The sequence below is a fragment of a genome, unplaced genomic scaffold (genome assembly GCF_019419815.1).
Source record: "Pyrus x bretschneideri cultivar Hongxiangsu unplaced genomic scaffold, Pyrus_bretschneideri_v1 Contig4, whole genome shotgun sequence".
Taxonomy (NCBI): Eukaryota; Viridiplantae; Streptophyta; class Magnoliopsida; order Rosales; family Rosaceae; genus Pyrus; species Pyrus x bretschneideri.
Genome location: NW_025999723.1, coordinates 12,712,888 through 12,784,001, shown reverse-complemented (window position 1 = coordinate 12,784,001; position 71,114 = coordinate 12,712,888). Strand labels below are relative to the sequence as shown.

Below are 71,114 nucleotides of genomic sequence, written 5' to 3'. Positions count from 1 at the left end.
GGTTCGGTATGGGATACCATACCGAAACTAGTATCCCGAATCCCAAATCGAAATTTTTCGGGACGGGAATTTGAAGACCAATCCCAAACCAAATTTTCGGGAATCCCAAATTTCGGGAATCCCGAAATATTTTCGGGATTTTGGGACAAATCGGGAATCCCAAATTGAAATATGAAATTATGAATTGTTCTTCAAATATATAATTCAAGAACACATTTATGAACTAGGAATTTCATTTCATTCACACTACCATTTAATTGAACATTGGCATGCTTGACTCTTTTTATCATAGTCAAAATTCAAATTAATTAAACTCTTTTTGCAATCTGTTGAGAGACAAAAGAATCAAGTCTTCTGAAATCATCAGCCATGGCAGCAGCAATAATAAAATCCACATGAATATCAAACAAAACATGAAAAATATGCAAGGTGTAGGGCATTCTCAGTTGCTGAGCATGAATTAGAAACTACTAGCATCAATTATAAAAGAATAATATATATATATGTATAAATATATATAATAATTAATATTATATATTTTCGGTTTGGTATGGGATTCCCGAAATATCGAGAAGCCAATCCTGAATCCCATACCGAAATTTTGGGATTGGTTCGGGATAGCATCCCGAAAATTTCGGGAATTTCGGTTTGGGAAATTTTTGGTTTGGGATCGGGATTTTTTCGGTTCGGTTCGGGATTTTCGGGAATTTTTTCCACCCCTAGCTGACAACCATCAATTTTGGATAATGTATACTCTTTTTTTATGGGCATGAAATCTTACAGATGTGTTTGAATATCATTTGCAAAGTTTGGGCAACATGACTGATGATGGTTCACCTAATACTTGCACTCGTCTACTTTGAGTAATTAATCACAAGTTGATTGGTATTAGTGTAAATTGCTTATTCATTAAGAGAAATTCTAAGGAGATTTTCTTAAAAATGGGACTCTCCTTGATCTTTTTGGCATCTCATGTTTTTAGCAGTGTTTTATAATTTTGGTACGAAAATTAACATTAATTGTGGAGTGTCAGAAAGTTTATGGAGAATCTCACTTGAAGAAAGTCCTCTTACCATCTCTTATCCATTAAAATTTTAATTTTTTTATGAAAGTGAAATTTATGATTATCACATGTTTAATAACCCTTCATTATCGAGAATATAATATTCATTTCATCTGTTCTTCCTTGACATCATCATAGCATCCTCCTCGGTCCGCGGCAAAGAAAAGAAACTCTTTACAACAACGAAATAAATGTTTTTAATATAAGCCATCATAGGTTTAGTTAAATTAGTTATGCTCTTACGTATGTGTGCACACAAGTTTGAATTTTCTTATTGTAACTTAGGTTGTCACTCGAATAAATTGTTTTGTTACTATCCCTTGAAAGTAAAAGTATATTATGAAAATAACTATTAAAAAAGAGAGTTGTTATTGTCACTAATTTGTTAGTGCCTTATTAACAACACATTAAGGACTCTTCAAAGTCATGTTTTATTTTTTGGATAGGTGTTTTCTATTCTATGGCGGATCGGATTTTCTTATTGTAATTTAGGTTGTCACTGGAATAAATTGTTTTGTTACTATCCCTTGAAAGTAAAAGTATATTATGAAAATAACTATTAAAAAAGAGAGTTGTTATTGTCACTAACTTGTTAGTGCTTTATTAACAACATATTAAGGACTCTTCAAAGTCATGTTTTATTTTTTGGATAGGTGTTTTCTATTCTATGGCAGATCGGTCTGCATTGTACGAACAGATCACTTGGGAGGATCGGTACCGGTGCGGCTAAGAGGAGAAGGTTGAGGATAAGCCTCCTGATGAGAAATCGGTGGAGGACCTGGAGGATATGGAGGAGCAGATGCAGATTCTGGAGTATAGCCAGGAGGTGGAGGAGGAGGTCCGGGGTTATAAAATTCTCCCGACTCTGGAGGAGGATGCGCAGAAGGTGGAGGCCCTGGAGGATATACTGGTTGCCCATATGCCGGTGGATGCATATATCCAACTGGCTGATGATGTCCACACCCTGCATGTTGATTTGGATACCCTGCATGTTGGTTTGGATACCCTGGATGTTGGTTCGGATATCCCGCGGGAGGATATCCTGGCGGTTGATTTGGATATCCTGCCGGTGGAGTTGGATATCCTACCGGTTGATTTGGATATCCTGTTGGTGGAGGTGGATATCCAGCGTGTGGATGTTTATATCCGGCATGAGGAGAAACTGGCTGATCAATCCGTGACATCTGCTGCATCGGTGGAACTGCCATCACGCGTGGTTGACCAAGCTTGCCATCCCTTTTGTCCAGTTCAATCTTGTGCTGGGTCTGCATAACCCCAAATCAATGTTTGTTTGCTATGATAGAGATTAATCGCCATGAAATTCGGGTTCTATCAAGTGCACCACTAATATAGGGTTGGAGATGAGGTTTTTAGTATCTTCGAGCAAAAGGGTTCAGGAATTACAGTTCACATTTCATTGGTTTATCAAAATTCATATATCAACTTATATAATGCACTGATCACTAATTTATTACATACCTGCATGCAAGCACAGACCCTGAAAAAACAAAACAAGTCAAAGAATCAATAGAAAAGAGGTAACGAGCTCCGGAATGAATGTGTTGAAGAGGGTGGAATGAAGGCCTTACGAGCAGAACACCATGTCAGCTATACAGTTCAACACACTGGAAATATCCGAGAGCTCTTCGCTTCCAGTTAAGCAAGCAATCAAGGAGCATATACATGCAAGTTGGTTGAGGCAGAGCATACATCCCTACAAAGAAACGTCATATGTTGAAGTGATAAGGATATCATAAAATGTGTAGACAGAGAAAAAGCTGTAAACAGAAACATAGAGATGGGAGATTACAATAATGCAATTGTCGCACGGTGTTGTTTGAATATTAAACTCATCTTGGATTAGAAAGCGTGTCGAGGAAACTGAACTTGCAAAGCAGCAGCAGACCTGAAAACAACAAAGTATGCAAACATATATAAAGTAAAAGTTCATGGATGTCCATGTCTAGAAAAATGCAGTAATAGAGCGCAGAAGGCGACATGGATCGCTAAATGTGTAAATCACAAAAAAAAAAAAAAAAAAAAAAAAAAAAAAAAAAAAAAAAAAAAAAACAATGTGATTAATACCTCCGTAAGAAGACACAGCTGAGGGCAACGCCTTTCTCCAAACTTTCCACTGCATGGCATATATCCGGCACAGCATGTGTACCTGTGAAACAGACCATTGCAAAACTAGTGTTCAGAAATTGCAATCTTTCTATTTTGATCCGGAATATCTAGAAATGAACGTAATTATTAGTTTACCTTGACATATCATTGTAAAGAGCTCGTTTGCGCAGCAGGTAAGAAACGCACGGACCACTATCATGTAACGAAGACAAATTAGATTGCAGGATGCAAGAAACAAACCATCTCTCTTTAATACACAAGACTGAGTACAGAAAAATTGAAAAGAGCAACCGTATCGCTGGTACCAAAGTGTCACGATGAACTCGTTTATACGAGAACATCATTCTAAACAATTTACAGCAAAAGTAGAAACATATCGAATCAATAAATGAGCTAAATGCAACAATTTAAGAATGCACCGCAGAGATATAAGAGTGCTTACCAGAGACATGCAAAGCAAAAGTCTGCATAACAAACACAAGAAAACAAGATTATATTTCGCGTCAGATCATATGAACGTAAAAAAAGAAATACCTAAATGAAAATTAAATAAAATCCCCATCCCATCTGCATGGAGCCTCTCAGACTCGGTAGGTTTTCTCAGTGATACTCAAATCGTTTTTTAACGCATTAATGTTCTTATAAATAAAATCATCAAATAGTAAACATGCCGCAAAGAACGAAATTCCAATCAAAGGAGCAGACACGAACCGATTCAAAACAGAAACAAAGAAAGTCCTGTATTTTTTTCCTCACATTCTCGGCAACCAAACAGAAACTAAACAACAAGGTACATCAAACTGGTACAAACTGATACTTACAGGGACTGTCGGTGGTCGCGGTGCCCATCAAATCGGCGTGCCATAGATTCCGGTACCCCTGACGGGCCTGCATTTTCCCCACCTGGTCTTGAATCCCCATTTTCTCTCGATCCAAACAAGCCTCAAAACTTTCCGAGAAAGAAAACTCAACGCAATGTGATCGAAACGAGAGAAATCTCAAACAAAAGAACACATGCAGAGAGGATTTGTGGCGAAATTGAAGCGTTGATTTCAATAATTTCGAAGAGTGATTACGTTTTTTGATGTATGCGTATATGCAGGTAAAAGCGAGTGGATGCCGGATATGAGCGAGGTGAAATTACGTTCGAGGAGCTGAAGAGAATGTGTGAGGGGTGGACAGCTGGTGTTTGCTATGTCTAATTGTGTAATTTTATCATCGTTGTGCAGTTAAAGGACACTAGTGCTAATTTTCTTTAGAGTTTGATATCGGTTTATCAAATAAAATACTGTAAAGATTTATAGAAATAAAATAAATTATTGTTTGTAAATCAGAAAACTAAACATGTCTATAGGAGGTTTTAGTTCGCTTGTTAAGAGTAGTTGTATATCTTGTGATAAATGGTTCAGTGGATTTTCTCCATGTGAAAAGTGATTTTTTAGCAATACTTTGGAAATACCCAAAAGTTTTATTTTCTTTCTAAAACCATCTGAAATAATTCATAACAATTGTTGAGGCTCAAAAATGTAAGATACCAAATAATTTAGTGAATTTTCTCTTCAGAGTTGCACATTGGTTCCCATACCCCAGCTCGGCATCAACCCAATTGGCCCAACTGGTGGCTTCACTGCAAGAAAACTCAAAGTGGAGTGGCACCATAGGGAACCGACTACTCTCTATGCAACATCTCGAAATACACTTAGGATCGACAAGAGGAACCGAGTCTAGAGAAGGTTCTTCTTCCTTGAAAGCCTTATTCTGGAAGCTGAGAAGAGGTGGTGGCCTACCTCGCTGGAGTCAATCCTCGCTCGAGAAAGACCCATCCACCACTGCAAGTACTTTAAAGAGTCCAAAGCCATAACGTACCTGTAAAGGAACGAACAACAAGCTATAAATACCACGACCCATCACATGGGCAAGTGGAAGAGAAGAATGGTGATGCATGAAGCAAAAATTTACCAAGGAAAGCAGGTAAACATGCTGCGGCAAAGTGAGATCCCTAAAGTTCAAGCACACGCATGCTAAAGCCTAAGGCTTTAACATGGGACTAGCTTTTCTCATTCTATCACGCAAAACACACATATTTTTCCCTGCTCATGCCATGCCAACAATAAAAGAAAGGAATTCTAGCTCGGAAAAGCACGATATACTAATGTCCATGCAAAAGCAAGCTATATGCCATCAAGCAACCATGCGAAGCAAAACAATGCACTGGAATTAATCCCACTCGAATAAGCACCAACAAGCAATCAAGCCGAGCTCTGAACCAATCGCACAATACGCATGAAAGGCAAGAAAAAAACCACAAGGGGCAAGCACACGGAGTTCCAAAATCGAAGGCTACTGAGGAGTGTGAATTAATTTCCCTAGGGAAAGATCATACCCCTCTTCTATGAAGAGCAAAACCTGAAAATTCCTTAAGTGCGCAAAAAAAAGAAAGAAAGCAAGAAAGCATGCTCATATTCACCATCAAAACCGATAGAGAAGACAAGGAAATAGGAAAAATTCAAAAGTAAGAGAAGGTGATTTTTGACACGCCTTGATCCTGGTGTTTGAAGGACAATGGGAAGGCCACGTGCCAGCTGACACCCGAGGGTGACGCACGACATTTAATGAATACATATGCCGAGAACATGTGAAACATGCATATAATTTTCACGCGTAACCACACAATATAATATCCAAATACAAACCTTAACAAAATAATAGTAATAAGGTACGGGTCACTGGACCAAAGGAGAATATTCAACTGCCAACAATTTAAAAGTGATAATGCATGACATGTTTAGAGCATACTACTAATTAAGATTACAAAGAAAGGGGTCATAGATCGAGAAGACTCGAAGATACTGATATGGGAATGCCTCATCGCCAAGATCAATTGCACACCTCATTTCTAAGTCCTGAAGGGGGCGCAAAAACAAAACATGAGTGGACTAAGTTTTATATAAATAATACTAAAGTCAACTACTCTTCAAACGTACTAACCCCTAGATTTTAGAAAACTCATATAGCATAATAGATAGTAAGTTTTCTGAAAACCCTAGCATGCCATAAAACCTTCGTAAAACATATATCATATATAGTGGGCTTAGTAGTGATATCATAATCGCCCGAAGGCACTACATCGCCCACCCGAAGGTACATATATCATATGCCCGAAGGCACTACATCGTCCTCTCGAAGGCACATTGTATGAATATCCACTAAGTAAACACAGAAAATCATAAACATAATCTTTCAAAATATATATCCTCGGAGCTCAATAGCTCAAACATCATATCATAAATCCATGTTTATGAATATTTCAGTAAACATAAATTCGATAAAGCATGATATTTCATAAAGCGTAAATCTGATTTACTCATAAACGCTTCATAAAACATAGTAATAAAATCATGTTTTTCATGTATGCATTTCTAGTAATAAAATTATGCATTTGGGAACGGGTCCACTCATAGATACTTCGTCGCCAAAAAGCCGTTCGAACTAGGGAGGATGGAAACGCCACTAACAAATGCACCTAAGCCTATAAAGGGACCAATTAATTAAACTCTATTAAAATGATTGAATTTGGGAAAACGGAGCGTGGATTTGGAATCAAGACGTGAAAATTAGTCTAGGAGGGGTCCCGACCGAAACCCAAAAAAAAGTCAATGCTGACCAAGAAGTTAGCGGCTGACTCAGCTAAGTCGAGTCAAGCTGTCGAAGCTCACCAAAAACTGGAATTTTTGGCCGAAAGTCTGGGCAAATTTCAAAGCTTTGTAACTTTGTCTTTCTTAACCAAATTCGGCCCATAATATATCAAAACGAAGATAGGAAAGTGTAGAACAAGATTATACCATTTGGAAGCCCAATGCCGAAGATGGCCAAAAAATGGCCTGAAAGGTCACTGGTCCGTAGGAAAACTGGGGAACTCGCCGGTAACTGGGGAACTTGCCGGAAACTGGGTAAACTTTAAACATTCATAACTTCTTCAATGCTCAAAGAAATCAAGTGATTCAAAACGAAAATCATACTTCCCGATGAGATGAAAAGAATGGTACCTGACAACTAACTTGCTGTGGTTTTGGCCAGAAAATGGCTCAAAAGTGGCAGTCTGTTGGAAATGTGCCCTAAAGCCAATCATATGATGATACTTTACGAACATTTCACATGTTAAACTAATCTAGTTTAATATAAAAGGCAAAGATTATTGTTTAAAGCTGTCTTATATAAATGTTATATGCTCAAACGATAAGTCCAAGGAATATGTAATTGGGAGAATGTGATCTAAAGAAGTTATATTCATGAGACCATTCTCTTTTGTATACATATCCTAAACGTTCTTGATCATAGGATTGCCAATTGGGCATTGACAGTTCGTTAAGATTAGTACGTGTTATGTCTTCTCTTAGGGAGAGTGATTGGTCTTGAGTCATTGGTGTGACTAACACCAAGACAAGCATGTGGGTGCTCAATAGAGAATGAGTCCACTGAACGCGATCAACAAGGAGTTCTCATACTCATGTCACATGAGAACTCATGGTTGGGATAATGCAAAATAGTCCTTTGACCTGAGGCATCATAGCTGTCTTGTGGTTAGGTCCTTGATCTTTGACTATGTCAAAGTCACTCCATCAAAGGGTGTCCATGGCATAGTTAGGGTTAAGCCATTTAGCCATGGAGGCAAGTGAATGCACAACAAGGGATCTCTAACCTTCAAACCGTTTGAAGGAGAATACTCTATAATATGATTAAGAATCTTTGGCCAAAGTATGAATGAGATTTAGGAAGTTGTTCCCAAATCACATTCAAGGTAATCATATAAGTAAAAAAATCACATTGGATAGTAGACACGAATAAACTATCAAACCGAACAATGTGGTCAAGAGTATTGTATTAGAGAAAGACCATATTGCATTGTAATCCTAAACTGAATAGTTCTCCACCTCTTCTGATTAGCTTGGGTAGCCATGATATACTACTATGTGTCATTCATGGTTTGTGGAAGCCCTAAAGGTGTATAATCACTAAAGGGAGAATTGAAAGTATGTTTCAATTCACAATCGATTTGAAGAGTTCGAATCACCCACTGCCTCACTAAAAGGAACCTAATAGATCGTACACCGTGTAAGGTAGAGATTGAATAAACAACGGAGATGAGTAAGGATAATTAAATGGTTTAATTATTTATGGCTAGGATTAATTAATATGTCAATTAATCAAACGAATAAGTTCATTTTAGCTTTTGAGTAATTATTCGACCTCAAGGCCTATTGGGCTTAGAACCGTCAAGCCCATTAACTTAAGTTGTATGACAACTTAATGACTAAAAACTCAAAAGGGCCCAAACAGCCTAAAGCCTTTAAAAGGCCGGCCATATTGTAAATGAATGGGTTTTGGTTCTTTTTGTCACTTAAGTGAAGTGACTATATAGAGGATTTGATAGTCAAAAGTTCATTAGGGTTTTCTAGAGAGAAAAAATGAGAACACATAGCTCTCTCTTCTCTTAGGAGGCCAGCCACCCTAGAGGAAAATAGCTAGCAATCTTTCGTCCTTAAGGGTACAACAGGTTTGGGCTTGTTCTACACCCACGAATCCTCGAGAGGAGCCGCCGCCCCCTTCAGTCCTTAGGTTAATTCTCGCCTTGTTAGTTATGTAGATGCTGGTTATCTGTTTGACCCACATAGGGCACATTCTCAAACAGGCTATGTCTTTACCGTTAGAGACATCGCAATATCTTGGAGGTCTACCAAGAAAACACTAGTTGCGACTTCTTCGAAAGCCTCGCATGAGTGCTTTTAGTTGAGAGCAATCATGGAACACATTTGAAGTTGTTAACCTTTCTACGACAATCTTTGAAGACAATGCAGCATGTATCGAGCAGTTAAAGAATGGATACATTAAGGGAGACAACACCAAGCATATAGCGCCGAAGTTCTTTTACCCTCACCAGCAACAACAACATCAGAACATTGAAGTCAAGAAAATCCGTTCCCAGGACAAACTGGCAGATCTCTTCACTAAGTCATTATCCAAGTCTACTTTTCATAAACTCGTCCAAGGAATCAATATGCGTAAATTATATGAGTTGAATTGCTTGTAGTTCTCTTATTTGGAAGTTATGTCTAACTCAGGGGAAGTATCCAGAACCATACTCATTTGATCTTAATGTACTCTTTTTCCTACAATTAGGAGCATTTTTCTCACTAGGTTTTTGCTACCTAACGAGGTTTTGATGAGGCACCCATTCTAGGATGATCATACTCCGTTAAGTTCACTAATTTTGTCTCGTTTGACGTTTGTTTTAGACATTATGCATACGTTTCACTTTTCTCCTTAGTCTATGGGTTTTTACCTACCTTAGGTTTTACCATAGCGAGGTTTTATGAGTTTTACTACCAATGCATACTTTCTTTAAATTTGAGACTCACATTTGCCCGTTGTGCCAAGGTATGTGCCCTCTGTCCACAAAATCCTTTAATGAGATAGATTGGTCCGGTCGTACTTTTCCCGTCCACAAATGACTGTCTTGAATTAGTTCGATGACTTTATTAACTATTCTACCTCAACTGCTGAAGACCTGATGCGAAGTTTTGTTTGAGTATTTACACACTCAAGGGGGAATGTTGCAGTCCTATTAGATTAGGAATGTGATTGTGTAAATCCTAGTGTATCTAGGGATATCTTGTGATATTCCTTAGGGTTAGATATTATCCTATTAGAGGTGTAATCCTATTAGGGTAAGGATTTAACCTATCCTACTACTATAAATAAAGGCACAATGGGGTGATACAACACACACCTTAGAAGTACATCTCTTTCAACTCTCTCTCTTGCCGCTGGCCCGCTTCCTCTTTAGTCTCAAATATAGTTCAGTAAATTAGGCTTACAACATAAATCATATATTCAACTACGTATAAAAAAAAATTAATGTAAAAAATTTAAAATACTTGTTACAATCCTATGAAACATTTTACAACGCTAGTTTTACATGTGAGGGTGAAAAATGAAGGGATACGAGCTCAGAGACTGCGTCAGCTATAGCGGTCAGTACATTGGAAATTTCACCGAGTTCTTCATTTCCAGTTATGCAAGCAACTAAGGAGCATATGCATGCACGTTGGCTGAGAATGACCATAAGGCCCTGCAAATTAAACAAGGACGTGTTGGAGTGAAAAGGGTATACATCTCAAGACATAGAGAAGAGTTCACCGTTATTGTAGCATCTCTAATAATACAAAATCATATATAAGTCTCTCTTTATATAGTATTACATTGTATTGTACTGAGATATCATGTGGCTGCGAACACATTCCATGTTTGCTCTCGACGATGTGTGTGTCTCTCAGAGACAGACAGAGAGAGAGATTACAATCATGCAATTATCACATGTGGTTGTTTGAATAGTGAGTTCATCTTGTATTAGAAAGTGTGTTAAGGAAACTGAACTTGCAAAACAGCAGCAAACCAAAAGACAACAAGATATGTACACAATGTTGGAAAACCGATCAACCCGAAAACTGTAAGTAGTCAATAAAAGGACCAATTATTCCAATGCATGGCATATATCCGGCACAATGTTACATACCTCATGGACCAATTCTTCCAAGTTACATACCTTATGGACCAATTCTTCCACGTGATGGATAAAATGTGCGTAAATAATTACATCCCTCAGTGAAAAGACAAAATGCGGTGCAGTGTTTTTCTCAAATCTTCCACTGCATGGCTTATATCCGGCACAACATTTGTACCTGTAACAGAGAAGATTGCAGAAATAGCATTTATTCAACATTTGACCTTAATTAGTCATTGTTAATTAGACGATCACGATTTTATTATCTAGAAGTTAATGCATGTATTTATTCATGTCAGTTATAAATAAAACTATGATCACGTAACAAACACAACGACACAAGTTAGATTTAAAAACCAAGGAAAGTTAGCAGATTGAAAACTTAGATTGCAGAATGTACGTAATTGAGATTAAATGTATTAAAAAAGTCCAAATAAATGTAATTAATACAAATAGATAAACATGCTTACCAAAAACATGCACAGCAACAATCTGCATAAAAAACAAAACAGAGGAGAAGATTAAATTCAATTAAAGTTTGAATATTTATGAATAGAAAATTTTCCATTACTTTGAGAGCAAATAACAATTTTATGTTTCTTCCTCCTACTATAGAAACACCATTGTTCTGTTTTTGTGATTTTCACATGTCATTTTCTTAGCAACCAAGCAACTACTTATCGGCAACCTCTATTTGGACATCCCTAGCCTTGAAAAAGAACTTTGTTGCGTTAAATTCTATGCTTATCCTCCGCTTTCCTTATGTTTTTTCCCTCACATTCTCGGTAACCAAACAGAAAGAAAAATGGATAATCGGCAATCACTGTGCCGATCCCTACTTACATGGACAAACGGCTGTCACCGTGCTCATCAAATCGGTATGCCATAGATTTCTACAATCCTTCAGGAGCTGCAATTTCTTCACCTGCTTTTACATCACCATTTTCGCAGGATCCGAACGTGTTTCAGAGAAGGAAAATTAAGCTGATAATCGAGATGAACACAAAAACGCGAACAAGCATAAGGTTTGTGGTGAAATCTAAGCATGTCATTCCATAGGGCGCAAAGAGTGTTGTAATATGATGAGATACAGGCATATGGTACGGGCCACTGTTCTAAAAATTTCCGCCTAGCACTATCCATCGCCCAGATTAATGCCTAGGCGTTTGAAAATTAAGAAAAGGCGCTAGACCTGTTGAGGCGCCTCACCTGGACACCTGCCTAGGTTGCGACTTACTTAGATAGAAAATAGATAACTATCATTTTGCATTTTATTATTTCCAATAAATTGTAAGAGACTTATTAAACACTTAAATAAACACACATTATCTGTTTGCTCCCCATGTTTTCATTATGTTCCAATACTTTATAATCTATATGTCATTCTGTTTTCTAGTTTATGATAAAATTATATATATTTTAAATATAACTTATTTACACGAAATACAATATATTTACTTAAATCCGCCTAGTCCGTCTAGACACTAGGCGCTAGGCCCCAACCTACTGTCTGACTAGCGCATAACGTCTTTTAGAACCTTGGTATGCGTGGAGACGAGTAAACCACCTTGCCAAAAATGTTTTGCTTTAAAAAAAAAACCCCTTTATTATGGAATGCGTGGCTTTTCATTTTAGGTAATTTGACCATAAAACCCAAGTTTATATGCAAAATATATAGTACAAATGAAATTGCATGCTTCCACTCGAGAATCTAGTGCCGCATGAGGTCAGGAGGAGCCATTGAAATCAGCAACTAGTGGTAGCGAGGGCACCACTCCGAGAGACTGAATAAAATACTTTTTTTTTTTTGAACACTACTGAATAAAATACTTTAACTCCTTATCTTTATATATCTTTTATGTATAAAGCCAAGGGTCTAATGAACAGTATTTTTTTTTGGTGTCACAAGCTCCACTAAAAATAATTAGATAAAAATGCCCATCAAACAAAAAACTTCAAAAAAAATTTAAAATAATGCATCAAATGTGATAGGGGTATTTTTGTCATTTTAACAATGTTTTTTAATAATTAAATTTTTTTACAGTTTTTTTTTTTTAAATAATTAGTACCTCTCAATAGGCTAGCAATAATGTGATTCAATCAATTGTTCATTAAATATTATTTTCTCTATTTTTAAACACGTTTAAAACATCTTAAGAGGCGTGTAATGCTAATTATAAAAAAGGTCTTTCGCTTGCAGATAATAATGTGATTAAATTAATTATCAAATGATTGGTTTTTTTTTTTTTTTTAACAAACGATATTATTTACACTAAAGGAGAGGGGGTGGGCATAGCCTCACAATGGACTAGAAATAATGTAATTCAATAAGTTGTTTATTAAATATTATTTTCTCTATTCTTAATATAAATTCAATAGAGACTGATTTTATTATGTGGATTCAGCTGCTTTAATTGGTTTATGAGGGGTTTCTTCTAACATGATCTAAGAGTATTCATTTACTTCAAATATTTGAATTTCCTTTTGTCAATTTACACATATAAATGCATTTAAAACGTGTAAGTTGTGTGTAACACGCCTTGATTCAAAAAATGTCTTATGCACACACGTGAGCACGTGCATGAAAGCTAGTTAATATACAAGTCCATTGAAAATTTGGACTTCAATTGCAAAGTATGATATGAATTTTAAGAAGTGTCAATAACAATATCTTTTTAAGATTATTTTTTATGTCCTTTGCCACATTATGTTGTAACTTTGAGGAAGTTTTGTATGCTTTTTGTGGAGCCAAAAATAATCAAAAGGTGACACGTGGATTTTTGGGTAAAAAGGACAAAATTACCCTCAAGGCACACCAAGCCAAAAGTGTCCAAAATAGGTAACAAATTCAAAATTATTTCATCCATCCTCATCTTATATTCCCTACAAGGTATTTACTCCATAACCTTCAAAACATTTCATATAAATTGAGTTAATCGGCCAATTAATGGATTTATTACCTAATTAATCCATTAATTGCCAAATTACTCACCCATTACACCCCAAAAAACACCCAAAGGCTGGCCACTCTCTCTCCCAAAGAGCGCCGGCCATGCTCTTTAAATTGGATCTCATTTTCTCTAAAAAGCTAGGTGACACACTCTTGCAAAACTCCCAAAAACTCTCCAAACACTTTTCTCTCTAAATTCTAACTTTGGCATCGGAGGTTCTTTGGCCAAAACCCCCCCCCATTCATCGTGGGCGCGTGAGGCTCTGACTAAAGGTGTTGATTGTTTTGTAGGTGCAATTTTTTCAAAGAAGGAGAAGGTGAAAATTTGCATCCACAAATTGGTGCTTTCATTGAGAGTTGAGATTCACACTCGTAGAAGACTCTCGCGCAAAAAAGTTTTTTTTTCTCTATTTTCTAGTCCACTTGTATTTTTCGTACATTCTTATTATTAGAATTTTTTATTTGCAAAGATTCTTTGATAAAACATAAAAGAGAAATACAATGGCTAGAAATTTAGAAAATTCCACAAGTGAAAATTGCAATATTCAAGAAATGGGACTGCGGCGATCCACAAGACTAAATGTGATCTTAAGGGAGCGGCACCACCACCACAAGGCTCCACCATGGCAACCACCTCGGTGGCCACCACGGCGAGGTCCATGGCTCCACCACCACTGCTCGAGCCATGTAACTTCATACCCAACGCGAGCCCAATGCGTTGCCAACGCGAGCCCAAGCCTCACACACGCTGAGCAGCCTGCCCTCGTAGCCCAGCCTGCTCCCGTGCCACAGCCTGCCCTCGTGGCCCAGCCTGCTCTCGTGGCTTTCCAAGCAGCCCAAATCGGCCCAAGATTAGCTCAACCATCCCAGTTTCAAGTTTCAGATCTACGATTAAACCAGGGGCATTTTTACCACATTTCTCTGCAGATTTGACATTTCCCAACTCAAATATCGTGCCCAGAGTCAACCACCCTTCCACTGCTCAAGGAGGTGCATTCCTTCTAGACTTTTCCAATCCAAATGGTGAACAACACTTGTCTCGACAAGTCATAGAGTTGACGAACGCCCTCGCACAACAGACGACCTTGGTGAATCAGCTCTTACAGCACACCGAGATGCAACGTGCCCTGGACGAGGAGTCCCCAAGTAAGACAAAAGCAGACGAACCTCTCCAGTAGCGTCCTGGCAAGCAGCCCCTCAACCAGCCACGATCTGAGTGTTATGACAATTTACGCTCCGACTTGGGTCCTTAGGATAGGGTACACTCTCATTTTAGCGTGCGGAGGAATATGCATTCTCGATCAAGCCCACGAACGAGCATACGTTCATGGTTGAGGCTTCACTCCGGTTATCAACATGGACAAACTTCCAAGCTAAGTGTTCATTCACAATTAGGCTCACAATGAGCATTCTTCACCTCACATCAGAGTAGGCAGCATGGCAGACGGAGAGAAGCAATCACTCAATCTAACTCAAGTTCCATCGGCAGCCTACGAGCAGCTCGTTCGCCTGCCAGGAATGTGCCACATGCATTGCAGTGGCGACATAGACAAGTCAAGCATATGGAAGGATGGCCCAAACCCATATGTCATGACTGGGGGCAGCCGAAAGTTCCACTACCCCCAACAAAGGCAAATTTAAGAAAAAGTTGAGCGGCTCCTAACTAAACGATTGCGCAATTTCTAACGTGATGATGTTGTTAACGATGAGCTTTGACGAGACATAACCAACATAAGCATGTCACCATTCACGAATGAGATCAAGTGGATAGATCCACCTCACAGGTGCATTATGCCTTACTTCACTCTGTACAAAGGAGACTAAGATCCAAATCGGCATCTGAAGCATTGCAATACCATGATCCTCTACAAGAACAACGATGCGCTTATGTGCAAAATGTTTACTATAACTTTACAAGGCGAGGCACAAGACTGGTTTCACTCTACTGCCGCAGTCGATCTGGAGTTTCAACGAACTTTCCTTTTTTTTCACTAAGGAGTATTCGTCTAGTCGCTCAATCAAGAGGACATCCGACCATCTCTTCAGCATCATAAAAGACCTTTTGGAGACAATTCACGATTATGTCAAAAGGTTCAAAGCGGAGAAGGCCAAGATTATTGGCTGCAATGAGGACATAGCAATGGCAGCGTTCAGAAATGGGCTTCCCACCAAACACCCTTTATTCGGAAAACTGATCATGGAAGAAGAACTGACACTAGCAGCTTCGTATGCTTTGGCGGAAAAGAATGCACTATGGGATGAGGCCAAACAATCTAACGAAAACGAGTTGGAAAATATGCACATGGAATGTTCCCCGACTAGAGAAGACTTAACAGCCGAAACATTCACCAAGTTCACAGTTACAATTGGCCAAATTCTCCGTAAGCTCAAGAACGAACCTTGGTTCGAACTGCCTCCACCTATGAAAGGCGATCTTACCAGGTTCTATCATACAAAGTAATACGCATTCCATCAAGGACCATGCCACACTACCATCAGCTGCCTGAAGTGGAAGCAGTATCTTGAGAAGCTAACAAATGAGGGCCGGTGCAACGAATATCTTGACAGGTCAACAAAACAGCCTACACAAGCAAGGGAAGTTTCCATCACCCCCTTAACCCTGTTAGGGTTTTTCCAAATAAGTTTGAAGTCTCAAGCAGCTCGACGAACAAGGCCTCACAAGCCGAGGATTAACCAGTTTGTTATGCAGTTTCTACTTTCCAGCACAGTTGATTTATTTCTTTATTCTCAATGAAGATTCAAGAAGTTATTCATAAGCCTGGCTTGACTGCTGTGTACAACAAATGCTCAAAATCCTTTTTGGGTCTGCTCTCCAGTACGAGAGGATAAACTAATTGCTCTCCAGTGCGAGAGGGTAAACCAATTCCCCGACACCTATATAGGTTTGCTCTCCAATGTGAAAGGATAAACTAATTGCTCTCCAGTGCAACAGGGTAAACCAATTCCCTGACACCTATATGGGTTTGCTCTCCAGTGCGAGAAGATAAACTAATTGTTCTCCAGTGCGAGAGGGTAAACTAATTGCTCTCCAGTGCGAGAGGGTAAACTAGTTGCTCTCTAGTGTGAGAGGGTAAATTAATTCCCTGACACCCATCTGGGTAAGCTCTCTAGTGCGAGAAAGCCATATGGCTCAAAGGATCAAATGCTTGAAGATCGAGTAGGAAGTAAAATGGTCAAGAGGCAGCAGCCACTTTTTGCACTCAACAATTCGCTAATCCAACACTTCATCTTCAGCAGCTCCGATCTTGGCAGTTCCATTCTTGACTGCTCCATCTATGGCAGCTACAAAATCAAACTCAAACAGTTTCCTCATTTTCAATGGGTAGCCCAAAGCGTAACCCATGCCACGCCATTTCCTCAGCTTCTGCAGAGCCAATCCTTAGCTTCAATCAAACCGAGCAGCACAAGCAATGACCCCTACCATAGTACCTCATTGGCTCATGCCAAGCCGACTCCTAGCCCCTGCCAGCCGACATGCCGCACCACCCCGACAGCTGCACCACGACAGCACTATCCAAGAAGAAGACAAGGAAAATTAAATTTTTTACATTGGTGCGGCGTGGAGACAAAGCAAGCAACAAATCTTTTGCACATGCAAGATGTAGAAGATTGCTAAAGGAGGGGGAACAAATATCCTTAAGCTTTCTCTCTCTTGTAGGTAGAATAAATTGCTCTCCAAAGTTGATTTAACAACCCACTTAAGGTGGACTTAAATAGACTTTGAGAGGAATTTATTTCCCTTTCCTAGAAGGATTAATTTCATATTAAAGAGGGAATCTACATCAAAATAAGAAGCAGTCCTAAGTTTCTTAGAGCAAGATCTCTACACTTGCTGCCATTTCCTATGAGCAGCCCAGTAGGTGTGGGGGCATTTGTGGAGACAAAAATAATCAAGAGGCGACACATGGATTTTTGGGTAAAAAGGACAAAATTACCCTCTAGGCACACCAAGTTTCCTATGCGCAAGCAATGTGCAAGCATCCCTTAACCAAGCCAAAAGTGCCCAAAATAGGTAACAAATTCAAAATTATTTCATCCATCCTCATCTATTATTCCCTACAAGGTATTTACTCCACAACCTTCAAAACATTCCATATAAATTGAGTTAATTGGCCAATTAATGGATTTATTACCTAATTAATCCATTAATTGCCAAATAACTCACCTATTACACCTCAAAAAACACTCAAAGGCCGGCCACTCTCTCTAAAAAGCTAGGTGACACACTCTTGCAAAACTCTCAAAAACTCTCCAAACATTTTTCTCTCTAAATTCTAACTTTGGCATCGGAGGTTCTTCGGCCAAAGCCCCCCTCCCCCCCCCCTCCCCCAAAAATTCATCGTGGGTGCATGAGGCTCTTGGCCTTGACCAAAGGTGTTGATTGTTTTGTAGGTGCAATTTTATCAAAAAAGGAAAAGGCGAAAATTTGCATCCACACTTTTAGTATTATTATTGGACTTAAAAACATAATCATATTATTGAGGAGAATAGATGGTAATTACCTTTTTTTTTATATTATCAATCGACTTGGAATCTATCCGTCTAACAATAATTCAGTTTGATTTGTTGGTTGTAGCCCAATTTAGATTTGATTTGTTGGGTCGTGGGCCAGTCTAAAATTGCTAATGGATTGGGCTTCTTCCAAACCTTTAAACCTTATTATTTCTATCATTTTTTCGTATATGAATTCTCTCATTCTCATAACTTTTATTTCCTTTTTCACATTGGTTAGCGAAACTACAACAAAACTAGATAAAAGCATTACTAGATACAACACAGACTAACTTGAATATCACGGCGATCGAGTATTTGAATAACTTGAATATCCTAGATAGTATTTGAACTCACAGCTAGATAAACTAGTGATTCTTTCAACTACTAGACTTTCGTCATCTACAACACAGAACTCTACCGTTGGTCGTGTGATGTTTTTTATAAATACACTATACAACCGGGTGAAATTTCCTTCATAAGGTTAGCAAGATGAATCTAACATGTCATGGGTTCGGTGAAATTTGAAGGGGTAGAGCTGCCATGGCTTCAGGAGAAAGGAGAGGAAGGTAACTGGTGGAGGTATGGTAATTGTGTTCTTGGTAATAGAGAAAATGGATGTTTGAATACTAGTAAAACAGTAGAAATTATGTGTTTGGTTAGAAAGATAGTAGGAGTTTGGAGGAGGATTGCATTTGACAAGTGTTCTATGTTTAGTGGTTCAAATAGGATGACGAGCAACTTAAGTACTCACTAATGAATACTCAAGTATTAGCCATATTTTTATCTATATAAAAAGGTGAGTGATAAATGCGAGCTATAGTACATATACGAATTAACTAATTAACAACTGCTAATATGTACAAATGATATAGTGAAATTTCGATCCCAATTCTTTTATAATGTCAGCAATCCTCAAACCTATACATGTTTTTCATTTGGTCCGTTAATTAGATTCTAAGTTGTATAGTCCTATTTCCCAAAGACGCATATCACCTTAGTCCTGTCATCATTCTCACATCAATTCGATTATGACTTTTAAAGATAAAAACAATCTGTTAAATAGTCTAAAATATCATGAAAGTAGGACACATAACACATTTGGAGAACCGTAGAACAACAAAGCTAAATTGAATGGCCAAAATTAAACATGAATAAATATAATAAGTTCAGGGGTTTTTAGCCAAAACGATCCTTGAGATTTATATAGCTCTTCACTTTGGTTTTTGAAATTTAAAAGCAATAGAAATGGTCCCTGAGTTTTTCCACCATCAATCATTTTGGTCATTCTTTAAAAAATTTCATTAAATAAGGATAAAATGACAAAATATCTTCAATTTTTGATCAAATCATTCTAGTCCACTGTTTATTAAATTTAAAGATATTTTTGTCATTTGATCATTATTTAACATAATTTTTTAAAAAATGATCAAAATAATTGATGAATGACAAATTCAATAATCACTTTTATTAATTTTAAACATCAAAGTGGTGAATTATATAAATATTTTTTGGCTAAAAAGGTTGGTAAGACGCTTTCAAATTGTAGGGTTTGCAGAATTACAAATATCATGGGTTTGTTCAAAAAAGGGAGATCAAATATCATGGGTTTGACCATTTGGATGCCATTGCTCCTACCCCATACAGTTTTACACTTTTACCCCTCGCTGCCCACTTCTGGACGGTCATAATACCTAGCAATCGAATTGGTTTTTTCACCATACTAGAAACTACACTTAAATAAAAACTTAAAAAAAAATAAATAAATAAAAACCCTAAAACATCAAATTAAAATGCCTATCACCACACATTGACACGTAGGACAACCCAATCCTAGTGTCCGATTCCACGCCACCTCATCAGTCTTATAATTTGATTACATCTGGGCCTTTCGTTCTGTTGACTCAATCACAAACAACCCATCGCACACGTACGCTGATCCAACACTTATCGTGAGGCCGTAGGCCAATCGTGCTTGCCACTTGCTCTACCCGACTGTGGCTCGCCAATATTTCACCTCGAGAGACCGGCGCGCCACCTCCCCCACAGTCCTGCTACGAGCAAAGACGTTAGGTGTTTTCCTTTTACCGATAAAAAAAATTGTTTTTTACCATATTTACAAAATACACTTATTGAATATAAATTTCAAATATTCCATAAGGATACTTTAGTCCATTGTAGAGTTAAGCACATCTTCTGCCCAATATAGATAAGTTTGTTAAAAAAAAATAGTACCATATTACTAAAATACGCTTATCAAATATCAATTTTTTTTTTTAAAACAAATTGATTATCAATTCTAGATAACCATCAATAATGCTAATGCAATCGATAAAAAACAATGGTAATGGAACATTTAGCAAGGGAAAACGATAACCTTGATTTTTAATGGAGCTGATCTTCAGATATTGTTTTTAACTTTGACGCACCTTAATTTATTTTTCATCATTCTATCAAATAAATCAATTATAACAAAAAATATTGTTAAACAAAATTGTATAGGAGGAGAAAAAGTAACGGGTACTAATTGAATGACCAAACAACCCTTGACTTTCTAATTACTGCTGACCCACTTTAATTTACCGTGAGGGCGTCTGCAGAGGGAGACAGTTTTTTCATTATCTTCATCTCTTTTTTTAAATTTTCTGTTAGGACAAAACTGTCGTGACGTGTAATAGCGGCTGTCTTTCCTTTCAGGCGCAGTACCAACCAACCTTTCGCCCCCGTAAATAGCATGGCAATATAGGGGTAAAATGGTAAAACTCGATGAAAATATATAAAATACGAGGGGCCGAGAAGGCAACAGAAAAGTAAATAACAAAACCCTGATTATATCGAGTACTGTGAGATCTGCGCAAACAAAGAAAACCCCTCTCACCCCCGATAGCCTCCACAGTTCGAGAAAACCCTCGAGAAAGTGAGAGAAAAAAATTTCCCGGCAGCCAAACACTCACTTCTGAGTTTCTCTCCATCTATCTTTCCCTCCCAGATACGATCTTTGTTTAATTTATCTGAGCTTTTTTATTTTTTCTGTCGAGGAAGAAATGCGGATCAGGAAGAACGCCAAGGTCTCTCCCCTTCTGTTCACCTTGCACGCTCCAGAAGCCGAGGAGCTTCTACCGCATGTGTGCCAGATCAACCGGAACCCCTGGGATGTTATTCCTTTGGGACCGGAGTCGGACCAGGTCAGTGAAATCTGTGTGTATTCGAGCTCGATAATTTTATCCATTTTCATTTTTCAAAATTTCTGGGGCAGATCTGCGTGGACCCTCTTGAGCCCATGAGCTCATGGGAATTAATTTCTGTTTCTCTACCTGCATTTCTGGAGCTAGGGTTCTCATTATTGTGTGGGTTTTCTGGGTTTTTCCCCTAACATTAGGGTTCGTAATAAACCCTAAAATTTCCTGTTTTCTTACTGTATTTAGTTTCTATTACTCGATTAGGGAAATGGGTTTCCTTCCTTTTATGATATTTCGAGGGGAAATGCGGTTTTTTGGTGGGTTTAATTTGGTTGTTTCGGGTTGCTGTTTGTGTGTAGTGGGAGGTCGAAGAGAGCTTGTACGGTGGGAGCTTCGGTGATTCAATCGGAGCTGTCGAGAGGTAAGCTACGCTTTGCTCTCCTTCTCATCGATTCGATTCGTTTTTCTCCGATTTCGTTCGATATTATTATTATTTCAAGCATTAGGGTTTTTCTGTTTCCTTTCTTTTTTTTCTTTTTTTTTTTCTTTTTTCTTTTTGTTATCGCTCTCCCCCTCTTTATATCATTATTTTTAAATTCTCGCGGCCCTCCTTGAAATGTTGCTGTGTTACGATGTTACAAAACGCAGCGTCGCGTCGTTGAGGGATGGCGCGGACGAGAAACCCTTGGAAATGAATGAAGGGCCCGTGGTGGAGAGTATCGACATTGAGAACAATTGGAAGGTGGGCGACGAGAGGACGGGGAGCATGTGCTGCCAACGGAATGACGGCCGTGGGTGGCATTGTAAGAAAAAAGCCAAGCAAGGGGAGTCCTTCTGCAACCATCACCTGTCCCTACTTCGATCGGACTGCATTGTCAAGGCCAACGGCAATGGATACTGTAGGGATAATGGAAATAATCACAACATATCTTCGAAGAAGGCTGCCGCGGCGGTGAGCGGGGTGGTACAGCTGGAAAATGGAGGCGGCGGCCGCCGGAAGAAGGTGAAGAAGGAATCCGCCCCTAACCCCTACGAGTTCTATTACTATTCGGGATTTGGCCCTTGGCGGAGTCGGAAGAGAGGCGGCGACAAAGAAAAGGAAGAGACCAAGGCCGAGGGTGAAATTGCTACTACGACTAGCTTTCCTCCTCCTCCTCATGAGAGCGCTCATCGGTCACCCTCGTCTCCAATTGCAAATGGGGAATTCGATTATGACGACGAGGATGACGACGATGAGCTCAATGGCAGCGGCGTTAGCAGCAGGAAGCGGATGAGGAAGCCGGTGAAGGAGAGATCGCTCAAGTCCCTGATGTGAGGCAGCTCAAGGAATTTTTTGGAGGAGAAGAGTGTTAGGGTTAAGAAGCTTTAGGAGGTAATTTCGTTTCACAGATTGTTGTGTTTTCTTGCGGGTGAGGATAGTATGCCTCTCCGTAACATGACAGAAGTGAGAGGGGGTTGTGTTAGAGTGTTTGTCCAGTGTACCGAACAGACAGTGTGAGTCCATGTTAAAAAATGCAAGGGTGGTTTCGTAATTTAACAGTGTTATTATTCGTTTCTCTAATGTGTGCCTTAGAGTAGAGTTATAGGTACGTTGTGAAGTGACGTGGCTGAATGGGAGATTCTCGATCGAAAAATTTTAAAAATCAGAGATCCATGCAACAGAGACTTTGTTGGGGCCCACAACTTGTGTGCGACACGTGGAAGTGTAATTGGAGAGCGGGGCCCATTCAGTTAAAGAGTGCCATGAATTCACGTAAATTATTATTTTTAATCTAAGAAAAATCCCAGCTCAACAAATTTCAGGTTAATAGTGGGTCTCTTTCGCTAAGAGCAACTATACCCCTAAGACTTTGCGTCAGCACTCAGCCTATTTATCCATTTCAGTAAACAATAATAGACTCTAATGAACAGTAATAGACTCTAATGAACAGTAATAGGCCAAAGCATTTCCACCCCAAAATAAATGTGCTTGCACCCAGTCCATTTAAAATATTAAATAATTGTTTTATAAAATAATGAATAAATAAATAAGTTTTAATTTCGGATAGGATTTTTAACCAATCTCGTCACGCCACGTGTCATTATCCGAACGTACTATTTTTTGAATAGATTTCCGCTAAGATTTTCAACCAATCCCGACAACCCACGTGTCACTTCCTGTTTACAATAATTTAGGCAAGATTTCGATAAGATTTTTAACCAATCTTGTCACGCCACGTGTCATTATCCAAACGTACTATTTTGTAGATAGATTTCTGATAAGATTTTCAACCAATCCTGACACGCCACGTGTCACTTCCTATTTACAATAATTTAGGCAAGATTTCGATAAGATTTTCAACCAATCACGTAGTGCCACGTGGCATTGTCCAGAACCTCATCTTCTCTTTTTTTGTCCATATAAACCCTACATCCCTACATCCATCCTCAGACTAAACTCAATCCTTTTTTTAGCTGAGAATTCTTCTTTATCGTTTTCAAATCTTGAGTTCTTACAATGTCTTCTTCAAGGAGAGCGTATAAACAGTTGCAAGAGCAGCAGAAAAGGTTGTTGGCACAACAGGAAGAATTGGTCAATCTTGACCAAGGTCAAGGTGGAGATGAGGCATTCGCAATGGAGGAGGATGAGGATGATCACCATAGAAGGCAGAGGGCCTCACATTCCCACCATATCATGGAAGCTATGGGTCCGATAGCCCAACCCAGACGTGCGGCAAACATCGATAGAAGAAGGGAAAGACGAGGTAAAGATCTCTTGGAAGATTATTTTATTCCCAACAGCGTTTTTCCTGATCATGTTTTTAGACGTCGTTTTAGAATGCAACGAAGTTTGTTCGATAAAATCATGAGTGATGTTTGCAACCATGATCCATATTTTGTGCAAAAAGATGATGCTTTTCATGTTCTAGGTCTTCTTCCTGAGCAAAAAATTACGGCTACCTTGCGAATGCTTGCATATGGAGCATCTGCAGATCAAGTGGATGAGATCGCAAGGATGGGAAAAACAACAGTTCTGGAGTCCCTGATGCGGTTTTGCTCTGCAATTGAAGCCCTCTACACCAATGAGTACCTTCGGTAACCCACGCCAAGGGACATGCGAAGGCTTCTGAGGAAGGGTGAGATGCGAGGCTTCCCTGGCATGATTGGAAGCATCGACTGCATGCACTGGACATGGAAAAACTGTCCAAGTGCGTGGCAAGGAGCTTATGGCGACAGAAAAGGAGCCAAAAGCATCATTTTGGAAGCGGTGGCTTCTTTTGATACATGGATTTGGCATGCTTTTTTTGGTGTTCCAAGAGCTCAGAATGACCTAAATGTCCTTGCCCAATCTCCAGTGTTTGACGAACTGCTACAAGGAAATGGGCCGAGATGCACATATTGGGTTAATGATAATAAATACGAGGGACCATACTACCTTGTAGATGGTATTTACCCAAGGTGGTCAACATTTGTCAAAACAGTGCCACATCCGCAGAGTAAAAAAGAGAAACACTTCGCAAAGTGTCAAGAAGGGTGTAGGAAGGATGTTGAGCGTTGTTTTGGTATCTTGCAAGCTCGTTGGGCCATTGTCAGGGCTGCAGCTAGAATGTTTGATGTCGAGGCTCTTCGATCCATCATGATGACGTGTATTATTCTCCACAACATGATTGTTGAAGACGAGTATGATTATGATGTCGTCGATGAATACGAGCCGGATCCGATGAACAACTCAAGAACACAAATCTACTATGCTCATGACCGGACCGAAGATCCCGTGCAACACGAGCCGTTGGAACGGGATGGACGTTACAATGAATTGATCGTTCAACGGTACACTTCATTGCAAGAGCCATACTGGCACATAACCCGCCAGAATGACTTGATTGACCATCAGTGGAGATTACACGAAGGCGAAGATAATTAAAATAAGGCTTGTGGTTGAAGAATAAAGTGTATTGTTTTTTAAGTAATCTTATTTAGTATGTTTGTTTTTTTTTTAAGTTTAAATGGTGAGGTTATGTAATTTTATTTGGTGTTTTTTTTTAAATGTTTATTTGGTGAGTTTATGTAATCTTATTCAAATATTTAAATAAAGTACAAAAATTACATAACAAATTAAATAAAGTTCTAAAAGTAAATAAGAAATTACATAAGAAATTAACTAAAGTTCTAAAAGTAAATAAGAAATTACATAACAAATTAAATAAAGTTCTAAAAGTAAATAAGAAATTACATAAGAAATATCGCATGCCATGTTCAGTTCACCTTGACGAGTAAGTTCCTCCATATATTTAGTGTAGTCATTTTTGGAAGAACTACCTTTTTTCTTTGATGCCTTTTTACCTTGAGGCCTGAGGGACTGACGAGTCGGTTGGGTCTCTGGCACTTGTTCAGGCGTCCCTTCCGTGTCTTCAAATGTGTTGGCTTCTTGTTCGACTGTGTCTGCTTCTGGCGAACTGTGTAGACCCATACCGTGCATGACAACTTCTGGACTGGTTGCCACAATTTTGTATCTAGGGCAATCTTTGACAATTTGCCAACATTCCCATTTGTTGAATGATTTGTTATGGTTCTTTGCATTGTAGAATGCTTGTGCTTGTAGTGTCTATAAAAATGTGGGATAAGATAGTATTAAAAAATACGGGTGTAACACAAATAAATAAATTAAAATATTGATGGACGTGGAATGCATATAAATTACATAAGAAATTACATAGAAATTACATAAAAGAAATTAAATAAATTAAAATATTGATGTGGGTGAAACACAAATAAATAAATTAAAATATTGATGGGCATGGAATGCATATTACATAAAAATTACATAAGAAATTAAAGAAATTAAAATATTGATGTGGGTGGAATACATATAAATAAATAAAAATATTGTTACCTCATCCGCTAAACTTGTCCCACTACGCAGATTACCAAAAGTATGAGAGATGGCGTTTTTCCAACAAGTAAAGGATGCGTTGAGTTTTTCCAACGACCTTGAAGACCTTGACTAGATCTGGCATCTTTTCCATGTACATCGCAAAACAATTTCGTAATTTTACTCTACATTTCTCGCTTATCCATCTCATTATCCGTAATCGGGTCATGAGTAGTGCGAACCCAACATTCACACAACGTAATATCTTCACTGAGCTTCCACGAAGTCATTTTTTTTCTCTCAAAGTGTACAAAATATTCAAATGCAGAAAGTGTAGAAAGTGTAGAAAATATTGAAATGTGGTGTAAGGTGCAAGATGAGGGTTAGGTATTTATAGAAAAAAAAATTAATTTTTTAAAATTTTTCTGTATTTTTTAAAAAAATTCACAATTTTTAATTAATTTTTAATAAATTTTAATGTTGTCATTAATCTGGACCGTTGGATTTGAAAAATAATCAAATCCAACAGCCAACCAGCTGCCAAGTGGCCAATGGTCAAATTTCTGACCGTTGGGCCTTTTTTTTTTTTTTTTTTTAATTTTTGGTGAAAAAAACGTGGACCGTTGATCTGTGATCGGACGGTCCAATTTAAAAGTCAAATTTAATTTTTTTTTACCGTTGGAAATCCAACGGCCTACAAAAACTAGCCGTTGGAAATCCAACGACTCTGAGGAGGGCCACGTAGCCCTCAGCCGGATGAATGCAAGTTGCCCTGCACGCGGGCCCCATCGCCTGCAAAGCCTGTCGGCTACTCGCTAAGACTCGCACGTGTTGTGCACGTGCCAGGGAAATGGACCGGCTTCTGGGTCTGTCCGAAATAGGCTGGGTTGCTGCCTGGCTTGGGCTGGGTGCCAGCCTGTTTTGCGGGCTGGAGGTGATGGACAAAGTCCCGGTCCATTTTCTTCACTTGGTGCCGGTCCATTTTCCTTGGGCTGGAACTGCTCTAATGGATATTTAGCGTCGAAGTAAACTAATCCCTAATTTAATAGACGGACGTAACATTGTAGTTATTTTGTGCAGCTGCGCATGCATTACTATAATTGGGTTGGCAAATGGTACTACAACATTTACCAAAATAAGAAAACGTGGTCCAACCTAGCTAGTGGAATACAAACGTGAAATTATTTAACGAGCCTAGAATTCAAAGAGTTTTTCAACTTCATATATATAATGGAATGATGATTCTCTTCGGATTCTCTTTGTGAGGATTTCGGGAATTCTTAAATTGTGTCTATTTATCGTATATTGTGAGATCAATTTTCGTCAAATACTGTTCATGTTTAATTTTAAATAAAAGTATTTAAAATAATTTTTGTCCGTATGATGTACGATGAACGGACACGATTTGATGATCTCCAGGATCTTCACAAAGAGGATCCAGCATTCTATATAATGTGATGATGGTAATCTGCGGAGTTTCGTAGTACCATTTTGTTGATAGAGTGTTACCTCTTGTTGTAATTAAGTCTTTTGTCAAGAGAAGTTCTTTGAACTCGGAATATATAGTCGCCCCATACAAAAAAAAAAAAAAAAAAAAAAAATTATATTTTGAATTATGATTTTGGATAATTATATAAATAATATATAATGGTGCAGTCATATTTGCCGTCTAATAACTTACACAATTGTCTGGTAAATGTCACCAATTTTGCAACTAAATTTCTAAGAACTAGTAAGAAGTTTTGACAGACATGCTTCTTTCTCTATAAGAATTTATCATTTTTCTATAACGAGGAAATGTCATAAAATTAATTATAACCAAGATGCATGTTGCAAGCTTTATACAATGCACTCTTTAAAAATGTAAAAAAAGAATGTTGCATTTAAATTATTATTTTAGGACAGTTTGGTGTTTGATGTTGTCAATATGTCAGTTATAATTGTTGATTATGTGCGTGTAATCATGTTTACCTGTGCGATCATATTCACTGTATAACAATATCATACGTGATTATCTGGCAACAAGTCATCATCAATTGGATTCGCCAAAATCCTATCCTTCTAATGTTTTTATTTTTATTTTATTTTTTATGAAGATCTCAAATTAAAAATGATTTACACAAAAAAAAAAAAAAAAATTGAGCAGTTCGAATACACCCACAAATATGTTGATCCCATTTCCCTTTTATCTTTTCATTACTATTCCAATCGTATCCTCATAAATTCAGGAAACAAAAAAAACATGCCTAAGGATGCAAACATGTCATTATTTTTAAGGAAAACTAATGAAAAGAACTTGAAAATTTTGAGTTTTAACGATAAGGACAAAATAAAGGGTAAAGTGAATAGTACAAGGATTAACTTTTTAGTGTAAAAATATGATTTTTTGTTAAAGTGAACAATACTGCGGGTTTTTCGTTAAAACTTCGCTATTTTTATTTACCTTAATGTTTTTTATTTACTTTTATAAAAATATTTCTAAAATTGATTTACAGCATTCAAGGGCTTAATGCTCCATGGGTAGGCCAATAGTTTCCCTTGGCAACCGGTCATTCGTTGATTTGACGTTAATTGGTCCACAGTTGCCTTTAAAAAGCCAACAGATTAGCTTCTTCCTAATCTACTAAATCAAAATATTTGTGTCGTTGAAATTTAATTTAACAGTTGAAGTTATTATAACTTTTAAAATTGATCATTGTTTGTGACCGTTGGATAAAAAACAACGACACAAATTTTTTGATTTGATGGATTAAAAAGAAGAGATCCGGTGATGATTCATTTTCAACAGATTGGGGGGCTTGTCCCCCTCATAACCGCTTGTAGACACTTATCCTAATCTGTATTCCCCCCCACCCCCAGTTTAGCAGTCCCCGTTTCGAGCATCCGTATCACCGAGTGGTTGCCTCAAACTCTTCTAGGAACTATATTAACTATTCCTTCCTTCTCATGTGCCATCCCCTATAGAGAAGCTTCTGAAACATCTTTATATACAGAGTTTTGTTAAGAATGGGTGTACCTGGTTGAGCGGGCCTGTAGTCTGTAGACTTCTAAAACTGAGCTCACCACGGACCCCTCTGTCCGGGTAATGCATCAGGGATGATCCTCCTGCTCATGAGAGCAGTCGGATCGTTCAATATGTTCTGGGGTCTAATGCTGGCGACTCTCCTTTCGGTCCTACGGGACGCTCGGTCGTGACCTTGGTTTTCACTTTCAAAGCTGATGCTCTTACATGGTATTAGAAAAAAAACTCCAAATGACAAAACATGCTATAGAATAGTTAAATTTTCATCATTGTTTTTTAATTTCCACTTATTTTAGTGTTATCTACCATAAAAAATAAATAAATAAATAATTAACCATCATAATTTTGCATAACAAATTTATATTTAGAGAGGGATGGTAATGCTAACCCAATTGAAGAAAGACTTACACGAAATAAGTTCACTATCATCACATCATCCATATAAGTTGTTTCCCTCTTATTGGGCCTGGTGTATAGTGTATACATAAATTTCTCAAGTAAAAATGCTTGTATCTAAGTGGCATTCCTTGCAATGTTTGCAAAGGTTGTGATTTCCTAAGCTGTTAGAGGTAGCTCATGTAATGAGGGCCGGTATGTAGGAATATCTAGGTCAAAAGTTCCTTCCAAAAAAAAAAAGTTCAATTCTCTTGCATTATAGCCAAAATGAATATGTGGTATTTCCACATAAACATTTGCTAAAAAAATGTCGGTCAAATATTTTGGATCTTCATGCAATAACTATTTGCTTATAAAAAGTTTGATCCAATAAATTTGGACACGGACATCCCTGCCTGCTAGCAGACAATACATACACAGAGAAACCTCAAACCACACGTTTATATATTGTCCATCATCAATGAGAATAGAGTGCAGATACTGAAATACACAACCATAAACGAAGTATAGAACTCGGAGAAGTAGTTGCTGGATCACTAATTTCACTTCAAGACACTGCAGCAGATCAAAAGCACAAACATTAAAACCAAAGAACGCTGGCTTAAACATTTGAAGATTACATTATTCATGATACATTGTGCCTTGTATAAATTTGAAAAATCAATTAAATTCTGCTAAAAGGGTTGCACAAGAAGACGACACCAGTGGAACAAAATATTTGTCAGACCATTACTGTTAATGCAGGTAGCAAAGAGATCAAACTTACTTGTACAAATAGGCGGCGATTCCTAAAACCAGAATCAGGAGGGTGATATCGATGCAAAAGTTCCGGCTAGACCTCAGCTATAGCAGAACGTTGATAAGGGTGTGAGGAGGCGATATCAATGTAACAGTTTCGGTTCATACGTCTAATTTAAAAAAAACGCACACAATGCATTTACCTTGACTATGGTATCCTTGAGTCTCACATTAGTGTTTTTAAGGTCAGCATTTGCCCTGTCAACCTGGAGTGGCGTCGAAATAGAGCTCAATTATCGCATTTAAACCACTTGCCACTTGATGCAATCAATATCAAAACGTAACAGGAGAATACAGATTTCACGACTTCCAAATAATGAAGTTCAGAGTTTTCTAATAGATGAACGAAAGAAAATGACTTAGAAGGCAGAGGGGTTACCTTATCATCTATTTCATCCATCAAGGGCACTTGTCTATCTATTTCCTGTACATAAAACATATACAATTATAACAGTCACCATGCAAAAAATACGTGAATTGTTAATGGTATGAACAAACCTCATTCATGTCGCTGGCCATATTTTTCAATGTGTCCAATCCTTCTGCTATAACATCTAGACCTTGATCCTGAGTCAAAGTCAAATTAATATTCGATGTAAGATTTCAGCACTTGCTATGTCAAGCAAAAGTGACCAACAATTTCAATCTTCAAGCCGTATTGCAAAGAGAATTATTTAACTAAATGGTGCAACAAAAGAATTTACAAGAGGAGCCAGATTCCAGTCTCGCGAGTAAAGCATTTTAAGCATGTATCTAATGTGAATCAAAATGAGAACTTCAATTTCACAAACAAGATCAGTAATTTTAATCACAGAGCAATTAGAAATCTCTACCACATCTCTCGTTACAGAGAAAGTACAATAAATTAGAAGCACTACTTTGGATAGAACATGCTATACGAATACGTGCCTGTTTCATTCTTCGCATTTCATACTCCTGCCTAAAGCGATCCGACTCCTCAGTTTGTTGAAAGTACTCATTATCATATCTCCTATCTGACATAATTTAAGATTAAGAAAAGTTAAAAGTGATTTTAGTTCTCTTAACCATGGAAACTTTGGTCGCAACCTTATGCTGGTTGCATGATTACCTGAATTCGAGTCAATTTTGATTCCAGCGTACGGAGCTGAATCTGTCCAACCACCAGTTTGTTTAGCTGCAGTTGTTGATCCATCTGGTATTCCTTCTATCCTCTCTTTTAGTACAAATACTAACTCGCTTCGAGCCTCAAGGTCTTCTTTCGAAAGCCCTTTGACCTATGCATGGTTAATGATTGTATTTCATAATAATTAGTTATACACAAAGACGGCACAGAATAGTATCAGAAAATAAAATATATAGGGAATTGTTATTAGCACATCACAAATGTCATTATGCACCCCTCCCTTCTATATAACATACGGAAGAAATTGCGCTACGAGGAGTGTTGGTGTGCCAATAATATCTTTCAATAGACAATATTATGATCAAACACAAAATGCAACCGCCATATTACAAGTATAATATTTTAGTACCGATTCGGTATAGTATTCTAAATTTCTAACCAAATAATCAATTTACTCTTGTGGATTGATTGATGCATAGAAATCATTATTCACTAAATCCAAACCAAAGTAAGTATATTCGATTGAAAACTTGAAGCAAGTTGTGACATTTCTTGGAAACCAAGAAAAATGTTGAATATGACATAACTTAATTATATGAACATTCAAGGATTAAACCTTTTTAGGAGCAAGTCTTCGCAATTTGGGGAGCTCTTCAAGCAAACGAGCCTTGGTTCGTCGAATCTCAGCATTCATAGCAACAGCAGTAGCCCTGTTCCTCTCCGTTGATACCATCTCCGATTTCTACAAATACCAACAATTAAAACAGACAATTCATAATTCATCACGACATAAGCTCAGTTCGGTAAACACCGATAAAAATGAGAGAATAGAAAAAGATTAAAGCTTTAATTTTTTATTTCTCTATTTCACCAAACTTTGGTTCGCAGAATAATCTCATACTATTACCATAATTTCTTTTGACTTTATGTTTATTTGGCTTCATATTCTATCCTTTCCTTTCCTTTCGACATCACTTTGGTTTCTCAGAAATCATATGGACTAAAAGGCTAACAAAAACTAAAACACAACAAAATCGTTTTTGTTTTGAAGAAAATAGGAAAATGATTCCACGCAATTTTTTTTTCTCTACGCATATATCTTTATTTTTGACCTTAACAGATCGAATAAAACAAAGGAGAAGCAACAGAGAAAAATAATCAGGAATACACGTTAATGAAAAAGGCTGTGCATAAATTATCTCGTAAATATTATTGTCACAAAAACCTACCTAGCACCCTTCACATGAAACATGGAATTGAGAATTCTATATAGGTTTTTTCTGATTTTTTCCCTTCCTCTACTTCAACTAATTAATTTCTCATCAACCAACCAACCAGACACAAGCTTAGTTTGTTAAGGAAAGAAAAATAATAATAGAGAGAGAGAGACCTGGAGAGCAGCATCGAGGTCGGCCTCAACGGCCCCGTATAGGCGAGCAAAACCATCGTCCCCAGAAATATTATTAAGCTCCTTTTGCTTATCTATGTCGTACTTGTCGTATTTCTTGCATATTGCATCAACCCTTGTTATCAAATCGATCACACTCATCTCTCTCTCTCTCTCTCTCTCTCTCTCTCTCTCTGTGAGTTGTCAACTGATCAGAGACTCTTGTTGCAGTGGTGGGTTTTCTGGTTCAGTCGGAGGACGGAAAAAATGAAGGCCAACTAATTACGTTGACTGTTTTGATTCTTTAAGTAATGAAATGAAAAAGAAACGTAAGAAAAGACAGATAAGGAAAGACAGAGAATGGGCAATTAAGTTTTGTGTTAACAGTATTTTAATTCCTTAATTATTGTAGGGCGGAGATTATAATGTAATAATCGTAGGCCCACAAAGCAGGATGTTGTGCTAGTTTATTTTCTCTTGATGTTTGTTTGGAATTTCCTATGTCTGATTCTGACAGGTGTACTTGTATGTTGTATTTTGTACAGCACTCGGACACTGATTGCATTCTGGCGTTTGATGGGGCCTAAAAATATCATACGCAAACCCAATTAAGTTTCAAACATTAAAACCAAAGAAGGCTGGCTTAAACATTTGAAGATTACATTGTTCATGATCCATTGAGCCTTATATAAATTTGGAAAATCAATTAAATTCTACTAAAAGGGAGCACAAGAAGACGACTTCAGTGGAACAAAATATTTGTCAGACCATTACTGTTAATGCAGGTAGCAAAGAGATCAAACTTACTTGTACAAAGAGGCGGCGATTCCTAAAATCAGAATCAGGAGGGTGATAGCGATGCAAAAGTTCCGGCTAGACCTCGGCTATGGGAGAACGTTGATAAGGGTGTGAGGAGGTGATATCAATGTAACAGTTTCGGTTCATACGTTTCGACAATCCAAACCAGGTGCTGTATGGCATTACTGTTTGCATCTCCCTTGCTGAAAAATGCACACAACGCATTTGCCTTGACTATGGTATCCTTGAGTCTCACATTAGTGTTTTTAAGGTCAGCATTTGCCCTGTCAACCCTGTCAACCTGGAGTGGTGTCGAATTAGAGCTCAATTATCGCATTAAAACCACTTGCCACTTGATCCAATCAACATCAAAACATAACAGGAAAATAAAGATTTCACGATTTCCAAATAATGAAGTTTAGAGCTTTCTAATAGATGAACGAAAGAAAATGACTTAGGCAGTGGGGTTACCTTATCATCTATTTCATCCATCAAGGGCACTTGTCTATCTATTTCCTGTCCATGAAACATATACGATTATAACACTAAAACATCTCAAGAACATCCCCAAAATGATGATAATGACGTAATTTGAGAGTCTGGGGTCCCTACCTCGTCGGGAAATCCGTGGGTCGCCAGAGTTCGTGATGGGTGTGGAGGTCTCGGGTTCCCCGAGAAGGAGAGCTAGTTACGGGAAAAGAGAGTGGGGAGCTGAGGTGGTTCGCCGGAGTGGAGGTGGTGGTGGCTCGGTGCTCCGGTCTCGGTGCCGGTGATGGTAGAGGGAGGACGAGAGCGGTGAGAGCTGGTCTGGGCTCGAGATCGTGACGTCCAGGTGGTGGTGACGGTGGTTCGTCGGCGTCGCAACGGCGAGGTGGTGGTGGTGTTCCCGGGGAGTGAAGGTGAATGAGAGAGATGAATGAAGAGGGAGGATGACAGAAGTGAGACAGAGAGAAAGGAAGAGACAGAGAAGGAGAATCGGGAGAGTTAGAGAGGGAAGAGAGAGAGGGTGACGTGTGAGAGTCAGAGAGAGACTCGAATCAGGAAGTGAAAGAGTGCATGCGAAAGAGAGGTAGAAAGTATAGGGAAGAGTGGAACCTTCATCCTTAGTTTAAACGGTTTGTTAAGGGGGCGTGGAACTGTAGTGAGGGGCTTTCCCCTCTGGATCACTTCAGGGGTTGTTTATGTACCTTTGATTTTCTTGTTAAACATTGAAATCGCACGGTGTTTGGCCCATTCAGGAAGAAAAAAGATAAAATTTTAAAGCAGCTGGGCGGTATCCAGAAAGAACTTATGTCCTCAAACTATAATGATAACTCTTCAGATAATTTTAGTGAGAAAGTTCACCTAGAGGTTCAAATTAATAAAAGACTTTCTCGAGTACTTAAGGAGGAGGAAGTGATGTGAGCGCAAAAAGCAAAGTCTAATTGGTTAAAATATGGTGATAAAAATACAAGATTTTTTCAACTATGTGCGACTATAAGAGTGCAATATTACCATTTTGCCCCTTATTGGGAAAGGTGCATAAATCGTGCGATTTACGCCTCATATGTGCACACATGTTTCGTAAAAACATTTTCTACCTAGAAAGATGTGAAAAGGAACAAAGAGTAATAAGGACTCAGATGTCCACACATGAAATCCACGTAGGATTTCCACTTAGCCAGCTAGGGGAGTTTAGGGAAATAAAATAAAAATAAATGTGGGACGGGATCCTACCAATTGGTTTAGAGGGTGTCCTCATGGACTGACAAAAGATGGGCACCTTAGTAAGTCGGTCGACAATCATTGAACATCATCATTGTCTCCACGTGTACAAGGCTATTTGTACATGAAGTCCACAGTCATATTCTCTCATATCCATTCGGATATAAGGAGTGACTGTAACAACTCAAACGGTTTCTTTCTTCCTACCTTGACTACCTGACAAATCAAGTTCTTGCTTAATGCCTAAGCAATCTCCTTTTTCAACCCAAGTCAAATGTGGAAGGGTCGGACTTGGAAATTAATTGACAAGGTTTCCTGAAGATCTGTAAGTAACGTCACATCAATACTCGTGAGTTGTAACTAAAATAGGATATAACGTCTGAGTCAACCTTGTGCTTTTCTGTTAAGGATGAGAGTAACTATGTTTACACAACCTGGGTAATACATGTTGGTGCAATTGTAGAAAAAGATTAATTTCTTCCATCGCTGGGCTCTACAATTAAGCTCCTTCCAAGTGAAGATGTATTTGAGGGGTTTAAGGGAGTCAATGAAGATTTTGGCATGTTTCTCCATGATGTGAAATATTCTAACACTCAAATTAAAACCCTATGATTGTAGTATATGAAAGTAGGGATCGTTTTGGGGCGGGGATTAGAAGGGATGCTAATCAACATAATTAAAACTCAAAAACACTAAACAAGACTCTATAGACTCTAAACTAACTTAAAACACTCAAAACATCAACAAACACTCAAAAAGACTCAATTTTAGACCTAACAAGTATTTTGGACGAAAATAAACCTTAACTTGACTCAAAAGACTCAAAGAAAACAGATTTTGACTCAAATAACAAGACTAAATGAAAGGGGGATTGTTTTTGACGAATTTAAAACTTAAAACAAAAACTTTGTAGAAAGTACTTTGTAAAAATGAAATTAGGTGAATTAAATGGATGAAAGACTAGTTAGAGGGTCCTTCTCCACACATGATATATGCATACGAACCAATTTCCAGTTATTTTTCCTTTAGACTATGAATGACAACGCCCCAAATTAGTTGCATCGCACAACTAACCCTCAAGTTTTCTTTATTTCATTGAATTAGATGGAATACGCATCTAAACCAAATTATCTTTTTCAAGTTCTTTATATAAGACGCATAACAAAGATACATATCACAAGTCATTAAGTTTTGTGAAAACTATAAGCATTGACAAGGCATTCATCACTATGAAACACATGAGACTCATACCAAGGATTTACTTAACGCGATTGTGACTAGCAACCTCCACTACTTGTGAATATAAGTGAATAACAATTACGTGAAACCCCCCTATATTCTAGCATCAAGTTTATGCATGCAAATTAAGTGTTAACCCCCAACCCACATACATAAACCAGTTTTAATAACTTAGATAAGCAAATCACATTCATGCCTTAAGAAACAATAACTGGACGTAATCAATTCATATAAAACATATAGTCATAGCTTCGAATTCACCTCTAACTAAAAAGAAGTTAGTTCCACATGTTCGCAAAACAAAGATAACTAAACTTAAACATTAAAAACAAAGATAGAATACACCTAGAAACACTCCAGGTTGCTCCTCCTTCCTTCCTTGCTGCCAACAATGGGGATTTATGTGAATTTAGGCTCTTGAGGTGTGGTGGATGGTGTGGTGTGAATTTGTGGTAGAGGGTGGTGGTTTTTGAGTGTTGTGGCATCAAGTATTTATAGGGTGAAGGGGAGGCACGAATTTGGGCTGAAAATGAGAGGAATTAGGACTCCAAATCACCAAAGAACAAGGATACTTTCAATCATATTCCAAGGAGGACAAGGAATGGTCCTTGTCGCAGATTCTAGAACTTCTAGAAGGGTTACATGTGTCATAAACTTAATGCACCAAAATAGGGCTTCTAGAACTTGATATTTAGGTGATTTAATGTGAAAAGGAGTCCTCTTTGAAGTTGGAATTAAGGTAGGAAAAGATTTGGATAGGATAAGATAAGATAAGGTTGGATAAGGTTTGGATAAGGTTTGGATAAGATAGGGAAATTTGGATAAGGTTCCTTATTTCTTGCTATTTCCTTATCTTCTTTGCATTTGGACTTCTTTCTCCAGATTTGTAGCCTTTCCAAGCCCTTCTTGACTTCAATTTCATCCATCCTCTTTGCTCCATGGTTAAGCTATCCAATCTATGCCCAAAACTGCTCCATTTAGCTTCAAAACGCCCTTTCTTGCTCCTTTTGCCATTAGGACCTAAAAACATACGAAAATAGCTTAAAAGACTAAAATAAATAGTAATTAACTCATTAAATGCAAGGAAACAACATAACTAAGTAGCATAAATATGCTTCTATCACTCTATAGAGAAACTACCATCAAGTTTTTAGTGTAAAGGTAGCAATTGTCAACTCTAAGTTGTAAGTGAGAAAGTTCACTTCATGTGGTTCCAATTGTTGGTAGGCATAAGCGGTTAGCCTACTATGCTGCATATCACGCAGCTAGAACATTCAGTGAAGTATTATTGCAAATTCCGAAATTATTGGTGTCATCAAGAAGTGTAAGAATCATAGTCTCAAAGAGACAACATCACAGTTGTCAAAAAACTTAATCATATTCACATCTCAATTGAAGCTAACTTCTTTCCTAGTCAACTTGTAAGGAAAAAGGCTGTGGAAAAAGTTAGCACATAATGTCAATGGTAATCGACGAGACCAATGATCCCTCGTATTTCGCAAAACTTTATAGGGGTCCCAATTCTTCTACAACTACAGCATTTTTAGGATTGACAAGAATGTCGTTTGCTGTGCTCACGTATCCCAAAAAGAAACATAATTTAAACAAAAATGGCACTTAAGGAATTTAGTTAAAGCTTATTCGCTTTGAAATTGCTCAGACTAAATCATCGGTGTTTAGAACATTTGACTTCATTATTGGAGTAAACAAGGAAGTTCTCGATAAGGTTATCACGAATCTTTCGGAACATGGGTGAAATACACGGTCCGTCACATTTATGAACGAAATTGGAGCATTTGTGAACCCGTATGACATTAAAGGAACTCACAATGAACATGTCAAGTCCTATACACAGTTTTAGGAACATCATTATTTTAGAACTTCAGCTGATCGCAGCCAAACTTTAAATCAATCTCGAAAAAAGCTCGAGCTCGATAGAGTTGGTCGAATAGATCAATTCAAGACATGGATTAGCAGTTTTTAATCGTCACCAAATTGAATTGCTAGTAAATAATGTAAAATTTTAAGGTTTGGTCTTTGTTCTTCAAGAATGGAAGTAGAAGTCTCTATGATGAAGATTCAAGGAAAATAGGTGTTATACCTGGACACATGTCAGGTGTCTCACACATCTCAATCTAGTGGTATCACAGGTAGATATTTAGAAATGACGTCAGGAATTTAGTTTGATCGGGTTCACAATTTCCAGCTGTACCAAATTGTTATCTTCATCTACAACATATACTAACAGGCCTTCACAACTTTTCTCAATAAATGTTTCACCTTTCCAGCAGAGATTAATTTGTGCTTTAGTTTATGATGTTTGCATGTAGAGGTGACCACGGGGATAACAGGTCGTCAGAAAAATGACTACTTTTGATTGATGCTCCACCAAATGAATAATAATAATGCAATTAATCTATCTCCTGGATTACATGGAATTCCACAATATCCAATGAAATAAGATTAACTGGCATTACGGAATTGGTAATGGAAACGGTGCAACCATTATACTCGCATTGGCATAACAAACTTGCCTTGTGGCATAGGAATTATTGAGATTTACCCGACTAAGGTAATATGACTGACTAGTGGTTAAAGTAGTTGTCATGACTACGGGTTTGCTACTCGCCTACATGGCTTGCTCTTAAGTTTCTATGATTGTGGTTTCGTTGGCTCTAATTGTCTTCATAAATGTGTATGTCGATGGTGCCGCTACCAAACATTTCTATGGTATTCTAGTGAATCGATGTCCTGGCAATGGTATGATATTCATATACCGCACTGCACTTTCAATATAAAGAGACTATACGACCTAGATATTGGTTCACAACTCCCGAATGCAGGACAATCTTGTTCTGGTGACAAATAGTGTCACCTAGGTTGGCTACAACCTAGGGCATGGTCGGAATAGTAAGTAAGATTTTCTAGGAAAGCTGCTCCTATGAGGTGATTTTGTCGCTTTTGGGAACACTGACCACTGCTTTTGGTATGTAATTATCGAAACTAGTGTTTGTGAAACTACCCTAATCTTGAGAGTGTAAATTATGGTTAACTTTACCTTAGAATGGGAAAAATCGAAATTTGATCTGCCTCCAAAAGATCCAGAATCATAACTGCTATGATTAAAAAGATTGACGTTGTCAGGAACCAAATGTGAATGTTCTCTAGAGGTTATTCCATTAAGTGCAACTACATCAGCACTAACATAGTCCCTTAAGAAATTTTCAAAACTTCGAGGTGCAACAAAACCTTGAAGAAATCCTAGGAGGTGGCACGAAAATAAATAAAGATTGCCAAGGATGAAAACGCTTGCCGTTTCTTAACGAATAAGGTTTGGTAATGATGGTTGGATTGTAGTTGGGACTGGTCGGTAAAATTTTTGGTTGTACACAATTATCGATATAGCTACCCTGCTTCAAGGTCAACAAAACGTCTCCATCTCGGGTCTTCTATGGCGAGGAGGTTTTTCACGTAAAGTCTAGTCGTGGTCGCCAAAGTGTGCTTCTAGAATGTTGAAAAGACGTAGAAAGTATCAGCGATAGTTGTTCCAAGTTGCTCAAAGGTTATGAAAAGCTGACATATTTCGTGCTCGACGAGGTGGCATAATTATGACGTTAGAATTCTAGAATCGAGAATGCTTACATCACGTGTGTGATGATAGTGATACTGCCTAACCTATACTCTAATACCAAACTGACACACCCCAACCCGGAATGTCCACCTAGACACCGGAATCGCGATATGTTGGCCGATACTTGGAAGGTGACGAAGCCATAAAATGTAGTGATGTGGAAAATGTGAATAAATAAAAACCTAAAAGTGACTAATTTAGAGTGTGCATGTGAGCCGGATTGAACCCATATCACACAAATGATGTCAGAGCATAGATAAATTGCAGTAAAAGAAAGGTACATACATTTATACCAAAAGGAGAAGTCTCCTGCATAACAGCTTTTGTCAACATTCCTCGCTGTCACGACACCTTTGCCACTAACATCCTAGAGGGGCGAAAAATAAGGGTGAGTGGGCCTGAAAAATAAAGTTTTGTAAAACCTTTTCGAAAAGTGTAACCCCTCACTGTAAAACAAGTATATGGTTTCCTAAAAATATTATAATAATAGTATGTAATAGGTACCCTGAATCACAATCAGGTAAAGGATGTAGGCACAACAACAAGGTATCTAAACATCAAAGTATCTCAAAATGCTATTACAAGAAAACAATGCTCATTAATTTATGTAAGCACCTAAGTCCATTGCAGAGATATTCAGACAATGGAAAAGGCTGGGTGTAAGTTTTACATTATAGTAACTACATCACGTGAGCTGCACTACTCGGTTCACATACGAGTCCAACACATCACAAAAAAGGACAGGTTGGCACCTAACTCAGGATCCAAAGCGAATGTAAACGGTGTATGTGAACTACACATGAAGTTGGTCCTTGGCCCAAGACAGTACAAATGACTAAGAGACATCATGAAACATGTAATAATAAGTAGATAAAATGCAAGGATGTCATGCCACAAGTTTATGCCCACAAATAATATTAAAAGCATAAAGTGTACGGAAAGTCTATTTGTAAAGCTAAACATGGCATGTCATATCATAGTGTATAAAAGAAAATGTTAGGAGAATCACATATATATATATATATATATATACTTAAAAACGAAAAGACCCACTCACAAATACTTGCGATGTCACAACCATTCGATCTGGGAAGCTGGAGTCTCAGATCTCACCTAAGCATAATATTGGGACCTATTAGTAAAAATCAACTCAAACGGCTAAATTTGGGAAAACGAAGTGCGGATTCAGAATTAGAGCCTTGAAATACGCTAAGAGGGGTCCCAGGCACATTTTGTAAAAAGTCAACGGTCAATTGACCCGGCAGTCAACTATGTTAAAACTTTGAAATTTCACTAAATAGATGTCAAAATGGACTTAGGCATCAAAATTAGCCTAGGAAGGTTTCTGAGAAAATTTCAAAAAAGTCAAAACAAGGAATATTCCAAGAATATTTTGGAATATTCCAAAATCCATTTAAGAATCTGGGCTGGGCCGGATCCCAGGTTCAGATCCAGGTTGGAGGGTCTGGGCTTGGGTCGATTATAAGTTTAGACCCTTTTTTTTTATACCGAGTCAAGTTAACCTGTTTAAACTCATGGGCCGGCCCAAAAGTTTGGGGCGGGTCAGATTTGGGCCACGAATTTGATTGGCCTCTTTTTTTTTTTTTTTTTTTTTTTTTCTTCTCCGACCGATTGCGGTTGCAACCGCCGAAAACTAGTGATTTGGCCGGAAAAATTCTCGAGCTCCTAATGAGCTCAAAACTTAACCATTTTTCACTCTACCTACCAAAATGAAGCTTAAGAGAAAATGAAGAGAAATATATCTATCCCGTGGCCAACTGTGGCCGAAGTTGATCGAAAAACGGCTCAAAAATCATCGGATCTCCACTGAAAAACTAGGTTTGTTACTCTTGGGGTATTTCTGGATCCAAACAACACTAAAACATCTCAAGAACATCCCAAACTAGCACAAATGATCCAGAAAGCAACCCAAAATGATGATAATGACGTAATTTGGTAGTGTGGGGTCCTTACCTCGTTGGGAAATCTGTGGGCTGCCAGAGTTCGTGATGGGTGTGGAGGTCTCAGGTTCACCGAGAAGGAGAACTAGTTATGAGAAAAGAGAGTGGGGAGCTGAGGTGGTTCGTCGGAGTGGAGATGGCGGTGGCTCGGTGCTCTGGTCTCATAAATATTATTGTCACAAAAACCTACCTAGCACCCTTCACATAAAACATGGAATTGAGAATTCTATATAGGTTTTTTCTTATGTTTCCCTTTCTCTACTTCAACTAATTAATTTCTCATCAACCAACCAACCAGACACAAGAATAGTTTGCTAAGGAAAGAAAAATAATAATAGAGAGAGAAAAACCTGGAGAGCAACATCAAGGTCAGCCTTAACGGCCCTGTATAGGCGAGCAAAACCATCGTCCCCAGAAATATCATTAACCTCCTTTTGCTTATCTATGTTGTACTTGTCGTATTTCTTGCATAATGCATCAACCCTCATTATCAAATCGATCACACTCATCTCTCTTTCTTAGTTGTCAACTGATCAGAGACTCTTGTTGCAAAGGTGGGTTTTCTGGGTTCAGTCGAAGGATGGCAAAAATGAAGGCCAACTAATTACGTTGACCATTTTGATTCTTTAATAAATGAAATGAAAAAGAAACGTAAGAAAAGGCAAAGATAAGGAAAGACAGAGAATGGATGGAGGGCAATTAAGTTTTGTGTTATGAGTATTTTAATTCCTTAATTATTGTACGGTGGAGATTATAATGTAATAATCGTAGGCCCACAAAGCAAGATGTTGTGCTAGTTTATTTTCTCTTGATGTTTGTTTGGAATTTCCTATGTCTGATTCTGATAGGTGTACTTGTATGATGTATTGTGTACAGCACTCGAACACTGATTATATTCTGGTGTTTGTTGGGGCCTAAAAATATCATATGAAAACCCATTAAGTTTCGAGGCTCGACTGTCATAAAAGTCTCAAGTCAAGCCTAAACACATGTAAATGTATTCAATCAAGAAAGAAATATATTTACAATCATGCCACAATGTCAGACACTTGTATTAATCATGTCATGTCCATGCAAATCCATGCATATTAACCACACCATGACTTATCACAGTAACTACTATCACAATAAAATAAGCTCAAGTTGCGTGGCGGGGCTTGCCAAGTGAATAGTGGTGTGGACAGTTACGAGAGTTTATCAGGCCTTAGGGGAGTCAAGATTATGGAAGACTTTGGGCTGCTTAGGAGCCCAAAAATCTAAGCTCACAATCCTTGACTTCTACGTAGGTAAGTTTGATAACGAACAAACATAGTTTTCCTTTTTCCCTATCAAGCCAGCCAAGTCAATTAGAAAAGAATCAGACTCAAGGCCTTAAGTTCACGTGAAGGCCCAACAGAGCTTGCATTTAATGAAATGAGAGGTGGACTTTTCCTTCCTAGCTCACGTAAGAGAACGATGAATGAAAGTCAGGAGACGCGTTACCAGAATTAATGCATGTGGAAGTTGACTTAGGGGCGCTCTAAGCAGAACACGCAGCATAGTCTTCACAAGAACAAAGGCACTCCACTGTCTTACACCAAAATAGAAGGTCGTAGTTGTGCTAGGAAAAAAGAGGATGAAGACTTAGCTATAACAAGAGATGCCTTAAGAAAGCCTACAAAAGAGAACTCTTCACCTATAAAAATGAAGATTCACCCCAATACAGGGAGAGATATAATGTTACAGAGAGAGGAGAGATTCAAGATTGCATTGCACAAAGGAATGGAAATCTCTCCCCAAGTGCAAACGAACTTGAATCCTAAAAGCCAAGTTCTTACGATATTAGGAGTTCCTCCTAGCTTCCTTCGATCTTCCTCAGCTAATATAAGCTTTCTTAGAACCCTAGGAAATCCAGATTACCCAACCTATAACACTATGCAACCATGCAAATTTCTCTCTTATGAACTTTTAACTTCCACATCATGCCTCACTTAAGCAAGTCATTATTTGCTTAATCATGACGTCTTTGAGTTATTAGTACAACAGAGATACTTCCCAAAACATGCTAATCCTCTCGAGGTATCAGAGACTTGTATTCAAACGAACCAAGGGAAGCAAAAGGTACCTGTCAAAGCCCAAGTCCAACTCGACCTAAAAGTCCCCCCACATGGTTGTACTTATTTGTTATTTTAATTATTATTTATTTTATTTTTGGATAATGTTAGGGAAATCATCTATTTAAATCATATTTTGTAAACCATATGATATGGTTGTTGTTGATTCGATTATTATTTAAGTGTTATTAACATGTTTATTTTATATTGGTGACACATCACATGATTTGCAAATGTGGTCTAAAAAGTTAGTCTACCTAGTATCTCTTTACTTTTATATTAGTTATGGTAGCAAAAATCCATCATCTTGAATATTGACAAATTTGTATCTACAAAACAATTAACACCCTTACTCAAAAACCAAATCCTCACGCACTCATGAGGTGATGGGGGTTTGGCCAATGGATCTCTTAGGCCTAAGTTAGTATCTATCGAAAGAGTGAGTGTTTATGGCTTTTATGCGTAACTTACCAAAATTTGGTGGAGATAGAGTTCTTTTATAGTTGGAATGGCCGGCCATAGGGTTTGAGCTTTGCTTTTCACGTGGCGGCATCTTATTGGCCACGGTGTGTCAACTGTTTGATGAATGAAGAAATAATATTTTCAAGATATTGATTATTGGGATAATGATGAAAGCATCCATGATTGATTATGATAAAGATTCCTTACTTGATGGAATTGACCTTCAATTAGGAATATATTAAAGATAGGATTTAGTTATTAATCATTTCTTTAATGCATTTGACTTTTGCATGCCACGAGCAAGGGAGCCTTGAGCAGTCGTAGACAGCTACCTGGGCCTCTAGAGATGTTGAGCTATGCAATGGAATATTTGAGAGCCCTGTCCATTTAATAAGGGTAATCTTGTTATTTCAGAAAAAGTACACGTGTTGTCTTCTAAATTTTTGGGATTACTTTTTCCTCCATAAATGCCCCACACATGCTGGGCTACAAGCAGAAAATTGCAGTAAGTGTAGAAATCCCAAGCTGCTTAGGTTTGCAGAGAGTTGTTTCTCAATTTGATGATCTTCCAGTTTGACGGAGAAATAGAGTATTCTTAGAAAAGGAAAAGCAATTGCTACCAAAACTTATTTAAGCCTGTCTTGAGCAGAGGACTAAATAAAATTGGAGAACAATTTTATCTCTAACAAGAAAGAGAGGAAAGGCCAGAGGGTATTGAAAACTTCTTCCCTAGTTTTCTCCTTTGCTTGCCCTTGTGAAGAGTTGATTGTCGTCGTTGGTTTTCTTCTTGGCACCGCACTAAGTAAGAAAAACTTAATTTTCTTTCTTCTTTATTTTTCTGGACCCTCAAAGCTCGATGGAGTGGCTTAGCGAGGGCCGAGGATGGTGAAAAAGCAGCCATGGGGCTCTTGCGTAAGTTAGGCAATCCGATAAGCTGCCTTAGTGTGTTGCGGTTGGCTGACGGGGGCCAGGTGCTCGACTCGTCTCAGGCCAAGGTAAACAACGCGCTGAGGTGCGAAGCTAGGCTAACCGCGAGGCTTAAACCTTTTTGGGCGTTGGGCCTGGCGCGGGGCTAGTGTGAAAAGGGCTGTAAGGCACCAACTCGTGAAGGAAGAGACAGAGAGACGTGGGGCACTTTCTCTCTTGCTGCTAAGCTTGGCCGCAGGCTGGGCTTCTTGGGCCATCCCAGGTTTGCCTTGCTGCGCTAGCCTACTAGACTGAGAAAGAGAAGGAAGAGGGTGGCCTATCTAGGCCTTACGCCTTAGGGCATTGTGCTTGGGCGTGGCCTGGTGTGCTGCTACATGTAGAAGAAAAAAAAATAATAAATAAGAGAACAATAATAGAGAGATAACTATAGTTTGTTGTATATGATTGGAAAATAAGTGGTGCTATCCACACACTTCTTTTAACCTTTCACACACTCTTCTCAATTTCAGTCATCGTATCAAATGAATTAAAGAAAATCAATGGACAAAAATTAACACGGAGTGTGTGAGCAATGAAAAAGAGTGTGTAATATGTAGATAGTACCATCCTCAAAAATAGAATGAGCTGAATTTTGATATATAAATAAAGAAAGAAGGGAAAACGAGGGCTTAAGGCGAAATTTTACGTAAAAAAAAACTTTATTTTTCAATATGGAGAGTACATATGACCCTTTTATTTGATATGAAAGAAGCATCATAGGATAAATACAATGATTATCAAAAGGATAATGCTAGAGAAACCAAAATTTTAAACTAAATTTGTAAATTAAATGATGTGTGACTAATAGGAAATAAACATGTTAACCAACATTTAAGTAATCTTAAGAAATAATCCAATAATCAACATCCACTTTATGCGGTTTACAAAATTTGATTTCTCTAACATTATCTTTATTAAAATCAGTGTTCTAAAAATTAGCCTAAGCCGCCGCCTAGGCACTAGGCAGTGAAGGCATACCCCGATTTTGGGCAAATCGTTTCGAAAAATCAATCTAGAGCTAGGCGGCTCCTAGGTAGTTATTTATTTATTTATTTATTTATTATATATTTTATTAATTGTGTGCTTTTTTTCTTTTTTGGTTTCATGGTGGTATACTTATGGAAATGGTGTACCTAATTTGCAAATGATGGATTTACTACAAGTTCATCCAATAGTGAAACGAATTGGAGCACTTTTGAGGGGATACATACAAAGAAAGGAAATAAACTAGATACAATAATGTTAAATAATTTACTCTATGTCCAATCCAATGCAAGGATCATATTCATGAACAAGAAGAATTTAGTCTATCATCTAAATCCTCCTCATTATGATTATATGTTTACTATTTTTTAAATATGGAACTTTTTGGATGTATATAATTTGTGCATTCTTCTATTTCTATTTTTGCATTTTATCATTCTTTTATTATTCATACAAGTATCATTTTTTTTAAGTGTAAATAGACACTTATTTACAAGATATATAATAAATTTACATAAATCTGTCTAGGCAGCTTAGGCGCCCGCCTAGCCGCCTAGACACTAAGCACCTACTCGTCGCCTAACTAGCGCCTAACGATTTTTAGAACATTGACTAAAATAGTTAATTCCAAACCTAAACGTGATGGTCAAAAACAAAGAGATCGTCTAGAAAAAAATGAATGTTTGAAACCGTCACAAGAGTTAAACAATAAGCATTGCATCACGACCCACTAATCACAAAAATTGATGCATGCATGCATCATATCACTACCCGTAAGCCCTACCATTTATCATATCTTAATCCAAAAATTCGTACCATTTATATTGAGCTTCTAGATGCATTCCATGTGGTGTCTACTTATTCATCCAACGGTTGAAATTAATTGTACGGCCATCCTCTTTATTTTGATGCTCTCCTATTCTTGTGATTTTGACGTGGTAAACTTAAAAGAAGATATTTCTGATTATTTACCAACATAAGAAAGAAAATATCTCTGATTGTTTACCGAAATTAAAAGAAAATATTTGTAATTACAAACCAAAATTGGCGCAAGTAATCCTCTACTGTAATGATGAAGAAAAATGTTGCTCTTACACCAAAATGTGGGTTCAAAATTTATTAGTTCCCTAATTTTAAAAAAAAAAAAAAACCAACATTTACCCATAATCTCCGTTTTATGTTTTAACACGTATTTCAATTCCAGTTTTATCAGTAATCTTCTTCCCAATTATGAATATATGATTATTTAAAACAACATGAAATTGGAAACATCCTAAAGTAGTGTAATCTTATCAAGGCTGAAAAGCTCAAAGAAAGAAAATATATATATATATATATATATATATATATATATAGGTGAAGCATTTTAAAATGGTAAAAATACCCCTTCGTTTAAAATTTAAACTAGGTGAAACATTCATAATTCCAAAATTGCCATATTCCATTAAATTTTCAAATAAAATAAGATATTTACAAAAACACCCACTATTATTTTTAAAATATATTATTATTTTGTTTTTTCTTATAAAAAACCAAGAGAGCTAATTATCACGCGTATGTCAAGATGTTAGTATATCATAAAGTTATTGCTTTATAAACTATTGTTTGTGTCACCAAATTTATCCTGATATATTTTTTGTCTGTCTAACTCATTTATCACTTTGCATTTTAATTTTTTTTTTTCTTTTTGATGAAACTTATTATCTTATGTGACGATATATTTATACTACGTTTGGACGACTAGACTTGTAACTTAACAACCCTCCCAACCCTAGACTTCTTATTATGATTTTTTATTTATTAGTCTACGTCTCTTCTCCTTTCTCCAAAGGGGGCGTGTATGCAGCAGCTTTTCACCGTCCAAAGTTAAATAAATAAATAATAAAAAATTCATAAAACAAAACATTAAAACGAAAAAACAGCCGGTAGCCATGGATGACGGGTACAAGTCAAAGGCGTGACTCAAAGAAATTCTCCAATTTACCATTTAAATAATTCTGATTAGTCTAATCTTTGTTTTTCTGTTCCAAGAATCAGAAGCTCCCATGGCTTCGAATTCGATTCTTTGTTCCTCTTCCCATTTACATCTCAGTCTTTTCGTGCTCTTTTTCTGCTTATTCGTCCACTGCTATTCGTACGGCGAACTGGGTCCGTACACCAGCTTCACTGTCTCCAGCTTCAGCTACCCACCGACCACAATCGGACCCTCTGGATTTCGATACATTAGAGGTGAATGATTAGCTTTTTGATAACCCTTTTAAGCATTTGATTGATTGGTTGCCTTTTCTATGGGTTTGAGATGTTTATGGGGGTGTAGCATTGGATGGGGTCGAAGTCAAAAAGTTGAATTTTCTTCTTTTGTTTTACAGTAGTTGTTGGAAATTTGTAAATTGCATCGACTAAGGTTTTCTTGTTGTTGAATATGCTATAATTTGGTCTGAAAGTTGTTAACTTTAGATGTGATCATGTTTGAAAGTTGTTGACTTGGGATTAGTTGAATCACAAGCAAGTGGTTTTTCAGTATTTCGATTATCGTGTAATGAGTGATTTGTTTAAGATTGTAATTTTAATTTGTATTCAGAATTATATATAAAATGGTTGGTTGAGCAATTCCTAACTGGTTTTGGTGTTTGGCCTTGTTCTAGTTGAAATGCCACCATGGTTCTCGTCAATGTCGATAGCAATGATTTCGAACGTGGAACTTGTAAGTATGCTTATCAGGGCTCAAATTTTCCACCTTTTCTTTTGTCAACAATGTCTGAGTAATTTGAGATGGAAACTGGAAAGGTATACTGTGTACTTGCCTGGGAGCTGTTTCCCAAATGAAAGTTGTTTTCTGGATTCGCAATTGGCGTTCCTTTCCATAAGAAACAAGCCTGTAAATCGAATCTGTACTTGAATATAGTATGATTACTCTGCATTCTTGCTAATGATTCAAACTATTTTCAGGCTGCTGGAGACATAGAAAAGGTTCCAAAAATTAAGTTACCGTTGATTTGCTTCCGAGCTGGTAGCCTCCCACTGCCGGATGTTAACACTTCTCTAGTGGATTCAGGTATATGTCACCCAGCTTTAGATGAATTGACTAAATTGAAGTGTCAGTAAAACAATATTACTCCGTAGTCTCTGGCCACATGTGTACTTCTTAGGGTTTCTGCTCTATCTGATGCTTTGTGCCCTGTAGTTTTATGTTGCTGATCAACATGCATGCCAAATGTATTCCAAAAGAGTTTAACTTGACAGATACCTTAGGAGAGTCAGGACTGCGGAGTCTGCCTTGTTCAGTTTCCTTCGCATCGAATAAGCGTTAAGAATCCCAAAGAAATTTGCTTGCTGAGCCATTTTGTTAAAAGTGTTTCTCAACTATTACTCAACATTAATTTATCCGTGTGTCTGGTTAATCAAGGACAAGTATAACTGGCATACTCAAGCAATTTGTTTCATGTTTTTTTGCATAGACGCATTTAGATTTTCAGGTCCCCTTATTTTATATTACTGAATTCTATTTGAACGATGATTGAACATAGCATTGAATGAATCTACTGATAATAGCAGTTCTAGCTCCCCTTTACAATGGTTCGTATAAGGGAATACAAGCTCTTCAGAGTTCAGAGCAGTGCTATCCTATGCAAAAGAATTTTACAATCAAGTTGACAAATGAGCAGGTCTATCATCAAACCTTTTACTTATTTTTGTACAATTTTGAAGAGGGAAAGATTGCTCGAGCATTTAAGTAGTTCGTTTGCAAATCTTTTCTTGTTTTTTTTCTAAACAAAAGTTTATTTTCTATTTACCAAAGAAAAGTTTATATACTGTCTTACGAAATTGTAGTTCAGATTTCTCCAGGAGTTTGGTATTTTGGTCTTTTCAATGGAATTGGACCTACAAGGACACAATCAAAGATGGTATGTTCTATTATCCTTTAGATTTAATAGTTCTTGTGTTGATTTGCTCTGCTGTCTGGGAATGATGTTAGTCATGCACCTGAAACCATTAGTTCCCTATTTATTGTATGCGATGAAGTTTTGTTGTTCACATCTCACTTCAAAACAAATATAGAGAAAGAAAAATGCGTGGTATTTGGAGATGAAAAGGCTTTGTAGTTTTGTCTCTTTTTATTCTTTTCCATCAAAGGCTCTTAATGCGCTAATAATGGATAGTAATGAAGTTTATGTTCGTTAGAATTCTTAATTGAGCCTACTACACTAACATTGCAGATTAATCGCTCACCATCATACACCTTCAGTGCCAATATCACTGTGGAAGGATGTACGACCCTAACCATGTGGGGCCCAGAATGCAATCAGACAATTAACCCACTTTCATGTGCTCTATCTAACAGCTACAGTGCTGCAGACAATTCTTCAGAAGCTGGTTTGTATAACCAAACACTTGAATATGTAATTTCATGTAAAAACAATTTTGGCACTTGTCATGGAGATGGCGAGCCCAAATTCTACTCTTTGGATGTAGTGGGAGTATCGCAAGAGTTGAAAATTTTGGCAAAGGATGTTTGGTTAAATTTAACGTTTTCAAATAACACCAAGAATGTTAGTGATATTAATTTAATGTGTTATGCACGGCATGGTGCAATACCTTCAGAAACTGTGCATGACTATTCGAGTAATATAAACAAATCCCCATTGGTCATTCAATTTCCAAAGGTTGGTAGCTGGTATATTACTATTTTACCTCTCAACGTTTCAAAAGAGCTTGGAGGGAGTCTGGATACTGACACAAAAGTTTGTTATTCCCTGGAATCAAAACTGCTTGAATGTCCGGAGGGCAAGGCTGGAGCAAATTGTACAAGGGAAATATACACCCTTCAGGTGGGCTTGCTGATAAATATGTTTCTGCTTCTGTGAAAGTTCGTGAAATTTCTAATTTCTTCTAAGTGGTAATTTATTTGTTTGATTTCCACATGGATATTGTTAATACTTCTATATGTTGCAATCTTAGATGACAGAACAGTTTCTGTGTATTTAATTTTATTCTTGATGCTTTAGGAAACTTATTGGCAGGAATGATTTATTGACAAGCTGAGAATGGTTGTCTGCAGACATCGCTGAGGAAAGGTTCAAGCTACTTTGAATACTACTATTTACCCGTCAGTGAAAAAGTGTATCCTGATTCAGCCAATTTTCCTCTTGATCCTCTTTCAACCAACTCCTCGCATGGTGGACAACCAGAAGAAACATGGACTTACTTTGTCATGGACATTCCGCATGGAGCAGCAGGAGGAAACATGCACATTCGATTAAACTCAGATGAAAAGGTTAACTATGAAGTATATGCTAGATACGGTGGATTACCATCTCTTGCTAGCTGGGACTATTTTTATTCAAACAGGACAAGCAGTAGTGATGGCTCCATATTTTTTAACTTATATAATTCAAGTGAAGACAAGGTCGATTTTTACATTTTGTACGTTAGAGAAGGAACCTGGAGCTTTGGTCTAAAGCATCTCAACACCACCAGTGATGCTTTGAAAGTTCCGACTAGCATGTCTGTTTCACTTGAAAGATGCCCGAGAAGGTGCTCTTCACATGGAAAATGCGAAACTGCGTTGGATGCCAGTGGATTGACATCATACAGGTTTATTTTTAATCCTTCACTTTATGGTTTTTTTTATCTACTGTGTTCTTCAGTTTCCTTTTTCGGAACACCTATGTTTTAAATTTCTTGGTTAGTAAGATAGCTGACACCTTAATTAATCTTTCAATAGTAATTGCAAACAGTATAGTTTTCTAATATTAATTTTTTTGTCAGCTTCTGCTCATGTGATCGGGACCATGGAGGCTTTGACTGTAGTATTCAACTTGTAACACCTCATGGTATGTGTTATTTCAGCAGTGAACTTATACAAAATTGTTGTCTATGCCGTTGGTCTTTAACTTTTTCTGCACATAGTTCGAAACATGCTAATGTAGTCTGGTTCTCATTGAATGAGGTTCGTTTGTCCTGCAGCCGGTAATATGAATTTTCCTCGAGGAAGCAAATTGAAATAGAAAGTGTTAAGACAAAATCTGCAAAAATAAAGTCCACTATTTTGGAGGAATAAAATGTAGATGATCATTTAGCAAAAAAGATTTTTTGGAAAACAATATAGACTTGTCTAAGTATATACTGTATCTGCTTAGTTTGGCTGACATAGGCCCTGAATCTGGTATAGTTAGTTTGAAGTGGTTTTCTACAAAGTTATTATTTACGTTGCAAACTACTACAATTGTTCTCTTATTTATTTCCCTGCCTGAAAATTGTCATAGGGCACGTATGGCAATCCATTTTTCTTATTGCGTCAAATGCTGCAGCAGCACTTCCTGCATTTTGGGCTCTTCGACAGAAGGTAATACTTTAACTTTGATTCACAATAACTAGACTTCTTCAAACATAATGTAATAATATATTACTAGTTGAAGTTTGCGACAGTACTCTCCATAAGATTATCCTAAGTGGACACTGAACTGATGCCATATTGGTTTGATTCAATTCTGAAATTTAGACGATTTTCATTATCCAGCCGGAAACCTTTTTTGGCTTTTAACAAGTAGACCATGATTTCTATTTGCAGGCATTGGCAGAGTGGGTGATATTTACATCTAGTGGAATTGCAAGCGGAATATATCATGCATGTGATGTGGGAACCTGGTGTCCTCTGGGCTTTGGTGTCTTACAGGTACACTTCTTTCTCTATTTTCCTTCTTAAAGAAATAACTATTGATCGAACATTTTGTTTTTAATGAGATAAAAAGATAATATCTTTCAAAGATTTGGTGTTACAAACTTATGAAGACACTCGTAAAAATAATAAACAATGAGAACGGGATACGCAAGTAATGGCAAAAGACTGGACGCATTTGAAGTGGACAAATCTGTCGTGTAATCAAGCAGTTATATACATTGCATTAAATCTGTGTGATTAATTAGTTATCTGGAAATTCCAGTTCATGGACTTCTGGCTCTCTTTCATGGCCGTAGTGAGCACATTTGTGTACCTAGGCACATTTGAAGACGATCTTAAGAGAGCAGTACACACAGCCGTTGCAATCCTTACTGCCCTTATGGCTTATACTAAGGCCACAAGGTATAGTTACCGTGCATTTTAAATCTGGACCAGTTTTTAGTAATTCCATTATGCATCTAACCATGCTGAACTTTGCAGGCCGGCCAATATTATTCTTGTAATGGTAATTGGCGCCGCGGCTCTTCTTATTGGGTGGCTGATAGAATTGTCAACCAGGTTTAGGTCATTTTCCTTTTCGACCGGATTCTCCTTAAGTATGATTGAGAGGTGGGTATCCTTGGAACGCTACGATGTTATTTTAAATTAGCATGGGCTGGGCAGGCATCTACAATTTTCACAAACCCTATTTGAGTATAATAGCCCTAGGAGATAAGTTGATGGTAGCCCGTTAACTTTTGCGGTGACATTTTTATGGCGGAGTTATATTTATGCTTATCCATTCCATTCCCTTTTCTAAAATACAAACGGATTACGCAGGTTGCAAGCTGTTAAGGGATGGCTCAAGAACCTCATTAAGACAATTATTACAAGATTTCGCTGGGGTTTTGTACTGGCAGGTTTAGTTGCATTAGCCCTTGCAGCAAGTAGCTGGGTACTGGAGACCAGTGAAAGCTACTGGATTTGGCACAGGTATAGTTATATAATGAAAATCTCTCTCTTTCTCTTCTCTCTCTCTCTCTCTCTCTCTCTCTCTCTCTCTCTCTCTCACGAATGGTGCATAAAATGATTTGCAGCATTTGGCACATAACAATATATACCTCTTCCTTCTTCTTCCTATGCTCGAAAGCAAGTCCTGTAACTACGGTAGAGACTGAGAATCAAATGCCACCGAATGGAGCCTATGAATTGACTCGACAAGATTCATTTTCAAGAGGCCAATAACGAGAAGAGTAGTACGGGAAATTTTGCGGAGGTAAGGTTATAGAAAAAAGAAAAAACATTTTTTTTACTGCCAAGGTAAAATGTTTTGGGAGATGGAAGGTTTGTGAATATTTACGGTATAGGTAGGCAGTATTTTTAGTTGGAGAAATATGAGAGTTATAAGTTATTGAAGGGCTTCGGAGGAAAATTAAAGACGATGTTTAGTTTGGTCATTGAAAGTGTAAATGGTAATATTATTTTCATGTGAGTCTTTTGATTTGGCTCCTACTTTTTGTTTATGTTTATATCTTCCTGAAACTCTTACCATTGTCGCCAAATGGTGACTGGCCCCAATTTATCAACCGAACTCGCTTCAAACATGTATCCGTCCTTTCTAATCAAGTAGAGACTGAGTGCTGCTAAATTAGCTAATCATCTCATCCACCCTTAGTTATTATAATCCCAATACGCTCGTATATTTGAAAAAAGATAAGAATACACGCATATCGAATTTGATAGCTTAAAATACAAGCAGCCTTTATAAACGTACAAGATCCTCCAACAACAATAAACAACTCAATAAAACTTTCAATTAACCAAAATACACTCAAAATCAAGGTGTCCTATACACAATCTGAACTGCAGAATCATTCTTCAAGATATTACTCGATTTGCTACTCAAATTGCTCATGCACATTTACTGCGCAGTTCTTTTTTACCAAAATGCAACCACTCTTTGTGTTCCAGCTCCGGTAAAACCATATCATCATTACATTCCGTTTACTGGGAGCACCAAGACTCATTGTTTTGTCACTCTTCTCATGTTCAGGTACTCATCTGTGAACGGCTAGAAAATGAACGGAAGTCTGGAGCTAATACCTCTTTGTAATCCTTACGGATGCTCCAGAGGATCTCCGCGCACCTCCTCATGCTAGGCCGGTTCTGTCTGCGTGGAGCCAAGCATTGCAATGCTAGTTCAAGGATCTTTTCGATGGCTAGATTATTTGCTTCTGTCTGTTCTAACCTCGGGTCCAAAATCGAAAGAGCATCTCCGTCAGTAAACTTCTTCATAGCCTGCAAAACCAACCCCGAGTTATGCATTACATTCCCACATAAACCGAGTAATGTGATAAAAGAGCTAAGAGAAGTTCATACCCATTTTGCAGTTATTCGTTCCTTGATGTCCCGTTTGGCCTCAATTGGGCGCCTGCCTGTAACTAGCTCAACCAGTAGTACACCAAATGAAAAGACGTCACTCTTCTCCGTGAGTTGATATGTTCTCAGGTACTCGGGGTCCAAGTAGCCAGCGGTTCCTTTGACTTGAGTGGAAACATGGGTTTCACCTGAATCGCTATCAGCAGCAAACCTGGCAAAACCGAAGTCAGCTACCTTGGCCCTGAAGTTTTCAGTTAGGAGAATGTTGGAAGACTTAATGTCTCGATGAATAATCGGATGATCTGCCAAGGAAAGCCAAGCACGGTCCTGTTAGTTCCCCGACAGATTCTACAACTCTAAGTGAACTAAAACAGGAGATTTACCCGTGTACATATGCAGATAGGTGACGGCATGAGCCACATCAATTGCAATGTCTAGCCGTGCTGCAAGGTCAAGAATCTGACCGTACAAACCTGCACTTTGCATTGTATCACATTTTAGGCACTCAAGGTGATGCATTTATGAGCCAAGGTGCACCAATACACGCTCAATCTCGCGCACAGGCACACACGGCACACAGAAAGGAAAGAGGAAAAAAAGAGAGTAACACAAATAGAACTTACATTCCAAATGTTGTCTGAGGGTTCCATTAGGAACATACTCGACAACAACAATCTTTTCGTCTTCATACTCCAAATACCCGTAGAACTTGACCAAATTCAAATGCTCCACCTGAGCCAGCATTTGAATCTCGCTTTGGAACTCCACTCCCAAATGCTTGTCATATACACTCTGAAAACAAAAGTAACCACTCAATTAAATCCGAAATCACACGCCGGTTTTAGCCATACAACGGTCATAGAAACATGACAAGTTGAATATAATGTAACAAACTTGAAGCCAACCTTTTTAGCGCGTTTGATTGCAACAAGGGTCCCGTCTCCGAGTCTCCCCTTATAAACTGTCCCAAAGCCGCCTTGTCCGATCTTGAAAGACGGAGAGAAGTTCTTTGTGGCCTTGTTTATTTCTTCCATGGTGAACTTTAGAATCCCGGGCTCACTCCCGTGCCTCGAGTTATTTGAGTTGGAGTAGATGCCTCGACTTGAACTGCGCCTTCTCTCGCTTCCATCTCTCGACGCATCTGAAAATACTAGGAAAAACAACTTTCTTGTTCAGTATACCTCATAAAACTCATTAAACAGCTGATTCGATTCAATTATTTGTCATGGCATTGAGTTGTTCGTCTCTTCTTACAGATACGAAGGAGGAGAAGAGAACAAATGGCAGCCTAATACTTTCTTCATGTTTTTAATCAAAACAGGCCAGTGGTTCTTAATTCTACTAAACTTCATTCATACTCGCAAGTGTATAGGCAAATGCTAGTATTATATAATGATAAAAGAAAAAAGTGGTTAACTGGTCATTGTATTTCCATTAACAACTTTGACCCTGCAGAAAAACTTCGGAAAAATAATCCATAGCCGTGGGTTGCGAATGAAGGGAAAGCCGCTGATCAGGAATTTAACATAACTGAATGGAGGAATTGGTCTTTCTGGGATTACTTTTTTATCGGCTAAAAGTGTTTTCTGACAAGCAAAAGGAACTCTTAATGATGTCTAGTAGAAAATCTTAAAAGCGCTTCTGGATCGTTAAAACGCTTAGGTGCCAAAGCATGTTCATAGCAAAAGAAGTATAAGTAATTTGGGCTGAAGTACTTTCTACAAAAGCAATTCAAAAAGGTGTCCTCCTCACAATGACCTTATTGAAAAGACTTGAAATTTCTAAAATTCGATCTCCACCAAAAGTCAACATTTTTTACCAGTCCCAGTTCAGATTCCTCAAAACAAAAAGGACTTACCGGAGGGAGCTTTGAACTCTTCAGAATCACCGAAGCTTACGGAGCTCTTCGTCTCCGGCGGCGTGAAGCACGAGATGAAGGCCCCGGCGACGGAGCGGGCGGCGACGGAGACCACGCTCCGTCCGGAGCTGGACTTTTGACCGGTTGAGGATAGAGAGTAGGGCGAGCTCGGAGAGTAGGGGATCCGGTCCGGCGTGCTCCGCGGGTCAGAGGTAGGATTTCGGCTTCCGTACGATGGGGTTCGCCTCATTTCAGAGAGAGAGAGAGGGAGAGAGATGGGACTAGACGTGAAAATGGCGGGTGGTTGTAAGCCCTGTGAAGTTGGGAGAGAGAAGACTTTGATTTTCAAAAGGAGGCTAACGTGCGCCGTTGACGTCAAGCGTGTTAAAAAGCAGGACCAGGTGCAAAATAATTGGGTTTCATTTTCGCTATAAGATTTTCAATTTGGATCAGGATTCTCTCCAGAGCTCAGAATGAGGATCCTTCTGATCAAGAAGTGTTGATCGTTGGATAAATATTCAACGGCTACAAACAGGAGGATTTCTTTAAAGTTATAATAATTATAGCAGTTAGATTTTTATCCAACAGCTTACACTCTTTGGTCAAGAGGATCCTCATCTTTAGCTCAGGAGAAGATCATGATCCTTTCAATTTAATTTTTCCCATTTAATATCCAAACATTATATTCTTATAATTTATTTATACCATTTTTCTAATAGAGATGATATTGATATGCGACGACAAATTACATTTTTATTATAAAATTATATAAATAATAATACAATTAGATAGTAATGACGAGACTCACATGAATCGCTTGAAAAATTAATTAAAAACAATATTATGGTCTTTCAACTTTAAAGTTAAACTTCTATTTTATAAAAAGTTTATCCTGTGGCGCTTATTTTTAGTCCACAAGACACGGGTTGATGCCAAGTGGCTTTAATCCGAAAAGTTAGGGACTTTTTTATAAAAGAAATTTCTATTGGTTGATTGTATGCATCTTTTAATCCATCTAGCATTATTTTGGAGCGAAAAATGAACGTATCGACTATCGAGCAACAAGCGTTACGTTAAATAACAAATATTATCTTGATTGTTAAATTGACAAAAGAACCAGTTACATAAAGATTTGTAACTTTATTGCTACACTATCAAATTACGACAATAAAAAAACTATCACCAACTTCATACTGAAAAGATAGCAGTGAAATTAACATTGTATTTTGAGTTCTCCTATTAATATCCATTTCTTAATCACTAGATATTAAACAACTTTTTGTTCAGTTTATTTTTTGTGGTTTCAATTCGAAGAAGTGATTGTCAAAATATTTGGTTGGACCACCGACAGTTTTCTTGTTTAGATAGCTCATGCATGCCTGTCTCCAACTCTTACCATGACTAAGTAAAAGGCATAATTTGTGCACACCTCCTGCCAAACAAAATTGCAAACCATAATTCACGTGATGCCTTTTCTAATCACATACATAATTAGGAGTGATTCGGTATAGGATCCCAAATCGAATATGAGATTTTAAAGTCCAAAGAGAAAATGTTCAGAGCAGAAATTTGAATATCAATCCCGAACCAAATTTTGATATTCTCAATTTTTGGGATTTCCGAAATGTCTACGGTATTTCGAGATGGATATAGACTAAATTTTGTTTTTGGGCTTTTGGGTTGAAATTTGAGATTTTTGTGCTATGAGCTAAAAATTGGATTTTGGCTTGAAATTTTGTTGCCCAATTTTATATCAATTGAAATTTAGGTTTTTTTATATCATACCAATTTCAAACCAATTCATTCATACCAAGTCAAATTATGTTCCAAAGTTCTAAACTACTTAATTTCATACTTCTATTTCTAATATAGTCTAATAACAAACTACTTAAATTCAACAATTAACATGCATGCTACCAAAATAAATAAATAAATAAATATATACATATATATATATATATATTTATTTTTGGTTCGGTTTCGGTTCGGGATTCTCGAACCATTGAATATGTAATCCTGATTTCCAGACCGAAAGATTTGTGAACGGTTTAGTATGGAGTCCCGAAAATATCGGTATTATCGGTGTGGTAATTTTTTGGTATAAAATCGAAATTTTTTTTGTTTGGTTTGAGATTTTCGGAAAAAATTTCCAACCCTTTCCATAATACACAAGATTAGCAAATATTGTTGCAATTTTGTGAAGACGTCCCACCAAACAATGTTGCAATTTTGTGAAGACGTCCCACCAAACAATGTTGCAATTGAATTATATATATTCTTTTCTGTCACGTTTGGATGGCGTTCAACCTTCGACTTTCCTCGTCCAGACCAATTACGTCGGAAGGGATTTTAGTTCATCTGTATAAAACATACGGATTCAGAAACTTACTCTACAATCCACAAAGATCAATTTACTAAAACTTTGATTAGAAGTTAATCAACTTTGACACAACTCTGCAATCTGCAGTTTGTTGAATATTGCCACAATTTCAAGGAACCTTTCCCAATCAACATCTCTTATATTAGCAACAATGAAGGGGATTTGTCACTCGTTGGATGAAATCATGTGACTCAACAACAAATAGACAAAAATGATAAAATTTTCTATTGCTTCGATTACGTGAATACTTCTTGTAATTTACTCAGATTTTGAATTTCGTCCTTGTAATTTTAATCTTTGCAATTTGGGTTTTTTTTTTTTTTTTTGTAAAAAACAAGAAGGTGTGCACAAAATTTTTTAGAAAAAAAATTAACTTAGTTGACGGTTTGAATTGACTTGAAAACAACAAGAACCACCAGGGCGAAAACGCAGGAAAAAAAAATGTTGAAACGAAAGTGAAAATTCGAATAAACTATGGGAATCATTAGTAAAAATTGGCTTTTGAATTTTGATTGGTCTCGTGGGTACTGGATTTGAGATTGTTTAGTTCTCAATTAAGTTTGGCTTTCCTTGATCCAAAATGTAAACATTAATCCTCTATCACACCAAGCTCAAAGTAAGGCTAGGATAGTAATAGGAGGGTGCTGTGAAGATACAAAGATATGAAGACTCAAGCCTTCTCTCCCTTGGATACAGGTTTGGTTCATGCATTGCATAACAAACTGCATTTACGTTTCTTGTCTAGTGTGTTCTGCCTAGCCAAGTATGTGCACATGCTTTAATCTGAATATGTCATCACACAACCTTTTGTTCATGTCCTATGACCTTTTCATAGGTGCATTCACAGTGAGTTGGCTGCAGTTTAACAGTTTTCACCAAAATATCTACACACTGATGTGAAAGTTTTGTGGAGTAAACATGAGCTTATCATTTCAGGTTTTGGAGAGTATATATGGGATTAGCTCTCAACTCCAAATACCATTTCTCCCCGCAGCTTCGTGAAACCCTAGTTGTAGAAAACCTTGACGAACTCATTGTGGAGACAAAAATAATCTCAAAAATTCTAGAGGCGACACGTGGACTTTTTGCTCAAAAAAGACAAGATTGCCCTCATTAAATGGGCAGGATCCTCAAATTCCCCCGCACAGCTCACACCCCTGAAGGTCCCTGCAGCTGAATACGACTGCCCACAGCTCACCTGCCTTTGGCAAGGAAAAGTCAAAGCATTAAAGATAAAGATTAATTATCTAAATCCTATCTTTAATACATTCTCAATTGAAGATTGTCTCCATTCAAGTAAGCAATCCATATTTAAATCAATTAGGGCTATTTACTTCATCATCTCAAGATATTATTTCCTATTAAATATCTTGAGAATACTTCTCCATAAACCTTGGACAATAAGATGCCGCCATGTGTAGGGTAAAACCCTAACACTGTGGTCGGCCCTCAGCCTTATCCCCAATATATATCCCCAATTCTACCAAATTTTGGTAAGATTTCTCTACCCCTAAACACTCACTATTTTCAGAGAAACTAACTTAGGCATCGAAGATCCATTGGCCTAACCCCCCTCACCTCGTGGGCGCATGAGGCTTAGGTATTTGATCAAAGGTGTTGATTATTTTGTAGATGCATTTTCGTCAAAGCTAGAGATGGTGGAAATTTGCATCGACAAATTGGTTATTTCATTGAAAGCTGATTCAAATACTCGAAGAAGCTTTTTGCATTTGGTTTCTTGAATTTTCTGTTACGTTGAATTAATTTTTCCTACAAAAGTTTATCGATCAATCCCTGGAGAGAGGATCCAATGGTAGAAAATTTAGAAACCACGACAAATGGAACCCCATATGTACAATGATTTGATCTAGAGAGCAAAGATGAGGACGTAGCCTTACGACGACGATCATCAAGACTCAACACGATGGTGGGAAAAGCCTTACCACCGCAAAGCCACACCATTGCCATAGCCACCACTTTGCAGCCAATGGCAAGGACCACCGCAGCAGCAGTGACCCAAGCTGAGTCCCAAGCGCGCATTACAGTGGCTCACTAAGGCACCAACAGGCTATAAACAAAAGGCCTAGCCCATGCCAGCTGCCACAGCAAGCCCAGGGCAGAAGGCCTAGCCCATTGCAGTAGCAGACCTAGAACAGAACCCAAGCCGCCGCAGCAGCTGAGGCCAGCTAGGCAACTAAATAGGGCCAGGCCCAAGGCACCCAGCTAGCAGGCATGTCGCAGTAGCCCAACGGCCAGGAGGGCCCAATCCTGTGCAGGCATAATGCCGAGCACAAGGCCCAGCCACCCAGCCAGGTTGGCTCACCCAACGGCCAACTCCGGCAACCCGGCCCGCTGCCCAATCCAATCTGAGGCCACCTCTGGCGATTCCGATTCCGGTCACCAGCCCTGCGATCGACCCAAGAATGCCAGCTTTGGGCTCAAGCTTTATACCTGCAAGTCTACTGCACTTCCATTACACATGGAGACACCCATTATCCAGACTTTTCCCATCCAAATGGTGAGTATCACTTGCCTTAGCAGGACAAGGGCAGATGATCGTGACTCATACCAGTAATGTCTAGGTAAACAGCCGTTCAACCCATCACGAACCGTGCGTTCTAGTAGTATTCACCTTCGTTTGAGTCATTGGGAAAATTTCTTCTCCTGCCTCAATGCAAAGAGAAGCATTCATTCTTGACTTGGCTCACGAGTCAATGTGCATTCAAGGTTGGGTCCACACTTCGACGAGCACTCCAGACATTCCAGGCGAAGTGTCCACACGAGACTATGCTCACAAGGAGATCTTCCTGCGAATCACTGGAGTAGGCAGCAAAATGATGGATTGAGAAGAGCACGAGAACAATCCAGCTCGAGTTCCACTGTCAGTCCTCGCCAAGCACGACGATAAGTAACACAGAATGAACCATTTGCACCGTGACCACGGCATAGACGAGCAGGACAAGTATAAGAGTAATATAGACCAGTAGGTCAACACCGAATGCAGCCGGAGGTTCTACTGCCCCACTAGAGGCAAATCCATGGGGAAGTACAAAAGCTCGTAGCAGAGCAGTTGCGCGGATTCCAACGTATTGAGACTACTGGCGATGCCATTAGAAGAGTCGTGGCCAATATGAGCAAGTCACTGTTTACAAATGAGATTGAGCAGATAAAGCCATCACAGAAGTTTAGCCCACCATATTTCACCTTATTTAGGGAAGATGAAGATTTGGACAAACACCTGATGCACTATAGAAACGTCATGACCCTCTACTGCAACAATGACGCTCTCATGTGCAAAATCTTTGCCACGACGCTCCAAGGCGAGGTGCAAGATTGGTTCCACACCCTGCCGCAACACTCAATCTAGAACTTCAACAAACTTTCATTGGTTTTCACTAAGGAATATTCATCTTATCGCTCAATTAAAAGGAAGTTTCACCACCTCTTCAACATGAAAAATGACTCGAATGAGACACTCCACACATACGTCAAGAGGTTTAAGACGGAGAAGGCAAAGATCATCGGATGCGATGATAGCATTGCAAGCTCAGCCTTCTGGAAGATGCTCCAAGCAGATCACCCATTTTTCAGAAAGCTGATTATGGGTGAGAACTTGACCTTGGTAGATTCTTATGTTTTAGCAAAGAATCACTCCCTCTGGGATGAGGCCAAGCGCTCCCAGAAGCCGCCTGAGCAACCGTGCAAAGCCATGGAGCCAACTTAGAAGAAGGCGAGTGATATACTGCTTAATGACAAAAACAATTCAGAAAGTAGACGTAAGGATCGATCCCCGACGAAATGAGGCTCAGCGCCTAAGGTGTACACCAAGTTCTCAGTCGCGATCAACTAGATCCTTCATAACCTTAAGAACAAACCATGGTTCAAGATGCCACAACCCATGAAAGGAGATACCTCCAAGATGTATTCCACAGAGGTCCAGGGCACGCAAACAATGATTGCATCATATGGATGAAGTACATTGAGAAGCTTGTAAAAAAGGCAATACGACTAGTATGTAAACATACCAGTTGCCCAGCTAAGGCGGGAAGCAGACACCGAACCCCTAACCAAGACAATCTGAATCAATGGCATCTACATCGAATCTGAGCAACTGGGGGCCATCAACAGTTCCAAGAAGATGAAGATCCAGCAGGCGAGATTGATCTTTCAGGTTTAAGCCGTAGATGCTGTACCTGGACCAATCGTCGGCTTCATCGAACATGACGTTGAGGGAGTAGACTTTCCTCACGACGATGCCTTAGTGTTTTATGTTCAACTGGCCTACGCCATCGTTGACTGAATTATGGTGGACAATGGCATCTCAGTCTATATTCTACAACTATCAGTCATCCAGAAGATGGGCCTGAAAAGTACGATCAGACTCAAAGCGGAGGTCTTGACTGGATTCAACGAATTTACCTAAAACTGCCATTAGCACAATCACGCTCAATGTAACCAGCCCTCTAATTGTCACATCACAGACCTTGATGATCGTCAGTGACCTATTTCTCCATAACAGGATTCTAGGTTGACCTTGGCTAGTGAAGATTGGAGCTGTGACCTCGATTGGGTATCATAAAATTCAATTTTGCATCTTGGGAGAAACAGTCAGGGAAATCAAACGTGACTAAGCCATGTCTTGGTGATGCACTGTACAAGTTCTCAATGAGACGAAGAATAAGTTTTTTGCCCCAGTAGTAGTAACTGAAGTGCAAAAAGACAATTCTAAATCCACTAAATAGCATTTACAGCAGACGTATTAGGAAGATGGCGTCAAATTCGACAATGCTTTGGTAGATGAATCAGAAGGGAAACCCGAATAAGATGCCGAACACATCTTCTTTGACCCTAAGCAATGGTCAGACCACGCCAAATGCACATCCAAAGAAGATCTGAGTGATCCTGGATATGAAGTCCCCTACTACTCTAAATGAGATCCAAGGTCTGACCTGATGAGCAGCTATACTCAACCATTTCCTTTCACAACCTACTGATCGACGCAAGCATTTTTTAAGGCGACCAGGAGGTATAGTGAGGCAAGTGGAACAATAAAGTGTAAGAAAGCATTCCAAGACTTGAAGAAATACCTAATATCACATCCCTATTATCCAAGTCGGAAATGGCAGAGCACTTGTACATCTATATGGTGGTATATGAAGCAGTAATGAGCTCTACCCTCGTATGAGAAGAACTAGTGGCTCGACTACCTATATTCCATAGTTCAAAAGCTCTCTTTGATGCAGAAACCAGGTACCCGAAAATCAAAACTTTGATTTTGGTGCTAGTTATTACAACACGGAAGCTCAAGACGTACCTTCAAACACACGCAGTCATCGTCATGATGCAATATTCTGCATAATCCAGACGTGAGACGATAAATGCGCATGAAATGGCCGACATTTCAATGAACGTAACGACTTAGCCTAGAAACACCTCAGAGGTAACCGAGCACACTATAGCCGCACTAACTCCTCATGCAGGAGATTTTTAGCACTTACACGTCGACGAATCATCCAACTACCATGGATTGGGAGCAGGCCTAGTTTTCATTACCTCGGACGGTTCGATGCTCGAGCATGCGATCACTCTAAGCTTCAAAGCATCAAACAACAAAGTAGATTATGAAGCCCTAATAGCAGGTCTCTGATTGGCGAAAGATTTAGCTATAAAGAAGCTTGTGATATATTTCTATTCCCAACTGATCACCAACTAAACCTTAGAGGAATACGCAACGAAACATCCAATGATGGCCTGATACCTTAAGAAGGTACGAGAATAGCTAGCGACGTTCTAGGCGTACAGACTTACTCAAGTTCCACAAGCAGAAAATGCCTTCATAGATGCACTAGCAAGTCTAGGCTTTGCTTTAGATCATTAGCTCAAGCGCTTTATCCGGTTGGGTACTTAAAGAAGTCGAGCATAGATGTAGAACCAACAGTCAAAGTGGCACAAATCAACACAACTTTGAGTTGGCAAGGTCCCATCATCGACTATATAGTCAATGGAACGCTCCCCATAGATAGACTAGTGTCTAGGAAGCTCCAGACGAAGGTAGCACATTATTACATGTGGAATGGCATGCTCGTTCGCAGATCCTTCTCAAGACCACATTTCCTCTGTCATTGCGTCCTAACGACCTGAATATTCTTAGCTCAATCCATGAAGGTGTCTAGAGAAACCATTCTAAAGGCTGCTTCCTATTTAAAAAGCTCTTAACGCAGGCTACTACTGGTCAACCATGCATCAAGACGCCAATGAGTATGTACAAAGGTGTGACATTTGCTAGCGCTTCAAGCCCGTGCCCACACCACTTGCCAACGAACTCCACCCGCAGACGAGCCCTTAGCCATTCATGTAGTGGACGATTGACTTGGTGGGACCAATGGTACCTGCCACTAGGGCAAAGGTATGATGATCGTAGCGATCGACTATTTTACAAAATGGGTTAAAGTCAAACCCATTGATAAGCTCTTATTTGTATAAATTTTACATCAAATTCACTTTTTTTTTCTTAGTTAGTTCCTTATATTTTTGAGCTATTTACTTTGTTTTTTTGTTTTGTAGGATTTGTCAAGTAAAGAAAAGAAAAATAGCACAAGTGGAATTTTAAGTAACAAATTCGTCAAAACTGCCTGTGCAGGTCAGCTGACGTTGGAGGCAAGTTGCGGACATCTCAAAATGAATTAGAGAATGAGCCTTATATTCTTGGAAAGCTACGGATGTCTATTTTCAGGAGCATTTCGCGGATTGTTAATATCATTTTTCTAGAAGAAGTTATGGCCATTTTAACACTGAAAGGTTCCCAAGAGGCTGAGCAGTTTGTAACTGACAAGAAAGCATTGAAAGCAATAAATCCAATAAAACTAGCAGCCAAAACTGATGCAATCAAGAACAAACCAGCTGACACCTAATCAAATATCAGAGGAAATGAAATTAAAGATGAGGATTAAGAGGGAGTAATTGGCATAAAGGCTACCCAAGGAGTTACAATTATTTTACCATTTCCTTTCACGTATTGTCATCACTAAATGGCTATTAGTGGGTGAGTTAAGGAGAAGAAAATGATGCAGCAAGAATTGGTTTAAAAGTAGTGTTAGGGAAGGAAGAAAAGGGGAAGCCTCAGGCAATTTCTTTCGGTTCTATTTTCTCAAACTCTTGTCTATCTTGTGTTTTAACTTAAGGATTCTATAACTAAATTTTTAGTAGTTAGGGGCTGTTTAAAGCCCCGAATATGATTGCAAGTTTGTTATGACCTTTCGTTTGAATTACTTTTATGAATGGATGAAAATTGGTTCACTACTTGTCTCATTGATGAATTCTTTATGTGTTTTCTACGGATGCATACTTAGTAAGCATATCTAGGATTCTAATGCTATGAATATGTGTGAATATGTGTGTGCCTGCCCTTGTCAAAAGAGGACCTACATATGTTCTAGAGTAGTACTTGTTAATTGTGATTAACAAGTGAATCAATTTCTAGGATAAGTAAGACAACGCTAGTACTTACGATGCCTTGTGATGACTCAAACTCTTTTCATTCTTAATGATTTCTACTTGTGAAATCTATGAACACACCATTCTAGATTTCATGTTAGGGACTAAGTTAAGTTGAAAACGCCATTCTCTTAACATACTACATAAGAAAGAGTAATAGGTTGAGTTCTAACATTGAGCCAACTTGAGCATCTTCATCCGCAAATGAAAGGAATTTGAATGAAACATAACATGTTTGCATGATTATTTGGTGGTGGATAGCAATTCCCTTAACTCGTTTTTCTTAATTTGCGAACTACTTAAAATCTGTTTTTGTTTGATTTAATTTAAATAGCAAATCAACTCCAAAAATCCCAAAAATTTGTGTGAGTGTAGCTCTGTGTGTCTAGTGTCTTCATATAAAATTTCGTAGACTTTAGATAAGTGTAAGTCGGTCTAATAATTATTTTTTGGTGGATGGTCAGTAGGGACAGCAACACAGTTTTTGTGACATTTTAAGTATTTAGATAAAACAATCTTTTGCGGGAAAGACCCTTAATTTCTTATGCTACAATTGACAAATCTTAGTGTTAATAAGGAAAATCAATAGGACATTTGTGTGCTACTTTGTGATGTGCTTTTAATCCTATCACCCATGACTACAACTACTCAGACGAACATAGAGCACTTCATATAGAAGAACATCATCTGCTGCTTTGGCATCCCTCATTTCATCATCACAGATAATTGCCCGCAGTTCGTGGGCAAAGACTTGGTGAGGTTCTTCAAAAAATATGGCATTAAGCAGCACATGTCCACGCCCCGATATCTGCAAGGCAATGGGCAGGCCGAGGCGTCCAACAAGACTAGTATCGACTGCCTCAATAAGTCCCTCACAGACAAGAAGTACAAGTGGCCAGATGAGGTCCCCAGTGTTCTATGAGCGTATTGCACCACCAATAGATGAGCAACCAGTGAAACTCCATTCTCCATAGCATTTGGTTCTGAGGCGATCATTCCTCCCAAAGTTGTGGTGCCCAACATCAGTATTGTACTGCCAAATTTCGAGTAGAACGAGAAGGAGATGGCCACAAACTTAAATTTGGCAGAGGAAGAGAGTAAAAAGGTTATCACCCGCATTGTGGCTTATTAGAAGCAGCTCATTTCCAGTTATAACAAGAGGGCGAAGATCTGGTAGTTCCAACCAAGAAACTTAGTCCTCAGAAAATCCTTCATAACCACCCGTTGGGATGGCTCCAAAAAGATAGCTCACATCTGGGAAGGTCCATACAAAATCAGCCAAGTAAGCAGGAACGGCAGTTACACCCTCACCACTATGAGCGACAACGAGATCGAAAAGCAGTGGAATGCCTATAACCTGAGAAAGTATTAAGTGTGACCTCCCACTATTCCTTACATCTCGTTCAAGACAAATAAAGTTCAAAGACTCAAGCAGCTCAACAAACAAGACCTCGTATGCCGAGGATTATCAGTTGTTATGTTATTTCTGCCTACAAGAAAAGTTAATACATTTCTCTATTTTCAATGAAGATCGAAGGAATTATTCACACGCCTGGGCCGAAAGCATAAACATCCCAATTGATCACCCTTGCGAAAGCAGAAGACGCGCCTGCCCTAGCAGACATGACGTGTGTTCTCTCATCAAGAGAGATTAAACTGATCTGGGATATCCAGATGTGGATGGCTTGTTCGACTGCTCAGTTCCCCTAAATGCTTCGACTACCTACGCTGGGACGCTCCCAGAATTGGTCATAATAGACTTTTTCCTAAAAAGACTTAGCTGACTGAAGGATTCAATTCTGCGAGAGTCTGAGTCTCAAATTAGAAGAGACGATAAGTGCAGGATCCCTACCCTTGAAAGATTCACGTGACTAGATTATCTGCCCACGACGTGCAATCTTCATGAATGTAACTAGGCTTTAAAGTGTTGCAATACTAGTCAAGCGACTTGCACATATTTGTATCGAGTTGTGTGCAGCTTAGAAGATCAAGGGACCAGTAATTCAGAAGGATATAGCCACTTAGTCGTTATTTGGAATACAACTTAAGTCTAAAATACCTTCGAGAGCCAAGGCTAACGCCTAAAGTGGTCACGTGGGTCGTCTAATTTTGTAAGTAAGACACCTAGTCGACGACCTAATGGTTGGCAGGCCTATGTAATCTGTAAGCCGAGACTTACACTGATTATGACTACGTGGACTCGTTTGCTTACTCAAAAACAGTGCTTCCGGCCGACGCTCTACAATTTAAGTTTTGCAAGAGCTAAATCCAAAATGTACAATTATAGCAGCTATATGGACTCTTTTGCTTTCTATGAGAAGCACGTGTCCTGCCACTGGCTTTATAAGTTAACAATTTCGCAACGTGCGCCAAGAAGGCCAAGGCTCGTGAAGTCGTTAAAGCCGAGATTCACGACTATAGTAGCTAAATGGACTTCTCTACTTTCTACGATAAACATATGTCCTGCCACTGGCTCTATAAGTTAAAATTTTCATAACATACCCCGGGAATGCCAAGGCTCGTGTAACCGTCAAAGTCGAAGTTCACAACTGTAGCAGCTACATAGACTCATCTATTTCCTATGGAAGTCAAGAGTTCGATCGCCGACTCTATAAGATAATTTTCACATTTTTCCTTGACTGCCACACCTTTAGTAGCCACACAGCTCTTAGTAGCCAAAGCTTCCATCAGCTCATCTTCAACCACCCCTGCCTAGACTGCCTGACCTCAGCTCCACCAAAGGCTGCATTAAAAGAGGAATCAAGCTAAAGAAATAGTGAAAGTCTCGAAGTCCTCAGAAAACTCATAATCCAACAGTCTATCTTGGAGATAGTCTACATAGCCAAGCTTGTAGAAATTAGCCTGACAAGAAGCAAGTACCACTTCATGACCGACTTTCTCGTTTTTTAGCTACACATTTTCCTCAACAAGCTTATTGTGAGCATCTTGCAACTTATCCAATTCCTTCTTTAGGTTCTCACTAGCAGACAACGCATCTTGCAGATCCACTGCATTGGACTTAAGCTTACTGGCAACGTCCTTGAGACGAGTCACTTCAGCATGCATGAAGACAAGTTCATCATCCTTGGCAAAACAAGTAGATCGTAGCTTTGAATTGACAAGCTCAAGGTCATTGACCATCGGTGCAACACAACTGACTTCCTTTTCTGCAGCTTCCAACATCGCCTGAGTCTCACTAAGCTTAGCTTTCAAATCGACGACCTCCTGATGAACAGTCTCCAGTTACATAGAAGTGGGGGTAGAGACATCAGACCCTTTCAAAATGATGAGTTCAGATACAAGCTTCTCAATCTTTTAAGTAGCCGAGCGAAGCTGAGCCATCAACGCCACTTCGACCTCCTTAACACACTTGACAACATCATGATCACTACGCATAGACTTAGCTACCAAGACCAAAATTTTATGCATTGTAGCATGCAGAAAAATCTCCTCGAGTAGGCAAAAAGCTTTACAAAAGAGTCTGAGCGGACAACAACTTTCCCAACGTTATCAACAAACTTGGCGCATGGATCGACATCATCAAGTAGGTCA

General features: G+C 38.4%; 5 protein-coding genes across 7 annotated transcripts; 2 read left to right on the top strand and 3 right to left on the bottom strand.

The window, feature by feature from the left end:
- Window positions 1-1,664: 1,664 nt before the first annotated feature.
- On the bottom strand, window positions 1,665-4,224 carry LOC103935098 (proline-rich protein 2-like). The gene is made up of 8 exons (XM_048564899.1): window positions 4,012-4,224; window positions 3,633-3,654; window positions 3,326-3,382; window positions 3,149-3,230; window positions 2,874-2,969; window positions 2,653-2,777; window positions 2,543-2,561; window positions 1,665-2,328 (listed from the first exon to the last, which is right to left on the bottom strand). The coding sequence occupies exons 1-8, from the start codon at window positions 4,109-4,111 to the stop codon at window positions 1,762-1,764; spliced, it is 1,068 nt and encodes a 355-aa protein (XP_048420856.1). The 5' UTR covers window positions 4,112-4,224; the 3' UTR covers window positions 1,665-1,761.
- A 16,800-nt stretch (window positions 4,225-21,024) lies between these two features.
- LOC103935090 lies at window positions 21,025-23,053 on the top strand. Its single transcript, XM_009344845.3, has 3 exons — window positions 21,025-21,398; window positions 21,752-21,813; window positions 22,041-23,053. Exons 1-3 carry the CDS (start codon window positions 21,258-21,260, stop codon window positions 22,705-22,707), a joined length of 870 nt encoding a protein of 289 aa, XP_009343120.2. The 5' UTR covers window positions 21,025-21,257; the 3' UTR covers window positions 22,708-23,053.
- Window positions 23,054-29,981: 6,928 nt separating this feature from the next.
- Window positions 29,982-34,043, bottom strand: LOC103935089 (syntaxin-71-like). Of its 2 annotated transcripts, none has more exons than XM_048565695.1 (9): window positions 33,760-34,043; window positions 32,182-32,307; window positions 31,551-31,716; window positions 31,370-31,455; window positions 30,959-31,027; window positions 30,840-30,884; window positions 30,604-30,666; window positions 30,429-30,505; window positions 29,982-30,217 (listed from the first exon to the last, which is right to left on the bottom strand). In XM_048565695.1, exons 2-9 carry the CDS (start codon window positions 32,296-32,298, stop codon window positions 30,205-30,207), a joined length of 636 nt encoding a protein of 211 aa, XP_048421652.1. In that variant the 5' UTR covers window positions 32,299-32,307; window positions 33,760-34,043; the 3' UTR covers window positions 29,982-30,204. The 2 variants fall into 2 exon arrangements, with proteins under 2 accessions (XP_048421652.1, XP_018499980.2); XM_018644464.2 differs by lacking the exon at window positions 33,760-34,043 and adding an exon at window positions 32,956-33,451.
- A 14,654-nt stretch (window positions 34,044-48,697) lies between these two features.
- Window positions 48,698-54,974, top strand: LOC125468849. Its single transcript, XM_048565391.1, has 14 exons — window positions 48,698-49,019; window positions 49,436-49,494; window positions 49,740-49,845; window positions 50,343-50,455; window positions 50,627-50,695; window positions 51,008-51,619; window positions 51,850-52,385; window positions 52,560-52,624; window positions 53,057-53,136; window positions 53,362-53,466; window positions 53,735-53,874; window positions 53,953-54,081; window positions 54,292-54,444; window positions 54,549-54,974. Exons 1-14 carry the CDS (start codon window positions 48,836-48,838, stop codon window positions 54,694-54,696), a joined length of 2,499 nt encoding a protein of 832 aa, XP_048421348.1. The 5' UTR covers window positions 48,698-48,835; the 3' UTR covers window positions 54,697-54,974.
- A 205-nt stretch (window positions 54,975-55,179) lies between these two features.
- On the bottom strand, window positions 55,180-58,029 carry LOC125468850 (calmodulin-binding receptor-like cytoplasmic kinase 2). Of its 2 annotated transcripts, none has more exons than XM_048565393.1 (6): window positions 57,689-58,029; window positions 56,736-56,971; window positions 56,454-56,622; window positions 56,214-56,303; window positions 55,831-56,132; window positions 55,180-55,749 (listed from the first exon to the last, which is right to left on the bottom strand). In XM_048565393.1, the coding sequence occupies exons 1-6, from the start codon at window positions 57,936-57,938 to the stop codon at window positions 55,501-55,503; spliced, it is 1,296 nt and encodes a 431-aa protein (XP_048421350.1). In that variant the 5' UTR covers window positions 57,939-58,029; the 3' UTR covers window positions 55,180-55,500. The 2 variants fall into 2 exon arrangements, with proteins under 2 accessions (XP_048421350.1, XP_048421349.1); XM_048565392.1 differs by having other exon boundaries at window positions 56,736-56,980; window positions 57,689-58,026.
- Window positions 58,030-71,114: the final 13,085 nt, after the last annotated feature.

Coding starts and splice junctions, on each gene's coding strand:
- LOC103935098 (XM_048564899.1), bottom strand. CDS start 4,111: ATGGGGATTCAAGACCAGGTGGGGAAAATGCAGGCCCGTCAGGGGTAC. Junction 3,231..3,325: donor CTTTACAATGATATGTCAAG/GTAAACTAATAA, acceptor TCTGTTTCACAG/GTACACATGCTGTGCCGGAT. Junction 2,970..3,148: donor AGCTGTGTCTTCTTACGGAG/GTATTAATCACA, acceptor TGTTGTTTTCAG/GTCTGCTGCTGCTTTGCAAG.
- LOC103935090 (XM_009344845.3), top strand. CDS start 21,258: ATGCGGATCAGGAAGAACGCCAAGGTCTCTCCCCTTCTGTTCACCTTG. Junction 21,399..21,751: donor TGGGACCGGAGTCGGACCAG/GTCAGTGAAATC, acceptor GTTTGTGTGTAG/TGGGAGGTCGAAGAGAGCTT. Junction 21,814..22,040: donor TCAATCGGAGCTGTCGAGAG/GTAAGCTACGCT, acceptor TACAAAACGCAG/CGTCGCGTCGTTGAGGGATG.
- LOC103935089 (XM_018644464.2), bottom strand. CDS start 33,114: ATGAGTGTGATCGATTTGATAACAAGGGTTGATGCAATATGCAAGAAA. Junction 31,717..32,181: donor GAAGACTTGCTCCTAAAAAG/GTTTAATCCTTG, acceptor AACCATGCATAG/GTCAAAGGGCTTTCGAAAGA. Junction 30,885..30,958: donor TGGCCAGCGACATGAATGAG/GTTTGTTCATAC, acceptor TTTTATGTACAG/GAAATAGATAGACAAGTGCC.
- LOC125468849 (XM_048565391.1), top strand. CDS start 48,836: ATGGCTTCGAATTCGATTCTTTGTTCCTCTTCCCATTTACATCTCAGT. Junction 49,495..49,739: donor TGATTTCGAACGTGGAACTT/GTAAGTATGCTT, acceptor AACTATTTTCAG/GCTGCTGGAGACATAGAAAA. Junction 50,696..51,007: donor CAAGGACACAATCAAAGATG/GTATGTTCTATT, acceptor CTAACATTGCAG/ATTAATCGCTCACCATCATA.
- LOC125468850 (XM_048565392.1), bottom strand. CDS start 57,938: ATGAGGCGAACCCCATCGTACGGAAGCCGAAATCCTACCTCTGACCCG. Junction 56,981..57,688: donor AGAGTTCAAAGCTCCCTCCG/GTAAGTCCTTTT, acceptor TGTTTTTCCTAG/TATTTTCAGATGCGTCGAGA. Junction 56,133..56,213: donor CTATCTGCATATGTACACGG/GTAAATCTCCTG, acceptor TTTCCTTGGCAG/ATCATCCGATTATTCATCGA.